At 42.1% G+C, this 72,089-nt stretch overlaps 1 protein-coding gene across 1 annotated transcript; it reads right to left on the reverse strand.

The window, feature by feature from the left end:
* Positions 1–15,212: 15,212 nt before the first annotated feature.
* Positions 15,213–49,150, reverse strand: MYLK3 (myosin light chain kinase 3). The gene is made up of 13 exons (XM_042920396.1): positions 48,568–49,150; positions 42,187–42,277; positions 40,883–41,267; positions 36,617–37,056; positions 34,231–34,336; positions 33,583–33,676; positions 33,048–33,157; positions 32,032–32,173; positions 24,392–24,462; positions 19,800–19,928; positions 18,446–18,598; positions 17,365–17,497; positions 15,213–16,088 (listed from the first exon to the last, which is right to left on the reverse strand). The coding sequence occupies exons 1-13, from the start codon at positions 49,042–49,044 to the stop codon at positions 16,029–16,031; spliced, it is 2,391 nt and encodes a 796-aa protein (XP_042776330.1). The 5' UTR covers positions 49,045–49,150; the 3' UTR covers positions 15,213–16,028.
* Positions 49,151–72,089: the final 22,939 nt, after the last annotated feature.

The following is a 72,089-nucleotide window of genomic DNA, read 5'->3' on the forward strand; positions in this document are numbered from 1 at the left end:
CTCTCTCACTCTAACCTCCTTTGTTTTCTTTTTTTTCCCTTCCCCTACCCATGGGTTTCTGTTAAGTTTCTCAGGATCCACATGAGTGAAACCATATGGTATCTGTCTTTCACTGTATGGTTTATTTCACTTAGCATAACACTCTCCAGTTCCATCCATGTTGCTACAAAGGGCCATATTTCATTCTTTCTCATTGCCACGTAGTACTCCATTGTGTGTATAAACCACAATTTCTTTATCCATTCATCAGTTGATGGACATTTAGGCTCTTTCCATAATTTGGCTATTGTTGAGAGTGCTGCTATAAACATTGGGGTACAAGTGCCCCTATGCATCAGTACTCCTGTATCCCTTGGGTAAATTCCTAGCAGTGCTATTGCTGGGTCATAGGGTAGGTCTATTTTTAATTTTTTGAGGAACCTCCACACTGTTTTCCAGAGTGGCTGCACCAGTTTGCATTCCCACCAACAGTGCAAGAGGGTTCCTGTTTCTTCACATCCTCTCCAGCATCTATAGTCTCCTGATTTGTTCATTTTGGCCACTCTGACTGGCGTGAGGTGATATCTGAGTGTGGTTTTGATTTGTATTTCCCTGATGAGGAGCGACATTGAGCATCTTTTCATGTGCCTGTTGGCCATCTGGATGTCTTCTTTTGAGAAGTGTCTATTCATGTTTTCTGCCCATTTCTTCACTGGGTTATTTGTTTTTTGGGTGTGGAGTTTGGTGAGCTCTTTATGGATTTTGGATACTAGCCCTTTGTCTGATATGTCATTTGCAAATATCTTTTCCCATTCTGTTGGTTGCCTTTTAGTTTTGTTGGTTCTTTCCTTTGCTGTGCAGAAGCTTTTTATCTTCATATGGTCCCAATAGTTCATTTTTGCTTTTAATTTCCTTGCCTTTGGGGATGTGTCGAGTAAGAAATTGCTACAGCTGAGGTCAGAGAGGTCTTTTCCTGCTTTCTCCCCTAGGGTTTTGATGGTTTCCTGTCTCACATTCAGGTCCTTTATCCATTTTGAGTTTATTTTTGTGAATGGTGTGAGAAAGTGGTCTAGTTTCAATCTTCTGCATGTTGGTGTCCAGTTCTCCCAGCACCATTTGTTAAAGAGACTGTCTTTTTTCCATTGGATGTTCTTTCCTGCTTTGTCAAAGATTAGTTGGCCATACGTTTGTGGGTCTAGTTCTGGGGTTTCTATTCTATTCCATTGGTCTATGTGTCTGTTTTTGGGCCAATACCATGCTGTCTTGATGATGACAGCTTTGTAGTAGAGGCTAAAGTCTGGGATTGTGATGCCTCCTGCTTTGGTCTTCTTCTTCAAAATTACTTTGGCTATTCGGGGCCTTTTGTGGTTCCATATGAATTTTAGGATTGCTTGTTCTAGTTTTGAGAAGAGTGCTGGTGCAATTTTGATTGGGATTGCATTGAATGTGTAGATAGCTTTGGGTAGTATTGACATTTTGACAATATTTATTCTTCCAATCCATGAGCACGGAATGTTTTTCCATTTCTTTATATCTTCTTCAATTTCCTTCATAAGCTTTCTATAGTTTTCAGCATACAGATCTTTTACATCTTTGGTTAGGTTTATTCCTAGGTATTTTATGCTTCTTGGTGCAATTGTGAATGGCATCAGTTTCTTTATTTGTCTTTCTATTGCTTCATTATTAGTGTATAAGAATGCAACTGATTTCTGTACATTGATTTTGTATCCTGCAACTTTGCTAAATTCATATATCAGTTCTAGCAGACTTTTGGTGGAATCTATCAGATTTTCCATGTATAATATCATGTCATCTGCAAAAAGTGAAAGCTTAACTTCATCTTTGCCAATTTTGATGCCTTTCATTTCCTTTTGTTGTCTAATTGCTGATGCTAGAACTTCCAACACTATGTTAAACAACAGCAGTGAGAGTGGACATCCCTGTCGTGTTCCTGATCTCAGGGAAAGAGCTCTCAGTTTTTCCCATTGAGGATGATGTTAGCTGTGGGCTGTTCATAAATGGCTTTTATGATGTTTAAGTATGTTCCTTCTATCCCGACTTTCTCGAGGGTTTTTATTAAGAAAGGGTGCTGAATTTTGTCAAATGGCTTTTCTGCATCGATTGACAGGATCATATGGTTCTTATGTTTTCTTTTATTAATGTGATGTATCACATTGATTGATTTGCGAATGTTGAACCAGCCCTGCATCCCAGGAATGAATCCCACTTGATCATGGTGGATAATTCTTTTTATATGCTGTTGAATTCGATTTACTAGTATCTCATTGAGAATTTTTGCATCCATATTCATCAGGGACATTGGCCTGTAGTTCGCTTTTTTTACTGGGTCTCTGTCTGGTTTACGAATCAAAGTAATACTGGCTTCATAGAATGAGTCTGGAACTTTTCCTTCACTTTCTATTTTTTGGAATAGCTTGAGAAGGATAGGTATTATCTCTGTTTTAAATGTCTGATAGAACTCCCCTGGGAAGCCATCTGGTCCTGGACTCTTATTTATTGGGAGATTTTTGATGACTGATTCAATTTCTTCACTGGTTATGGGTCTGTTCAAGCTTTCTATTTCCTCCTGATTGAGTTTTGGAAGATTGTGGGTGTTTAGGAATTTGTCCATTTCTTCCAGGTTGTCCAGTTTGTTGGCATATAATTTTTCATAGTATTCCCTGATAACTGCTTGTATTTCTGAGGGATTGGTTGTAATAATTCCATTTTCATTCATGATTTTATCAATTTGGGTCATCTCCCTTTTCTTTTTGAGAAGCCTGGCTAGAGGTTTATCAATTTTGTTTATTTTTTTCAAAAAACCAACTCTTGGTTTCATATATCTGCTCTACAGTTTTTTTAGATTCTATATTGTTTATTGCTGCTCTGATCTTTATTATTTCTCTTCTTCTGCTGGGTTTGGGTGTCTTTGCTGTTCTGCTTCTATTTCCTTTAGGTGCGCTGTTAGATTTTGTATTTGGGATTTTTCTTGTTTCTTGAGATAGGCCTGGATTGCAATGTATTTTCCTCTCAGGACTGCCTTTGCTGCATCCCAAAGCGTTTGGATTGTTGTATTTTCATTTTCATTTGTATATTTTTAAATTTCTTCTCTAATTGCCTGGTTGACCCATTCGTTCTTTAGTAGGGTGTTCTTTAACCTCCATGCTTTTGGAGGTTTTCCAGACTTTTTCCTGTGGTTGATTTCAAGCTTCATAGCATTGTGGTCTGAAAGTATGCAAGGTATGATTTCAATTCTTGTATACTTATGAGGGCTGTTTTGTGACCCAGTATATGATCTATCTTGGAGAATGTTCCATGTGCACTCGAGAAGAAAGTATATTCTGTTGCTTTCGGATGCAGAGTTCTAAATATATCTGTCAAGTCCATCTGATCCAATGTAACATTCAGGGCCCTTGTTTCTTTATTGACCGTGTGTCTAGATGATCTATCCATTTTTGTAAGTGGGGTGTTAAAGTCCCCTGCAATTACCACATTCTTATCAATAAGGTTGCTTATGTTTGTGAGTAATCATTTTATATATTTGGGGGCTCCCGTATTCGGCACATAGACATTTATAATTGTTAGCTCTTCCTGATGGATAGACCCTGTGATTATTATATAATGTCCTTCTTCATCTCTTGTTACAGCCTTTAATTTAAAGTCTAGTTTGTCTGATATAAGTATGGCTACTCCAGCTTTCTTTTGACTTCCAGTGGCATGATAAATAGTTCTCTATCCCCTCACTCTCAATCTGAAGGTGTCCTCAGGTCTAAAATGAGTCTCTTGTAGACACCAAATAGATGGGTCTTGTTTTTTTATCCATTCTGATACCCTATGTCTTTTCGTTGGCACATTTAGTTCATTTACATTCAGTGTTATTATAGAAAGATATGGGTTTAGAGTCATTGTGATGTCCGTAGGTATCATGCTTGGAGCGATATCTCTGGTACTTTGTCTCACAGGATTCCCCCTTAGGATCTCTTGTAGGGCTGGTTTAGTGGTGATGAATTCCTTCAGTTTTTGTTTGTTTGGGAAGACCTTTATCTCTCCTTCTATTCTAAATGACAGACTTGCTGGATAAAGTATTCTAGGCTGCATATTTTTTTCTGTTCATCACATTGAAGATTTCCTGCCATTCCTTTCTGGCCTGCCAAGTTTCAGTAGAGAGATCAGTCACGAGTCTTATAGGTCTCCCTTTATATGTTACAGCACGTTTATCTCTAGCTGCTTTCAGAATTTTCTCTTTATCCTTGTATTTTGCCAGTTTCACTATGATATGTCGTGCAGAAGATCGATTCAAGTTATGTCTGAAGGGAGTTCTCTGTGCCTCTTGGATTTCAATGCCTTTTTCCTTCCCCAGATCAGGGAAGTTCTTAGCTATTATTTCTTCAAGTACACCTTCAGCACCTTTCCCTCTCTCTTCCTCCTCTGGAATACCAATTAAGCATAGATTATTTCTCTTTAGTGCATCACTTAGTTCTCTAATTTTCCCCTTATACTCCTGGTTTTTTTTTTTATCTCTTTTTCTCAGCTTCTTCTTTTTCCATAATTTTATCTTCTAGTTCCCCTATTCTCTCCTCTGCCTCTTCAATCCGAGCCGTGGTTGTCTCCATTTTATTTTGCAGCTCATTGATAGCATTTTTTAGTTCCTCCTGGCTGTTCCTTAGTCCCTTGATCTCTGTAGCAAGAGATTCTCTGCTGTCCTTTATACTGTTTTCAAGCCCAGCGATTAATTTTATGAGTATTATTCTAAATTCACTTTCTGTTATATTGTTTAAATCGTTTTTGATCAGTTCGTTAGCTGTTGTTATTTCCTGGACTTTTTTTGAGGGGAATTCTTCCGTTTCGTCATTTTGGATAGTCCCTGGAGTGGTGCGGAACTGCGCGGCACTTCCCCTGTGCTGTCTTGAATAATTTGCGTCGGGTGGGCGGGACCGCAGTCAGACCTGATGTCTGTCCCCAGCCCACCGCTGGGGCCACAGTCAGACTGGTGTGTGCCTTCTCTTTCCCTCTCCTAGGAGCAGGATTCACTGTGGGGTGGCATGGCCCATCTGGGCTACTTGCACACTGCCAGGCTTGTGGTGTTGGGGATCTGGCATATTAGCTGGGGTGGATCGGCAAGGTGCACGTGGGCGGGAGGGGCAGGCTCAGCTCGCTTTTCCTTCGGAGATCCGCTTCAGGAGGGGCCCTGCGGCACCAGGAGGGAGTCAGACCCGCCAAGGGATGGATGGGATGGATGGATGGATCCACAGAAGCACAGCGTTGGGTGTTTGCGCAGTGCAAGCAAGTTCCCTGGCAGGAACCGGTTCCCTTTGGGATTTTGGCTGGGGGATGGGCGAGGGAGATGGCGCTGGTGAGCCCCTTTGTTCCCCGCTAAGCAGCGCTCTGTTGTCCAGGGCTCAACAACTCTCCCTCCCATTGTCCTCCAGCCCTCCCGTTCTCCGTGCAGAGCTGTTAGTTTATAACCTTCCAGATGTCAAGTCCCGCTTGCTGTCAGAACACACTCCATCTGGCCCCTCCGCTTTTGCAAGCCAAACTCGGGGGCTCTGCTTGGCCACTGGGCCGCCCCTCCGCCCCAGCTCCCTCCCGCCAGTCCGTGCAGTGCGCACCGCCTTGCCGCCCTTCCTACCCTCTTCCATGGGCCTCTCGTCTGCGCTTGGCTCTGGAGACTCCATTCTGCTAGTCTTCTGGCGGTTTTCTGGGTTATTTAGGCAGGTGTAGGTGGAATCTAAGTGATCAGCAGGACACAGGGTGAGCCCAGCATCCTCCTATGCCGCCATCTTCCCAGGATCCTTCAATTTCTTTCATAAGTGTTCTATAGTTTTCAGAGTACAAGTTTTGTTTTTTGTTTTGTTTTGTTTTGTTTTATCTCTTTGGTTAGGTTTATTGTTAGGTATCTAATTGTTTTTGGTGCAATTGTTAATGGAATCGATTCTTTGATTTCTTTTTCTACTGCTTCATTATCGGTGTATAGAAATGCAACAGATTTCTGTATTCCTTACATTGATTTTATATCCTGCAACTTTGCTGAATTCATGTATTCTAGGAATGTTTTGGTGGAGTCGTTTGGGTTTTCTACATAAAGTATCATGTCAACTGCAAATAGTGGAAGTTTGACTTCTTTCTTGCTGACTTGGATGCCTTTTGTTTCTTTTTGTTGTCTGACTGCTGAGGCTATGTTGACATATGTCAATACTATGTTGAACAACAGCGGTGAGAATGGACATCCTTGTCTTGCTCCTGACTATAGAGGAAAAGCTGTGGGTCTTTCATATATGTCCTTTATGATATTGAGGTATGTTCATCTATCCCTACTTTGTTGAGTGTTTTTATCAAGAATGGATGTGTATTGGGGCGCCTGGGTGGCGCAGTCGGTTAAGCGTCCGACTTCAGCCAGGTCACGATCTCGCGGCCCGTGAGTTCGAGCCCCGCGTCAGGCTCTGGGCTGATGGCTCAGAGCCTGGAGCCTGTTTCCGATTCTGTGTCTCCCTCTCTCTCTGCCCCTCCCCTGTTCATGCTCTGTCTCTCTCTGTCCCAAAAATAAATAAAAAAACGTTGAAAAAAAAAAAATTTAAAAGAATGGATGTGTATTTTGTCAAATGCTTTTTCTGCAACTATTGAGAGGATCATGTGGTTCTTATCCTTTCTTTTATGAACGTGGTGTACTGATTTGCAAATATTGAACTACCCCTGCAGCCCAGGAATAAATCTCACTTGATGATGGTGACCAATTATTTTAATGTACTGTTGGATTCAATTTCCTAGTATCTTGTTGAGAATTTTTGCATCCATGTTCATTAGGGATATTGGCCTGTAATTCTCCTTTTTAGGGGTGGGTCTTTGGTTTTAGAATCAAGATAATGTTGGCCTCGTAGAAGGAGTTTGGAAGTTTTCCTTCTATTTCTATTTTTGGAACAATTTGAGAAGAATAGGTATCAACTCTTCTTTATGTGTCTAGTGGAATTCCTCTGGGAATCCATCTGGCCCAAGACACTTGTTTGTTGGAGACTTTTTATTACTGATTCAATTTCTTTGCTGGTTATGAGTTTGTTCAAATTTTATATTTCTTCCTGTTTCAGTTTTGGTAATGTGTATTATTTTTATGAATTTATCCATTTCTTCTAGATTGCCCAGTTTGTTGGCATATAATTTTTCAAAATATTCTCATGATTATTTGTATTTCTGTGGTAGCAGTTTTGATCTCTCCTTTTTCATTCATGATTTTATTTATTTGGGTCCTTTCTCTTTTTGACATGTCTGCCAAGTGGTTTATCAATTTTATTAATTCTTTCCAAGAAAGAGCTCTTAGTTTCATTGATCTGTTCTACTATTTTGTTTGTTTGTTTGTTTCTGTATCAGTTATTTCTGTTGTATCTTTATTATTTCCACTCTTCTGGCTTTATGCTTTATTTGCTATTACTTTTCTAGCCCCTTTAGATGTAAGATCAGATTGTGTATTTGAGACTTTTCTTGCTTCTTGAGCTAGGCTTGTATCGCAATATTCTTCACTCGTAGAACTGTCTTTGCTGCATCCCAAACGTTTGGACTGTCATGTTTTCATTTTCATTTGTTTCCATGTACTTTTTAGTTTCTTCTTTAATTCCCTGGTTAACCCATTCATTCTTTAGTAGGGTATTCTTTAAGTTCCATGTATTTGTGGCCTTTTCAAATTTTTTCTTGTGGTTGACTTCAAGTTTGATAGCATTGTGATTGGAAAATATGCATGGTGTGATTTCAGTTTTTTTGTGCTTAGTGTTGATTTGTGAACCAGTATGTCATCTATCCTGGAGAATGTTCCATGTGCACTCAAAAAGAATGTGTATTCTGCTGCTTTTGGACAAAATGTTCTGAATATATCTGTTAAGTCCATCTGATCCAGGGTATCATTCAAAGCCATTGTTTTCCTGGTGATTTTCTGCTTACATGATCTGTCCATTTCTATAAATGTGGTGTTCAAGTCCCCTACTATTATTATATTATTAATGAGTTTATTTATGTTTGTGATTAATTGATTTATATATTTGTGTGCCATCAAGTTGGGGGCATAAATATTTACAATTGCTAGATCTTCTTGATGGATAGATCCCTTAATTATGATATAATGCCTTTCTTCATCTCTTGTTACAGTCTTTATTTTAAAATCTAGTTTGTCTGATATAAGTGTGGCTACTCTAGCTTTCTTTTGATGACCATTAGCATGATAGATGGTTCTCCATCCCCTTACTTTCAATCTGCAGGTGTCCTCAGGTCTAAAATGAGTCTCTTTTAGTCCAAATGTCCATTGATAGATGAATGGATAAAGAAGAAGTGGTATATACATACAATGGAGTATTACTTGGCAATCAAAAAGAATGAAATCTTGCCATTTGCATCTAAGTGGATGAGACTAGAGGGTATCATGCTAAGCGAAATTAGAGAAAGACAAATATCCTATGACTTTACTCATATGAGCACTTTAAGATACAAAATGGATGAATATAAGGGAAGGGAAGCAAAAATAATATAAGAACAGGGAGGAGAACAAAACATAAGAGATTCTTAAATATGGAGAACAAACAGGGGTGCCTAGGTGGCCCAGTCAGTTGAACATCTGACTTTGGCTCAGGTCATAATCTCACAGTTCATGAGTTTGAGCCCCACATCGGGCTCTGTGCTGACAGCTCAGAGCCTGGAGCCTGCTTCGGATTCTGTGTCTCCATCTCTCTCTGCCTCTCTCCTGCTCACACTGTCTCTGTCTGTCTCTCAAAAAAATAAACCTTTAAAAAATTTTTTTTAAATATGGAGAACGAACACAGGGTTCCCAGAGGGGTTGTGGGAGTGGGGATGGGCTAAATGGGTAAGGATCATTAAGAAATCTCCAGAAGTCATTGTTGCACTATACGCTAAGTTGGATATAAATTTAAAAATAAATTAATAAAAAAATTAAATTAAAACAAAATAAAGAGTCTCTTGTAAGCAGTATATATATGGGTCTTGGTTTTTTTATCCATTCTGATACCCTATGTCTTTTGATTGAAACATTAAGCCCATTTATATTCAGAGCAATTTATTGAAAGATATGAATTTAGTGCCATGTGTTTGGCTCTGTAATGCTTGTGTTTCTGGTGATGTTCTCTATTCCTTTCTAGTCTTTGTTCCTTTTGGTCTTTTTGCCCCCACTCAAATAATCCCCTTTGGGGCAACCAGGTGGCCCAGTTAAGTTTACAACTTTAGCTCAGTTTATGATCTCACAGTTCACGATACCAAGCCCTACATCAGGCTCTCTGCTGCCAGCACAGAGCCCACATCAGATTCTCTGTCCCCTTCTCTCTCTGCCCCTTCCACTCTCTCTTTCTCTCAAAAATAAACAAACATTTAAAAAAAAGTCCCCTTTAGTATTTCTTGCAGGGCTGGTTTAGTGAACTCCTTTCATTTTTCTCTCTCTTTCCATCCTGAATGACAGCCTTGCTGGGTAAAGTATTCTTGGCTGCATATTTTCCCCATTCATCACATTGAATATATCCTGCCATTCCCTTCTGGTCAAGTTTCTATGGACAGATCTGCAAATCTGATCTGTCTTCCCTTGTAGGTTAAGGACTTTTTTTCCCTGCTGCTTTCAGGATTTTTTCCTTGTCTGTGTATTTTGTGAATTTGACTGTGATATGTCTAGGTGATGGCTGGTTTTTGTTGAATTTAACTGGAGTTTTCTGTGCTTTTTGGATTTAGATGTCTGTAACCTCCCCGGATTAAGGAAATTTTCAGCTAAAATTTGCTCAAATAAACCTGCCCCTTTTCCCCGCTCTTCCTCTTTTGGGAATCGTATGATATGAATTTTATTACATTTTAGGGTTTGCTGGGGTTGGGGGGATAGGCTGGGTGATGGGAATTAAGTAGGGCACTTATTGTGATGACCACTGGGTGTTATATATAAAGTAATGAATTACTAAATTCTACTGAAACCAATAAATAAAACAATAATAAAGTAATACTAATTATGAAAAAAAGTCTCAGAGTTCCTTAAGTCTACGCTTGTGATCCATTACCATTGTTTCCCTTTTATTTTCAGCTTCATTATTTTCCATAATTTTATCTTCTATATCACTGATTATTCCTCTGCTTCATCCACCCTTGTTGTTTTGGCATCTATTTAGGCTTGCATCTCGGTTATAGGATTTTTAATTTTGGCATGACTAGATTTTAGTTCTTTTATCTCTGCAGTAATGGATTCTCTAGTGTCTTCTATGCCTTTTTTCAAGCCCAGCTAGTATCCTTATAATTGTTGTTTTAAGTTTAAGATGTTTAGTTCAATACATCTGTATTGATTAAATCCCTGGTTGTAATTTCTACTTCCTATTCTTTTGCGGTGAATTCCTCCATCTTGTCATTTTTGTCCAGAAAAAAAAAAAAAAAAAAAAAGATCGTATATGTATTTTGGTCTGCTTGTCAAAGGAAGCTAGATCCAAAAAATAGCAGTAAAACATATATATTTGAATGAATAAAAATTTTTAAAATTTAAAAATATATTAAAGAATAACTTTAAAAGTAAAAATAAATAAAAAGGAAGCTATCCTATTTCCTCTAAAGCTAAAGCTTTGCAGGACTCTATGATCAGTAGACTTCGTTTGCCTTAGAGGTTTGTGCTGATCTCCTGAGTGAAGAGCCTATTGCACTGATTCTCAGGGCAACTTGCCCTAGTGGAGATGAACCTGCTGAGCTCAGAGGGGCAGGGCTTGGTTTAGCCACTCTGGTCTCCACTTGGTGGCACTGTTTAGCTCACTGAGGTCTGTCAGTGCTGGTGGGCAGGGGGTGAAAATGTCTTTGCTCCGCTCTCATTTCTGGAGTGGGGAGCTTGTACCCACCACTCCTCAGGAAGCTCTCAGACAAGCAATCAGCCATCCTGTGTCACAGACTTCCCTTAGATCCGTCTTCACCCTGTGTCCAAGCTGTCTGCCTGCCAGGGAGCACAGCCCTCCTGTGTTTTATCTCAAACATGGCTGTGTTTCAAACTCTAAACTTCAAAGACCCCCATGGCCCAGACCTGCTCTGATCCTCTGGAGGAGGGTGTCACTGCTCTGTGGCCGGTGCCGGCTTGTCCCAGAAAATGGTCGCGTGACCACGCAGCAGTTAGGAATAATCACAGCACAAAGCTAGCACTAGAGTTTACTGCCCTCAGCCTGCGTCTTTGTTCCTATGCTAAGGAATGGGGTATCTCAAAGCCCTGCAGGATCTTTTGCCACTGGAGAAGCTGTAATGTATCACCTCTCCCAAAAGGCACTCCAAGCAAGGGAACTTTCTCCCCGTGCAACCAAGGGGATCTTCAGACCATGCTGCTGGCTGGTTGTCCTTCCTGCTCCCCAACGGGAACACTGCCAGGTATGAATGACCCTGGCCATGGCACTAACCTCTGAAACTTCAGACTCTGTGCTCCACTGTTTGTTTTATTTTTAAATTTTTTTTAATGTTTATTCATTTTTGAGAGACAGAGTGCGAGTTGGGGAGAGGCAGAGAGAGAGAGGGAGACACAGAATCTGAAGCAGGCTCCAGGCTCCGAGCTGTCAGCACAGAGCCCGATATGGGGCTCGAACTCACAAATTGTGAGATCATGACCTGAGCCGAAGTCGGTTGCCCAGCCACGGAGCCACCCAGGTGCCCCCGTGCTCCACTGTTTATAAAAAAAACCTTAATATTTAAATCATCCCTTTCCTCCCCCCCCCCCCCCCCCCCCCCCCCCGTCTTTGGCTTTGAGGAAGATTTTTTCCTGTGTAATCCCCTGCACATATTTTCTTTCTTTATTTCTTTCCTTCTTCTTTCTTTCTTTCTTTTACTCTCGCTGTTCTCTCCACAGTCAGGGTTCCCTCCCATCGACAAGGCCCATAGCTCTTTTCACTCCCAAATCAACTCTCACAGTTCCTACCTTCCACAAGGTGGTTGTTTTTCTGCTCATCGATGTGCAGCTTTGTTGTCTCAGTCTTCAGATTGATTTCTTGTGTGTTCAGAATGATTTGATATTTATATAGCTGTGTTCGAGGGAGGAGGCAAGCTTAGGGTCATTCTACTCCTCTGCCATCCTAACCAAGCCCCTGAAGCTCCGTTCTTTAACACCTCTTTATGGTGTTTATTTAACTGATTTAAAAACTTTATATCAAATGTATAGAATAGTAAAGAGAATAGTATAATGAAAATTTTCGTATGTATAGAACAATAAAGAGAACAGTATAATGAAACTCCATATAGATCACTCAGACCCAATTGTTAACAAAGATTTTACCACACTTACTTAACTGTATCCACTTTTTTCCTGAAATCATTTAACCTACATTATAGCCACATTACCATTATCATACCTCACAAAATTAATAGAAATTAGAAATTCTATGTATTATTAAATATGCAATTTAGAATTTTATTTCTCTGGATGTCTCAGAAATATCTTTTATTGTTTGCTCAAATCAGTGTCAAAGCAAGGTCCACACTTGACATTGCATTGCTAATTTTTAATTATAAAAGCAATACATGCTCATTGTAAAAATAAAAATTCAAATTATTCAGAAGGTTGTGAAGTGAAAAGTGGAATTCCCCCTAGAAAATTTTAGGGGCACCTGAGTGGCTCAGTCAGTTAAGCGTCTGACTTAGGTTTGGGTCATGATTTTGCAATTCAGCCCTGAGTCAGACTCTGTGCTTACAGCTTGGAGCCTGGAGCCTGCTTCAGATTCTGTGTCTCCCTCTCTCTCTGCCTCTCCCCCACTTACACTTTCTCTCTCTCTCAAAAATAAATGAACATTTAAAAAAATTTAATGCATGTATAAGCATATGTCTCTCCACAAATAGGATGATGCCATATACACATATATATATGTGTGTGTGTGTGTGTGTGTGTGTGTGTGTGTGTATAATAATTTTCCTGTAATGGAAAGATGGCTGTCAGTACATCTAGATCTATGTTTAACAGCTACAAGTAATTTCCCTATATGGATGTGGCAAAATTTATTTAACTAAATCCATACTGATAGGCAAATGAGATTGTTTTCATTCAGCCATTAGCAATAGTGCTACAGTAAACGTTTTGCATAGATCTCTGTTCAAGTGTTCTAGAAATGAAATTGCTGAGTGAAAGTGTGGGCATGACCACCATGGATACATATGCATCAAAAATGGAAGAATGCCTTTTACCCCACAAGCACACCAACCTGACAGTTATAAAAGTGGGTCCTATTTTTTACAGTTTCTCTGCCCAGCAATTTCCAATCACTCTTTATTCATTCAAATGGAAAGTCCATTAGAAATAGTCCATAGCAGCACAGTTGCAATCTAAAAATTTTTTGAGCTAAGTACATATCAGCAAAATAGAGGACCAAAAATATCCAAAAAATTAAAGCTTTAAAAGCTCCCTCAAATTTCAGATAAGGTAGGCTAAAATCACCTTAACTTACATTTGTGTGGGCTTCACCTAAACAAAGCCCTGAAGGAGACTCTAGGTAAAGAATAACAGCATACAGGGAGAAAAAATTAAAATTTGACAGGTAAAGGATTCTATATCTACCCCATCCGATATAGAAGCCACTAACAACATGTGGCTATTAAGCACTTAAAATATGGCTAATGCAACTATAGGACTGAATTTCTATCTTTATTTAATTTAAATTAAATGTAAAAGTGGATATCTACCAGAAAACATTTAAGGTGTTTCGAACAACTTGAGTATCTGATTATATTTTTCCATAGTAAGTTTCATGAAATCTAAATCCAAACTAAGCACATCTGATGAAAACCTAGTATCTGAATTGAAATGTATTTTAAGTGTAAAATACACTCCAGATTTTGGGGATTCTGTGTGAGAAAAAGCATAGAAAATACCTCATTAATAGTTTTTAATGTTGATTATAAATTGAAATAACATTTTTGACTTACTGTGTTAAATTATTAAAATTAATTTCACCAGGTTTTTTTAGAGGAGCTATTCAAAATTTTAAAATTATGTATATGGCTCATATATTTCTGACAGTGCTACTCTAGACCAAGGTAACTACATTTATCTGGGAAGAAGATTCATAGCACCAAGAGTCTGAAGTCCCAAAGAACTTAAGACTCACCGTACCTGACAGAACTGTAAGATAACCTCTGTGGCTCCTTCTGGAGGCTGCCCTCATAAAACCTTTCCACAGAATAACTCTTGATTTAAAATAAGGTATTTTACCAAATCACTGTATTCTCCTACAAAAGCCTCCTTCTGGAGGCTGCCCTCATAAAACCTTTCCACAGAATAACTCTTGATTTAAAATAAGGTATTTTACCAAATCACTGTATTCTCCTACAAAAGGGAGGTTTCCAGCAGCCATCTCTTCTGATGTTCATTCACTAGGCCAGCTTGGCAGGCCTAGATATGCTGGTACTGAAAATCTTAGTTCCTGACAAGAGTTAGCCTTCCAAGGAAAGTTACAATTTGAGAACTGCAGCAGCAGGTTTCACCTCACCTCTTTCTGCCTCCCTCCCCACACCCGTTTCCTCTGCCAAAAACTGGTAAAGGGGGGTTCTTCATTTGGACAAAAATCCTGAAAGCATGTGAAACTGTTGCATGGCTAATTAAAAATTAAAGTAAGTACTCCTGGGGCTCTTGAGTGGCTCAGTCAGTTGAGCCTACAACTCTTGATTTCGGCTCAGGTCATGATCATAGGGTCACGGGATTGAGCCCCGCATCAGGCTCCACACTGAACATGGAGCCTGCCTGAGATTCCTTCCATCCCTCCCTCTGCCCCTCTCCTGTGCTTGTGCTATCTCTCTTTCAAAAATTAAAAAAAATAAATAAATAAAAGTAACTACTCCTATTAAAACTGCTGACCCGAGGGGCACTTGGGTGGCTCATTTGCACATCTGACTCTTGGTTTGGCTCAAATCATGATCTCACAGTTCGTGAGTTCAAGCCCTGCGTAGGGCTCTGTGCTGGTGGCATGGAGCCTGCTTGGGATTCTCTCGCTCTCTTTCTGCCCCTCCAAGGCACTCTCTCTCTCTCTCACTCTCTCTCTCTCTCTCTCAAAATAAATACATAAACTTAAAAAAAAAAAAACAGAACAAAAACTGCTGACTTGAGAAGTTCATGGGAATAGCACAAAAATCAGGTTATAAGTGAGGAAATTAAAAGCATTCTTTACTTTCAAATAATAAAGTACTTCTTGTTAATCATTTTATAAGTTAGTTAAATGACAACATTAAAAGTGGTATATCCATAAAGCAGTAGAACAGCAGTTTATTGTCTCATGATGTATCATTCTGTGTTTCTCTCAGAAGACTGAAAATCATTTTACACTCTTATATCTCTTTTACATATTGCATATCAGTGTCCAGACTTCCTAGACCATAAATCCATAACTGAGGAAGGGAGTTCAGAAGTGAGACTACCAGTGCCAGAATAGGACCACTTAGGAGAGGGTGGAGATGTGTATGGATTTAAAAAGCACATTCAAAATGATCATTGTTCTGATTTAGCCATGACAGGTGATATGGTATATTTTGAAGTTTCAAAGAATATTAAAGGATGCATGGTTTGATTCCCAAAACAGAGCACAAGTTAAAACAAATTTGAGGATCACTACCCCTAAATCTACATTGCTTTCCACAAGAACAGGGTAGTACAATAAAATGTCAGCTCACACTTGAGCAAATCAAAATTCTAGGAATTCTTTGTACTGGAGGAGATAATGCTGCATAACATACCCCTGTGTAACAGTCTACTGAGTTCTCTAATCAGAGTAAGCTTAGACTTTAAATTTGACATATACAAAGTAGAAGCTTTCCTACCTACCTAAAGCATGCCTACACTTATCACCAAAAGTAGGTGTACTTGAGAAGTAAACACAGCATTTCAACTTAGTATGATCTTACAAGGCAGAAAAAAAAAGGTCGGGTCACTTTTCTTACAGCCACTTTTCACCCACAAGGAAGGCAACAGCCATAACCTTTCTTTACAAAAAAAGATGAAATCAATATCATTACAAGACTGGATTATTAAAAATCTTGAGTCTCACTTCACCACCAGTCCATAACTTCTGGGCCCATGGGAGCAGCCGAGTTGAGAATTAGGGACAAGTTGGAAATTTCCTTAGCCTGTTGGCAGCAGTCACCACGTAGAAATGTTTCTTGGTGTTAAAGAGGGGGAGAAAAGGATAAAAAGTATATTTTTAGACCAATTGTTTTAAGAAGAAATAAAAGGACTTAAACAAGTTTAGCCACTTGGGTTTGTTCAAAACTGAGAATCTAATGGGGAAAACAAGTTGGTGGCAAAATTCCAGTAGAACAGCCCCATGACTCTGGAGCTTTTGGGAGCAAGTTATGAAGTGAGAAAATATACCCTCTTCTTGTGAAAAATGGAGCCCACTGGAATGGGATTTTTCAAATTGTGATTCAAAATTCACCAGTGAACTGGAGAGTGTGATGCTAAGTGAAATAAGCCATACAGAGAAAGACAGATACCATATGTTTTCACTCTTATGTGGATCCTGAGAAACTTAACAGAAACCCATGGGGGAGGGGAAGAAAAAAAAAAAAAGAGGTTAGAGTGGGAGAGAGCCAAAGCATAAGAGACACTTAAAAACTGAGAACAAACTGAGGGTTGATAGGGGGTGGGAGGGAGGGGAGGGGAGGTGATGGGCATTGAAGAGGGCATCTTCTGGGATGAGCACTGGGTATTGTATGGAAACCAATTTGACAATAAATTTCATATATTAAAAAAAAAACCCACCAGTGGGTCATGAAGTCAAATTGGTGGGTTATGAACAGCACTTTTTTTTAATGAAACCAAATACCATAGAACAGAAAATATCAGAGTGTATTTCACTCTGTTTAGCAAAGGCTGGATGTTTTTGTTTCATATGTGTGTGTATGTATACATATTTTTATATACTGGCTCTCTAGGTAAAGGCTTTTATTTTTGTTTTTTAGTGAGGATCTGAGTTGATAACAAAATGTTGGAAAGCCATTTTTCCTGGAAGGCAATTTTTCTTTTTATATCCATGATACCAAAGGGTTCTGTTGTAAACAAAATTATGAAGCTTTTAAAACCTAATAGGGCTTTCCCAGCCCCTCTTTCTGAAATGTGGAGGAGTCAGATCTCAAGCTTCAGGCAGTAAGTTCCAAGCACTTCCCTACTACTGTTACTGAGAACATATGCTCAAACTTTATTCTGTCCTTTCAATTGTCCATATAAGTATGAACTAAATGCCACCTTTATACCAGTTGGTTTTGGTCTGTGGCATTCTTTAATCAAGATCACAGGTTTTGATATAAGAGACTTTTTTTTCCCTCCCAAATAATCTATTTAGAATGAAAATGTAAGTTAAAACTTAGCAACATTTCTTTCAAAAGACACATTAAAAAGACAAATGCTACCTTAAAAAAAACAAACAAAACAGATACCTTCCATTTCCTCTGAGCCATGTATTTCTGCAGTAATAATTGGGATTTGAGGCAAACTTTGGATTTTGAAGCTTTGGCAGGCAAATTATTCAACCACTCATGTTTCAGGCACTGCGTGGCACTCATTCTGCAGCTGTGAAATCAAACAGAGGTTGAAACTTTTAGTTAGGGTTGCCTTTTCTGGTTTTCCAGAAATTGGTTCAGCTGGGTAGGAAGTGTTAATCAGTGAATCGATTAATCATTCAAGCAGATTCATGCCACAAACTAAAAAGGAACTCCTCATGTCTAAAATTCCCTTCCTTAAAAGTAAAAGAAAGTCATCAACAAAAATGTTCCCTGCCTTCTACAGAGGGAATGTATCACAGTGATTAATCACCTCCTCCAGAAAGAGCTGGGAAATTGAGGCAGGAAGTAGGAAGGCCAGGTGGGCCTGGAATTGCTCTTAAGAAGAAAAAGAACATAAGTCTTGAAAAAAGCTTGTCTCTCCTTCCAGAGAATGATGTCCTTTTTGTTCATTTGAATTAGAAATATTTTACCTCTCATAACTTTTCACAATCAGAAGAACAAAATAGTAAAGGCCAGGGAACTATGGGCTGTCTCAGAGCTCAGACTCTTGGGCCTCACCCTGGGTCATTTGCCATTATTTCTTTATGTCTGAGTCTCTGAGTATCAGAAAACTCCATGGTTCAACCCATGACTTTGATATGCCTGCTGAAAACTAAGTAGGTCTTCATTATCAACAAATGAGGTTTTCTGGCTCTTATTCTGGGGAATAACATCTGCATATCTCAACCTTTTTTCAACATTAATCTATTAAAGTGATTACTTGATAACTTACCGAGGACTAATTTATATATGTGGTCCTTTTTAAAACTCTATCTAGATTTTATGCTCCTGTTGTTTATTTTTTTATTTCCTTCATCTCTTTCCCTGTTACCTTTTTTGTTCCAAAGCCATAGCAGACTAAGAAATCTTGGACAGAACTGGTCCAGAGAAAGCATAGCACCAGCCTGATCTTCACAGCACCCAGATGGATGGTCACCATCAGAATGGTTTCTGAATGACAAGCAATTAACGGTACCTCTTCTCTTTGACCAGCAGGCGGGAAACAAAGTCCTTGGCCTCTTCTGACAGCCCTTCAAAGGTGTCAGCATCAAACTCCCAGCTACAGTTCACAATGAAATTCATGGTCTCTGCATCTGTTTCCCCTAGAAATGGGGATAAACCACTGAGTCTACAGAGGAGAAAAAGGACTGTCAGTATGTAGAAGCCATATCTGCCAACATGCAATGACGGGATAGAGGTCTTACAAGGTACAAGCAGCTCTAACCAGAATTCAAAAGAAAAGTACCCCTATTACTTCTCAACAGGAGATAGTCCAGTGTGTTCTGTTAGGGGAGGAAGTGGCAGGACTAAAAATTTAGAGGCATGAAGAGTATTTGAATAAATCCTCAGTCATGCTTACCTATTTTCCCCTTAGCCTGAAGCCTAAGAATAAATTGAGACCCAATCCAATATGTCCATTTATGAAATAGATGTTAACTTAATTTAAAAATATCCTAATATGTCTCTGATACAGCCTGGTTCATTTAAATATTACTCTAGGCCTCAGGGGCCAAAGGAAAACTGGCTTCATTAGGTCCCTCTAGAGTGAGGGTAGAGAGATAGGACACTCTAATTGGCTGGCCTCGGGCCTCAGACTTCCCCCACCTGGTGAGGTACACACATACAAAGTGTGGGGACACAAGGTAGCAATTATGCCATAATGACAAATCTGGGAGCAAAGCATGACTTGATTGGACCTCTGAGGAAATAACCAAGGGAATTCACAGAGAGACAAGGATGCTTAATCTGTGTACATATCTCCTCTCAGTCCATGCTAACTCTGCTTCCTCAGTCCATAGAAAACAGGAAGCACAGGACAGGAGGGACAAGTTAGATGATACATCAGACAGTGTTCTGCCCTGTCCATCTCCTCTCCTTACCGCTCTGGTGCACTCCAGCCCCACTTGTACTATAGCACATGCATTTCCTTGCTGGAGAGCTTCTTCTCTGGTGGAAGCTGCTTTATCCACCCAGAAGTTTCAAGGAACCAATGCTCTCAGGACCAGCTCACAAGCAATAACTGGTAAGAGTTGGTGTATAAACACCCTTACACCCTCCCCCCTCAGAATAACTGTGAGGGGGCTGTTCCACGATGGATCCCAGACTTCCCCGATAGTATTCAACTCCAGTTGCCTACAGTGGTAAGTGCTCAATAACACATGCTTTACTGGTGTCTTCTCCCATCTCACTCCCTTACTCCTCTGTTGGCATTTCCTGGGAACAGCTCTCAAATAAATGACTCCACCCTCAAATTTTCTCTGCTTCTAAGGATCCCAAACTAAAACAGATGGCCCCTATTCTCACTAGGAGCCAGGCTCTTGGGCACTCACAGCATGTAGGTAATGACCCCCACACTCCACATGTCTGTAGGGAAGGACACAAATTCGTAGTTGACGACTTCTGGGGCCAGGAACTCTGGAGTGCCGAAGTTCACCTTAAGCTTCTCCCGAGGCTTGTACCTGGGGACAACAGGATGCAGAGGACCATGGGAGTGAGCCCTGAGAGAATTCCTGGGACTAATTCCTGGTCAGAGCTAGACATTCCCAACCCTTCCTGTCTGCCATGTTGTCTGGACCTCACATCCCACCACGTGTGGTTTTCTGGATAATCATCATACCCCCAGGCCCCAACTTTAGACTTTCCTAAGTCACTAGGGAGAATCAGAAAACCATAGTCCTCTTCCTCCTAGCAGTTACAATGTCAAAAGGAGAGAAGATCAGTGTATCTTATTTGGCATGCAACCACATGAGCAAACACAAACAAATTGGATAGCAGCTCTCTGTGGAGGTCCGTCTGGTAGTGTGACCATTATTGTTGGAGAGATGACAGTAAGAATTAGAAAAAGCAAATATGTTCAATATCACAAATCATCAGGAAAATGCAAATCAAAACCACAATGAGATACCACTGCACATCATTGCTACTATAAAACAACCAAACAAACAAAAGATCAGAAAATAGCAAGAGTTGGCTAGGGTGTGGGGAAGTTAGAACCCTTGCTGGTGGGAATGTAAAATAGTGCAGTTGCTGTGGAGAACAGTATGGCAGTTCCTCAAAAAATTAAAAGTAGAACTACCATATGATCCAGCAATCTCGCTTCTGGGTATATATCCAAAAAAATTGAAAGCAGAATCATGAGGAGATATTTATATACCTGTGTTCATAGCAGCATTATTCACAATAGCCAAATGGAGGAAGTAACCCAAGTAAGTGTCTATCAATGGATGACTGCATAAGTAAAATGTGGTAGATAAAAATACATAATAATAATGTGGTAGGTAATAATATAGTGGAATATTATTCATTCTTAAAATGCAAGGCTATTCTGACACATGCTACAACATGGGTGAACCTCCAGGACATTATGCTAAGTGAAAGAAGTCATTTGCAAAAAAACCAAATACTATATAGTTCCACTTAGGTATGGTACCAAAAGTGGTCAAATTCAGAAACAGAGGACTTTTTAATTAATGGTGTGTTTTGACAACTGTTTACAGGTTCCTTGTCATGAGCTGCTGTGAGTTAGGTCCAGAATATCATGCACCACCACCCCCCACCACCACTGGTGATTCACACCAGTGTGGATGAGAATAAATTATTGTTTTAAGCCTCTGCAGTTTTGAATCATTTGTTAAACAGCAGTACTGTGGCAGTAACTAAGCCTAAATGTCAAAATATCCACCAAGACCCCCTCGCCAAATTCCTAGCATAAGGCCCTCTGTGACCATAGGGTCACCTATGAAGTTGCAGCGTCACAAGGTTTGGGGTGGGCATCTTCTTTCCCTGCCAAAAGATCTGATGAAATAGGCTTGGATTCCAGTCTGAGCATTGGAGCAACATTCTGGAGACCAAGAGTAAACTTCCCATCCTGTCCCTATCCTTGACCCTTGACATGACCCTACTTAGACCCACCAATGGCTCTCACTGCCCAACCTGGGGTAATGTTGGTCCCTCTTGCTGGATGTCACAGCCTCTGAACATCCGTATGTGCCCCCTACATGACCATAACCCCACTGACAATCTCAGTACCTTCTAATAGCTCCACCCAGAAATACAACTTTACTTTCGATGGTTTGTATTACAGGAAAAAATTGGCTTTTCCTCCCTCTTTATAAACATTTAATTCCTGTGACATATAAAATATGCTCCACCTGCACATTCCCCCACAGATTGTTCCTGCTTCCGAGGAAGCAGGCCAATTTGGCAAAACCCAATTTGCCAAATGATCCTTTCACCCAATGGCCAGTTTGCTGGACTGTTGAGGATGTTTTCGATGTTTTCCTTTTGCCTCATAGCCAGAGCCTGTGACTCTGTCAGCACAGCTCTGCTGAGTGCGGTTTCCTGAGTACCACGTGTTCCAGACACCTGCACTTCCCCAGTGCCCAGCAGTTTTATGTGGGTGGCCTTCTCTTAAATGTGGCTCTGCATGTTTATTTTCTTGAACTTGCCCTCTGCCTCTGGTTCATCAGCAAAAATTATTGTCATCAATGCCTTTGACCATGTTAATGAATTTATCAGACAGTTTGGGATGGATGACTCAGATTTTGACTAACTGATGTTTGGTAAGTTGACCTACAGCCTTTTTCACCTCTCCAGCAGGCAACACTCAGTGGCCTATAGTATAATGTTCCAGCTTCTTAGCCATGACATTCAGGACTCCCTATTAATGCCCTCATCTTCACTATATCTCCCTCCCCCATCCCCACCCCAGCTCCTACCTTCCCCGAGAAACCCTGCACATGTGCAGTGTACATCCTATACTGACACCACCCCAGCCCCTCACCCTCCCATCCCCCCCAACCACCCTCACCCTCACCCCCAACACGCTCCAGTGTTGTGCTGGAGCCACTTCTCATGGGTGCATGAGAGTCAATTGTGTACATCTCCTCCCAACTCTGTATTCAGTGATGTCATGTTAGTAGTTTGAAGTCAGCCAAAATTAGCAAAGGTTACAAATCAAACCCCATTCCCATCCCGCCCACCCCTACAACTGATTGTTAAACATTTACCAGTATCCTACTGCCCACAGATAACAACACCTTGTCCATCGCTCCTTTTTAGCTGCTCAGAGAAGCCTTCCCAGAACCCAGGAGCCTCAGCTGGTTAATTTTTGCTCTGAATTCACAGTTTGTCACTGTAAATACTCATTTGGCAATTGGACATCTGGCATTTGTGAGGGTACTACATACACATCTGGGAGGGTATACATTCCTGATGAAGACAATATTGCCCCAAGGGGGTGAACACCGGTTCTTGGAAGGGCAAAAAGTCTTAGCTATTACAATGGTTTCTGGATTTCCAAAGGGCCACAGAACATAAAAAGATACAAAGGACAATTGTAGCATTAAATTTCATGAGGAGGGGCCTGGCGATTAGGAGAGAAATGTCTAAAAAGTCCCTTTGGAAGCCAGGCAGTGATAATAAAAAATAGATTCAGAGACATTGCTCTAGTGTATAAGACACACAAGTGTATAGGATGCATCCCAACTTTATAAGACATTATTTGCAAAAATATTAAACAATTATTTACATTATGAATTGAATGTGATTTTGAAGCATTTGGGTTGGGGGATTTGGCACTGTTCATGAAAAGCAGTACTGTACATTTGGTACAGTAGGACGATATGAACTTCCCTCTACTGTTACTCTCATGACATTACCTGTGGCCTCCCATCCATCATGGGGGCACTGAAAATGCATCTTTGACCCCTGAAAAGAGGTAAATTTACCACTTGACCCAGGGAGATTGCCACTATGGTTTTGAATGCTATTTGTGGGAGGCAGTTCTGGACATCAGAGGCTGAGCTCAGGCAAGTGGCTGTCTCCACTGGGACGAGCTTTCTTCCCCTTGTGGATGGAGCGGAAGATACCATTAGGCCTATAAAATGGCAAAAACAACTTCTTTGTGGAAAATGACCATCAGGGTGAGAGAAATTTTAAAGAGTTTAAATTTAAAGAAAATTCAGCTGTGGTGTGAAGACCTACCTAGAAAATATGTGATTCCCAGAGAAATGTCATTCTTGGTGAAATAGAATTCTGGAGGAGTCTTGGAGGATGGGCATACAACTGTTGCCATGTTTGTAGACTAGGGATGCTTGAAGGTTTGGGGGACATTCCCTCCCCAATATGAAGGGTCTGTTACTACCATTGCTAAAAACCTGCACCACTGGGTGTGCATGCCAGGGACCAGAACCCTGCAGAGGCACGGCATTCATCATACATAGTTCTGGACAGGTTTGTAAAACTATGGACATACTGTCCTTCACCAGGGTTTGGGCATTTTAAGGGACTTTAAGATATTTTTTAAATTATATATGATGTTTATGTCCTCAAACTTGAGAACCTAACCACCTTCATAAGATGGGTCTGCACTCTCTATGTATTATTTCATTTAACCTTCCTAACTGCCCGTGTCAGCAAGTATTTCATGTTATCATCACTTTACCAAGATTTAACCAGTCTTGAGTGGCCCCAAACCACATACCCCAACATCACCCTACACTGTTACATATGCACCTTCCTATTTAAACCACTCACTTCCTGACAGGGAAGGTGCTAGATCCCTCACATAGCTCAGCACATCTTGGCCCCAGGCCTGGGGGATGAATAGAACTGATCTGAGGACACCCACCCAGTGGCACTCCTTGAACCGTCCCACCCTTTCTGCTCACACTGGGGTTTGAAGTACAATTAATCCCACAGCCTTTTAAGGAGAAGCAGAGTCATGCAAAGTCTGCATGAAGCCACCCCTGGGGTAGTAACAAGGCCTATCTGTACAACTGAAGGCCACCAGCCTCTCAGTGAAAAAGTTTTCTGTGTCAGTCCCAAAACTCAAAAATTATCTGAACCGTAACCATATCCAAGAGAGCCACAAGCAGTTCCCAAGGAGTTCTGTCAAAGTGCCAAACCACAACCCCCTTACCTTCTGGCCAGCCCAAAGTCAATGATCTTAATTTGATGTCCTGTCTGATTGACACACAGTATGTTCTCCGGCTGGAAAAGAAACAGATGTCTGCTTAGCTCAGCCAACAGCTAAGAAGGTGTCAACTCCCATGCTTATGTCAACAGACCTCAGTTTCCCAGCCTCCAAGACAATAAATGGCCTAGGGCAGCCCTACAGGGATATATAGATCATGAAAACAAAGTGGGCTGGTGTGAGACACTAAAGAACTGTGTGGACTGTGGAGAACTGGTGGCCTCCTGCCCTGTGAAAAGCAGCTCCAGCCACCAGTCACAATGAAGGAACGCAGGCCCAGTTGCCAAACTTCCCCAGTCCTCAAGAGAAGCCAGAATACATATTTTTATGTGAAAAATCCATGATTTTAAATACTGACAACTCAAATTTAAACATATACCCAAGTGCAGGTGTCAAACAGAACACTTCTGTGATGCAGACTTGACCCACAAGCTGCTTGTGTTGAGACTGTTGGATCAGGGTCATGGTTTCAAAGCCTAGCTGCACATTATAATTATCAGAGGATCCCTCAAAAGTCCCAGTGTCCAGGCCCCAACCCCAACCAATTACATCAGAATCTCAGGGGTGGGAACCAAAGCTTCAGAATTCCAGTCAAGGAGATCAGAGCTGCTCAATGTCAGTCAGTCTGCCATGTTATGGTGACAGCTGTGACCCACAGGGTAGAGATGGTGGTCTTGGGATGCTTCTCCTCTTAAGTCCTTCAGATCAGCTCTGAGGCCTGGAATGATGCTTGCTGCTTATGCAAAACAAATTTGGATGGGGTAGGGTGGTGTACACACATGGGGTGTACGGTAGAAATGCCCTGAAGACCCAAGGCCCAGTGCCTGAGGCCAAGGGGTCTTTTATCTGAGTCTGTGGCCTTAGGTGAGTCTGTTCCCATTCCTGAAACCTCAGTGTCTCCATCAGTAAAATGGGAATAATAACCACTTCCTGCTTTCCTCCTGGGAAGGTATGAGGATTGAATCACATAATATGCATGAAAACACTGTACAGATTCCAAAGCAAATGTCAGGTACTATTTCTCTCAACAGAAGGTTTTATTGGTGCAATGGAATTAGGCAATGAATGCCTCAGATAGGAGCAGGAGATTTAAAGTTTCCATGTCTTCCTCATGAGGTCTGGAAAAACACTGTCCGATAGAAATATAATGTGAGCTACATATATAATTTAAAATTTTTCCAGCAGCCACATTAAAAAATTAAAATTAAATAAGTGAACTTAATATTTATAGCAGCATTATTGGAGTATAAATAATAAATATAAATAATAATGATGATATCATAAAATTCACCATTTTTAAAGTGTAAAATTCCCTGGGTTTTAGTACATTCACAGAGTTATGTAATAGTCCTTACTATCCAACTTTAGAACATTTTTATCACATCAAAAAAAAAAAAAAACCTCATACCCATCTGCAGTCACTCTCCATCTCCCTCACCCCTAAATCTTGGCAAGAACTAACATGTTTTCTGTTTCTGTGGTTTTGCCTATTCTGGACACTTCATATAAATGACCATACAAATGCTGGCCTTTTACATCTGTCTTCTTTCACTCAGCATAATGTCCTCAAGGTTCATCCATGTTGTAGTATGTATCAGTACCTCATTCTTTTTCATAGCTGAATAATATTCCATTGTATGGATGTACCATATTTGTGTATCTATTCATCTGATAGTGAATATTCAAGCTGCTTTCACTTTGGAACTATAATGCATAATGCTGCTAAGAACATTTATGTACAAGTTTTGGTGTCAACTTATGTTTTCAGTTCTCTTGAATACATACCTAGAGTTAAAATGACTAGGTCATATGGTGATGCTACACTTAACATTTTAAAAACTGCCGAACCGTTTTCTAAAGTGGATGCACAATTTTACAATCCTACCGCAATGTATGAGAGTTCTAATTTCTCCACATCATAGCCAACACTTCTTATTGTCTGTCACTTTTTTTTTATTTTAGCTGGTCTAATGAATATAACATAGTATCTCACTGCAATTTTGATTTGTGTTTCTCTAGTGACTGATGATGTTGAGAACTTTTCATGTGCTTATTGCCCATTTGCATATCTTTATTGGATAAATGTCTGTTCAAATCCTGTGCCCATTTTAATTTGTCTTTTAATTATTGGTGTGTAAGAGTTCTTTATATATTATAGATATAAGTCCCTTATCAAATCTATTGTTTGGAAATATTTCTCTCATTGTATGGGCTGTCATTTCACTTTCATGATATCATTTGGAGCATAAACGTTTTTAATTTTGATAAAGTCTAATTTATCTTTCTTTTCTAGCTTTTTCTTTTGAGTCATATCTAAGAAATCATCACCTAATAATCTGAGGTCACAAAGATTTACTCCTAGGTGTTCTTCTAAGAATTTTATAAGTTTAGGTCTTACATTTAAGTCTGCAATCTATTTTGAGTTAGTTTTTGTTTACAATATGAGTGTATTCTTTTGCATATGGATACCACGCATGGGATCGTAGCACCATCTGTTGAAAAGATTATTCTTTCCCCGTTGAATTGTCATGACACAGTTATCAAAAAATCAATTGACCAAATATATAAAGGTTTGGTTTTGAACTCTCAGTTGTATGCCATTGGGTTATCTATTCATCTTTATACACATAACTCATTGTTTTGATTTCTGTGGCTTAGCTGTAAATTTTGAAATTGGGAAATATGTATCCTCCAGCTTGCTTTTCTTTTTCAAGATTGTTTTTGCTATTCTGCATTCCTTGAATTTCCATCTCAGTTTTAGGATCAGTTCATTGATTTCTGCAAAGAAGCCAGCTGCAATTTTGACAGAGATTGTGTTCAATCTATAGATCAATTTGGAGAGTATTGTCATCTTCACAATATTGTCTTTCAACCCATGACCATGGGATGTCTTTCATTTATTAGGTCTTCTTTAAATTCTTTTAATAATGTTCTGTGGTTTTAAGAAAATAAATCTTGCACTTCACCTGTTAAATTTAGTCCTAACTATTTTATTTGATTATATATTACAGTAGTCCCTCTTATTCACGGAGGATACATTCTAAGACCCCCCCATGGATGCCTGAGACCACAGATAGTACCAAACCTTATATATGCTATGTTCCTTCCTATATATACATATCTATGATACAATTTAACTTATAAATTAGGCACAGTAAGATAAAAACAACTAATAATAAAACAGAACAATTATAAAAATACTACTGGGGCACCTGGGTGGCTCAGTCAGTTGAGCGTCTGACTTCGGCTCAGGTCATGATCTCGCAGTCTGTGAGTTCGAGCCCCACGTTGGACTCTGTGCTGGAGCTCAGAGCCTGGAGCCTGCTTCAGATTCTGGGTCTCCCTCTCTCTCTGCCCCTCCCCCGCTCATGCTCTGTCTCTCTCTCTCTGTCAAAAATAAATAAACATTTAAAAATTTTTAATTAAAAAAATAAAAAATAAATAAAAATGTACTGCTAATAAAAATTATGTGAATGTGCCCCCCCTCAAGCTATCTTATTGCACTATACTCAGCCTTCTTCTTGGAATGAAGTGAGACGATAAAATGCCTATGTGATGACAAGAAGTGAGGTGAATGACATAGGCATTATGATGCAGTGTTAGGCAGCTATTGACCTTCTAACTGTATGTCAGAAGGAGGATCATCTGCTTCTGAACTGTGGTCAACCATAGGTGACTGAAACCATGGGATATGAAACCAGGGATAAGGGGAGGACTACTGTATTGTAAATGGAATCTTTTTCTTAATTTTATTTACAGATTATTGATTGCTAGTATATAGAAATACAATTGATATTTATACATTTGTCTTATATCCTTTAACTTTGCTGAACCTGCATATTTGTTCTAATAGTTTCCCTCTACCCTTCTTAGGATTTTCTATACACAAGATCATGTCATCTGTGAATAGAGACAGTTTTGTTTCTGCCTTTCCAATCAGGATGCTTTCTACCTCTTTTCTTGCCTAATTGTCCTGGTAAGAACCTCAAGTACAATGTTTAATAGCAGCGGCAAGAACAGACATCCTTGTCTTGTACCTGATCTTAAGGGGAAAGCATTCAACCTTTTACCATTAAGTGTAATATTAGCTGTGGGTTTTCCATAGATGGCCTTTATCAAGCTGAGAAAGTTCCCTTCTATACCTAGTTCATTCAGTGTTTTCATCATGAAAAGTTGTCTGGTTTTTGTTAAGTCTTTTTCTACATCTATTGAAATGATCATGTGGTTTTGTCCTATATTCTATTGGTGTGGCATATTACATTGATTACTTTCATATGTTAAGCCAACCTTGCATTCTTAGGATAAATCCCACTTTGTCATGTGTACAATCCTTTTTATATGTTGTTGTATTCAGTTTGCTAATATATTACTGATGATTTTTGCGAATATATTCATAAGGGATATTGGTCTATAGTTTTTTTGTGTGTGTGATATCTTTGTCCAGTTTGGTTTCAAGATGAGACTGGCCTCATAAAATGAGTTAGGAAGTGTTCCCTTATCTTCTATTTTTTGGAAGAGTTTGTGAAGAACTGGTATTAATTCTTCTTTAAATTAGATCTTCTTTAGGGACACCTGGGTGGCTCAGTCTGTTAAGTGTCCTACTTCAGCTCAGGTCATGATCTCACAGTCTATGAGTTCAAGCCCCGTGTCGGGCTCTGTGCTGATAGCCTAGAGCCTGCTTCAGATTCTGTTTCTCCCTCCCTCTCTGCCCTTCCCCTGCTTATACTCTCTCTCTCTCTCTCTCTCTCTCTGTCTCTCTCTCAAATGAACATTTAGAAAAACACATAAATTAGATCTTCTTTAAATTGGTAGAATTAAATTGGGCCTAGGCTTTTCTTTGTGGGTGATTTTTTATATTAATTCCATCTCTTTACTTGTTACAGGTTGATTCAGATTTTCTATTTTTTTCAGTTTTCAGTAGTTTGTGTCTTCCTAGGATTTGTTCCATTTTATCTAACTTGCTGGCATACAATTTTTGACATTATTGCTTTATAATCCTTCTTTCTTTCTAGTTTTCATCACTACAGCTACTAGTGATGTCCCTCTTTCAATCCTGATTTTAGTAATTTATTTTCTCCTTTTGTCTTGGCCAATATAGCTAAAGATTTAACAATTTATTGATCTTTTCAAAGAGTCAGCTCTTGGTTTCATTGATTTTCTCTATTGGTTTTTGTTTATTTACTTATTTAGAGAGAGAGAGAGAGAGCATGTAAGCAGGGGAGAAGCAGAAAGAGAAGGAAAGAGAGAATCCCAAGCAGGCTCCACCCTGTCAGCATGGAGCCCAATGCTGGGCTCTATCTCACTAACTTGAGATCAGGACCTGAGCCAAAATCAAGTGTTGGATGCTTAACTGATTGAGCCACCCAGGTGCCCCTGATTTTCTCCTTTGTTGTTTTTTCTTTTTTTAATTTACATCCAAATTAGTTAGCATATAGTGCAACAATGATTTCAGGAGTAGATTCCTTAATGCCCCTTACCCATTTAGCCCACCCCCCCATCCCTTCTCTGTTGTTTATCTATTCTCTGTTTCATTCATTTCTGCTCTAATCTTTAGTATTTCCTTTCTTCTGCTTGCTTTGAGTGTAACTTGCCTTCTTTTTCTAGTTTCTTAAGGTAGGATGTTAAATTATTGATTTGAGGTGATATCCATATTTGCAGGTACAAATTTCCTCCTGATTTAGATGCATCCTAGTATGTTCTAGTTCTAGTATGTTGTGTTCTCATTTTCATTCATCTTAAAATATTTTCTAAAACTCAACTTCAATAATATATTTTATTTAATGCAGTATGTCCAATATTTCATCATTTTGATAGGTTATCAATATGAAAAATATTAATGAGATATTTTTCATTCTTTTTTCATATTAAGACTTAGAAATCTAATGTGTATTTTATATTTACAGCACATTTCAATTCAGATACTAAATTTTCATCGGAAATATTTTAGATATATTTAGATTTCATGAATTAATTGTATTGAAATTTCATAAAATTTATAGGTGAAAAGGAAATTCACATAGTGAAGTCATCCCAAATATACTTAAAAGTTTACCAATAACTAAACTGACAGTTTTTAAATTTAAATAAATTAAAAATAATAAAATTTAAAATTCAGTTCCTTAGTCACACTAGCCACATTCCAAGTATTTAATAGCCACATGTTGGCTTATGGCTATTGTATGGGACAGCAGCTCTGGGGCTTTTTCTCCATGCTTTAATCCATGCAACACCCCTAAGAGGAAGATACTCTTATTCCCCATTTTGCAACTGATGAGCTTATGCAAGATCAATCAATATGATCAAGGAACTTAGGCAAGATCTTTTGGCCACGAAGGGACTGAACCAACACAAGCCCTACTCTTGGCTGGGAAATGGGCCTTTGCAATAATCAACTCCTGCTGCAGAGACACAGGGTTGCCCCAACGGCAGGTCTTTGACCCAGAACCACAGAGCTGAAGCCTGTGCTTCCCCCAACTGCCAACCTCACAGAGCAGCTAATCCAGAAGGCTTGGAATTAGCTGTAGGGATCTGGGAAGCCACAGGTCAATTCCCTACTATCGCTACCATTTTTCTAAGAAGTCCAACTTTACAGGTGTCAATCAGAAAAGATGGTCAGAAGAAGCAATGTGCACCCACAAAGTTCTGGCCAACCTACTTCCCACCTTCTGTGGGGAGCCACTGAAATTCCTGAAAGGAGTTGTTGAGAAACACCCTCCTGCTTGCCCAGCAGAGTAGGAAACCACAGAAATGGCTGCCATGTATCAAGTGCTTACTACCAGCCAGGCATGACACTCCTAGGACGATCCTAGTAGACAAAAGAGAGTGTAACACATTCACTCACTGGAATATCACATGGCCCTTAAAGAGAATGAGAAAAGATGTCTATAGTGTACTGTTAACTGAAAAAAAGGTAAGTTTAAAAACAAGATGTATATAGCATGATCACTTTTGTATATATTTGTGTATCATGCCAAACTGCTAATAGAGAAGACCTCTTAGCAGGGGAAGAACTTTTACTGTGTATTTTATACATTTCTATATTGTCTATATTTGTTACCACAGCATATGTTCCTATTTTAATTTTTTTAAAACTAATCTTAAATGTTTTTAAGTTTTTATTTAAATTCCAGTTAGGTAACATACAGTATAAGATTTCAGGTGTACAATTTAGTGATTCAGCACTTCCATACAACACCTGGTACTCATCACAAGTGCCCTCCTTAATCCCTATCCCCCATCTAACCCATCCCTCACCTAACCCATCTGGTAACCATCATTTTCTTCTCTATCGCTAATGGTTTGTTTCTTGGTTTCCCTCTCTCTAAAGATATTTTTAAAGAAAAGAAGGTCACTGTATCATTTAATCTTCAAAAAACACTTAAAGAGTTACAATTATCCACATTTTATAGTGGAAGAACTGAGGTTCAGAGAGGCAGCATGACTCATTTACTCCAGAGCTAGGAAATGGCAGAGAGCCAGAAATGGAAGCCAGGATGGTCTGTTGATAGAGTTCTTTAAGGTAAGAAAGCAGCAGAAGCTCAGGAACCCTGGAGGCCCACCCACCACATGCCCAGGTGGAGCCTGACCTTGAGGTCCAAGTGCAGGATATAGTGCTGATGGAGGTAATGCACACCCTCGCAGATCTGCTTGGTGAACAAGATCACATCCAGTTCAGTCAGCTGGTACTTCTCCTCTGTGATCCGGTCAAAGAGTTCACCTCCATCCACACTGCCAGGGCAAAGAGAGAGGTAGGCACTGGCCTGAGCAAGGCTCCCAGAGGACTTGTCCACTCATATCACCAAGGTTCAAAAGAGGCCAACCCACGTAAGCCTGAGGGTTATGATTAAGGAGGGATTAAGGAGGGCCACTGCCATCTGGGGTTTTTATGGAGATCTTTGTTCTGGCCCATTGCTAGCTCAGAGTGCAGGTGGTAAAAAGAAACTGATGGGCCAAAGGGAATACTGGGGATTGTCTTCAATGTTGATGATCCAGGCTCACTCTGGTGACTCTGTGCCAAGATTATAAACTTGTTTGGCTACAATGTTGCTTTTTCACTCTTGGTAGAGACATGACATGACATGATATTACAAACCCTACCATAAGGAAAATAGCAACACAAGCACAAAAATAAATGGCCTCTGAGGCCCTGGTCTCAGCTTCAGGGGTGGTTGGGAGTGGTGGGGACTGTGTCAAATGGGAGACTGGCGATCCTGTCTACAGAGTCAGCAAGTAGGAGCTCCAGCACACCAGTTCCAGCTGAAACGCAGGTCCAACATTACTAGATTGTTCACATTTGTAAGAAAAGCAAGATATCTGGGTTTTAATGTGAAATTTCCCAATTTCCAATTGTTAATGCTTAAATCAAAATTATTACAAATTGTGTATGCTAAACCAACATACATCTACAGGTCAGTCAGGTTTACTGCTGGTTTATGACAAATGACTTTGTCCTCCATGCTGCATATTGGAGGTGATGATATTCCTTAGATGTCCCAGAGAGGGGAGGGGAAAGGGAGAGCTTTGCCTAGAACCACGGCTCCAAGCCCCAGCCCTGAGTCTGGGCCCACAGACAAGCCACTGCTCCACCTCCTGAGACACTCACTATTCCATGACGAGGGTAAAGCTGTTCTTGCTTTCAAAGGCATCATAGAGCTGGATCAGGTTCACGTGGCTGAGCTGGTTCATGATGTAGACCTCATTCTTCACATCCTCCTTGTGGAGTCGGATGGGAGAGGAGTTTCCAAGAAATGGGTCAAGAAGATGAGCCAGCTGTGCCTCCCAAGACACAGGCCCTTCCAAGGTGCATGCCCACCCTGTTTCCTCATTTCCTACTCTCACATCAGGTTTCCGACTCAGCACCCAAACCAGGTTCTTACAACAGACCCACCATTCCGCAGATAGGAAACCTGAGAGGCCCAAGAAGGAAGCCTGGAAATCCAGAGGGACCCTGTTGTCCAAGGTATGAGGTGATGTGCTGGGCAGAGTGTGGGACTCATGGAAAAGAGGCAGGGAAGGTGGCAGGGTTCCTGATCAGCATGCAGGGGGCTGGGGAAGTGTAGGGCCAAGGGGCCAATAAGGAAGTATAGGAGCCCTGAACTTGGCCCAAGGCACCAGCTGGTCCAGGGCAGATGCCTCACCCGGTCCTTGGCACTCTTCACTTTGATGATCTTAGCTGCCAGTGAGAGGCCTGTGGACTTCTCTGTGCACCTGTGGACCTGGCCAAACCGGCCCCTGCAGAAACACGACACAGCAGACTGAGACCCCAACAGGCTCACTCCATACATGGTGGACCATCCTGTACCCTGGACTTTCTGGTCCTGCCCTCTGTCCATAAACACCATGGGATTATCCTGCACCCCAGAGGTACTATAGTCATCACCCCAACACCACATTGGTTATCCTGAAACTTAGAGAAGACCTCCTTCATCCTCTCATAAAGTATCTATCTATACCCTGGGGACTACCTCCCTCATTCCACACCACTCAGATTGCCCTACCACCACTAGTATATGGTTCCCATGCCCATACTGTGTGGGCCTCCTGCACCCTATACTTCATCTCACACCATGTGGGCTCTTCTGCACTCTAGAGGTATTCTCTTCACCTACTCTCTGTGGACTATCCATTTCCTAGTACACTGTGTGGTATATATACCACTCCTGGCTTTGGCTCCTGGTCAACCCCTTCCTGAGAAGAATACAACAGCATGCCATATAAGGTCTCCAAGTGTCTCTGCCCCCAAGCCTCTTGCTCCCGCTCTCTCATCAAGGTGGAAGCCCACCTACCCTCCCAAGACGTCATGCTGGCACACTGTGTAAACTGCTGAGGTCGCGGTCTCCTTGACACTCACCACGCGGTGTTCAAAAGGGGCTGGTGGGGCTGGACTGTCATCTGTTTGGGAAACAACACCTTGTGAGCCTCCTAAGTGGTTGGTTTAAGTGACAAGCCCTTCACTCTTCTCAAGGAACACCTCATTGGAGTCACCCACTCAGCAGAGGAACAAGCTGAGTCTCAGAGATGTGAGGTACTAGCCCAAGGTCACACAGCAAGTCAGTGACAGATGGGATTCAAACCCAGGTCTCCCATCACCTACAACAGTGCTCTTTGAAATATGGAGAAGTTATACCCAGTCTGTTCATTGAAGTTAAAAGGGGATCCACAGTGGATCAGTATAGTCAGCAGGAAACAGAAGGTGCACTTGAACGGGGTAATTGAGAGAATTTAATGACAGGACTATGTTTGAAGGTCCAGGCAGGGCTGCGGACATCAGTGACGTTAGTGTGACAGGGAGCCAGCTGGAGACAAACACCCACCCTTCCTCTTCTTGCACCCTCTGATCTGCTGATAGGGCAAGTAGCCTGTGATGTAGCCTGTAGCAGGTGTGCTCGGAGGGGTTTGGTGGTATCTGGGGAATGGAGGAGGAAACAGGACACCAGCACTTGGAAAGATAAAAATGTCTGAGTGTTTTTGAAAAATCTTGTCCTTCAGAGGTAATAGGAATCTAGAAGTGTTGCATGAAATAAAGCACAGGAATGAAGCAAAACAGCAAACACAATGACTGAAGCTGGTTTGTGCATTAAGGACTGTGGTGGGAAGTCAGCGGCCTGGGTTGAAATTTTGTCTGGATTTGTCATAGTTCACTCAGAGTGTTCCACCCACAGCTCTCATACCTCTGAAACCATACACCCGGTGCAGTGCAAACACAGCTTAGTTTGTCTTAGTAAAATTACTCTTTGCTCCCCAGAATAGAAGTTTGAATTTGCCTTGAGAGAATATTGCTTATTCTTTTTTTGCATCTGCAAAGCAAACCGTGGGCCCTGGGCCACAAAGGTAATATATATGGGCTATTGTTGCTACAGCTGCTATTTTTCTGGGACCCTAGAAAACCTGGGATTCTGAGTGTGTGTCACAGGGATTCCAAATCTAGAATTAGGTCTGCAGTTTCTTTGCCGCACACTAAGGGTTCAGAGTGGCTGCAGAGCCATGAGGTTTGTACACATGGTTCCAGAGCCAGTCAGGGTTAGATCCTGGCTCTGTCAACACTGACTCTGGCCCTGAGCATGTTCCTTGACCTCTCTTGTATTTCCATTTATCCCCACTCAACAGGCCTGTGGGAGTAAATGCCTGCACAAATGCACGTGTCTTGGCACACAGAGAGCCCTGAGTTCACGTTGGCTTTATCACCATTCCAAGCCTCAGAAAAGATTCTGGAGACTCTATTTGCTTTCAGCTGTGTTTCAAGAATTAAAGGAAGGGACGCCTGGGTGGCTCAGTCGGTTAAGCGTCCGACTTCGGCTCAGGTCACGATCTCACAGTCTGTGAGTTTGAGCCCCGCGTCGGGCTCTGGGCTGACGGCTCAGAGCCTGGAGCCTGCTTCCGATTCTGTGTCTCCCTCTCTCTCTGCCCCTCCCCCATTCATGCTCTGTCTCTCTCTGTCTCAAAAATAAATAAAAAACGTTAAAAAGAAATTAAAAAAAAAAAAAGAATTAAAGGAAGGCCTTGTCCACATTTGGACCAAGTCGTACAGGTGGAAAGGAAGCAACTAGAGATGTCACTATGACAGGACAACTGCGGAGTCCAGAAGTGGCAAGGGGCCCCAGATGACCTGCAGCCCTTCCTCAGGGACTTCCAGAAATTCCAGGGCAGGAAACCAGCAAAGGGTGGCTTTTCTGCTGGCCTTCATGAGATGAGGGTTTACACCAAGGAGGGTAGGACCCTAATGCTGGAACAGTTGAGGGCATTTCAGTCACATGAACACAAGGATGTTTCCCACCACTACTGGGATCCTCACTACACCCTTCCATACCCCAGGATGAGAACTTACTCATTGGGCATGGTGGCCGATAATGGGTCCATTAATTAATAGAAGTTCTTTTTAACAGGATCCTTCTCTGGCTCAATCCAGAATGACACCAATGGTGAAGAGCTCAGGTGGGCTGGTGGCTTGGAGAAATCCACCCCGTTGAGCCACAGGGCTCCCCTACTGCTACAGTCACTCCAAATCCAGCCTGCTGCATCTCCAGCCCTTGCTCTTTAGCTCCAGCAGTTACTGGCAGGCTGTTCTAAGTCTTGAACTCCCCCAGACCCACATTCTCTTGCCCTGAAAGCAGAAAGGTCCCCTGGGTGTAGGTCCCCCAAACCCACTTACCAGGCACACAGCAATGGACTCACCCAGAACCACGCTGCCAGCCTCGGCTCCCAGGGGGGTCTTCCTTCCTGCTTCAGCTCTGCCCATGCCTCTGGATGTGCAGTCCTTTCCAGGCTCAGGGTGTCCTGTCCCTGGGTATTTGTCCTGCTGCCGGCCCAGGGATCCAGCATGGTCTCCCATGTTCCTCCTGGCCCCTCTTGGTCCCACGGTGGACTCAGCCCCAGGCCCCTGCTTCTCCTTTGCCTTTGCTCCCTCGTCGCTGCTCTGCTTCCGCAGTGGGGAAATCTTTCCAGCTCCTTTTGGGATCTTGGTCACAGGGGTCTGGGGGGTGGGCCCAGGTGGGTCCTGCTCACCTGGATAGGCAGCTGCTGGAACCACCTCAGGGGGTATGTGTCTGAGGCTGCCCCCTCGTGTCACAAGCAGCTCCCCAGGGGTGTCTGTTTCCTGCACATGGATGGAGATCCTGGAGCAGAGATAAAATAAGGCCTTAAAACCAAGGACTTTTGAGTCACCACAGACCTGGGGTCAAATGCCTGCTGCTGCCACTCAATGATCACGGCCTGTTGGTCTCAGTTTTCTCATCCATAAAAAGGGTCCTTCAGGTTGTTATAATAGTAAGGTAGACTATGTTTGAAACAAGCAGACCCCAACCCCAGCCTCTCTGGATACCCTGATTACCTCTGCACAGACAGGACACCTGGGAGAGGCTGGATTCAGTGAAATGGTACCATTTGCTCTCAGAATTCCAGTGGATGAGTGTCTGAAGAAGACTGATGTAACCTGTGTTGGACAGTGAGCACCAGCTGCCTCTGAAGTCCTTGGAAACCTGCTTCTGCCCCAGGGGGACTGTGGCCTGGAGGCAGGAGACCTGGGTTCTTCCCACCCTCTCTAGGCCTCAGTTTCCCTTTCAGTTAAATGAAGAAAGGGTGAAGCAAGTCAAATATCACACTGGAAGCCCCAGGTCAGACATATTTTATTAAAATCAGGTAAATGCTCATAGAGGCTGGATTTCTTATTTCTCTTGAACAAACAGTTCTGGCTGAGCTGGGCAGGTCCGCAGAGCTGAGATGCAGCTCCACTTCCTCACAGACCCTGCTGCACCCCGGCAATGCCATAGAGCCCACTTCATCCATTCTCATTACCCATACCTTGTGACATTTGGATTTGGGGGCCCAGCTGGAGGTCAGGAAGGCCCTCTGAACCCTGACAATATTCAGAAGGAAGGACCTTGACCCTGGGAGCTATGACCCCCAGGGGTTCGGACCCTCCCTCTTAGAGTTGCCCCTGCTCTGATTGTTCTTCACAACTCACTGCCAGGGTGTATGTGTGTTGGGGTGGGGGTAAGGGGGTGAGGGTCTGGCATGGACTAAGTCTCAGGAGGAGGCAGGCAGCCTCCTTTCTGGTCTTAGCTCTGGACCATGTTGCTGGACAACTTTGGACAAGGCCAGTGCCAGTTCCTTCTTCTGTCAGACACATTGATACCTTGCAGAAGTGCTGAGTTTCCACAAAGGGGGGAAAGGTCCCAAAGTGAGACCCAAATGGTCCAGCTGCTGTGGACAACAGGAAGGTGGTTCCTCAAAAATTTAGAAAAAAAAACCTACCAAATGACCCAGCAATCCCACTTCTTAAGTTCCAAACCCATGCTCATAGCAGCATTATTCACAACAGCCAAAGGTGGAAGCCACCCAGGTGTCCATCAATGGGTGAATGGATAAACAAAATGTGTAATATCCATACAGTGGAAAATTATTCAGCCTTAAAGAGGAAGGAAATCCTGTTGCATTCTACTACCTGGATAAACCTCAAGGACATTATGCTAAGTGAAATAAGCCAGGCACAAAAACTCTGATTCCACTCATATAATTCCACTTATATGAGGTACCCACAGTAGTCACGTTCAGAGACAAAAAGTACAATGGTGGTTGCCAGGATCTGGGGTGGGGGTAGTAAGAATTGTTTGACGGTTGTAGAGTTTCAGATTTTCAAGATGAAAATGTTCTGGAGATTTGTGTCACAACAACCCGAATATACTTAATACTACTGAACTGCACATTTAAAAATGGTTAACTTGGTAAATGTTATGTTACATGTTTTTTTACCATAATGAAAAAACAAAGTGAGGCTTTTCCATAGCAGTCGAAAGCCCAGCCCCTCCCTGAGCTGCAACAGGTCCTCTGAAAGCAGTGCCTATTCCTAAATGCACTGATTCTGTGCAAGCTTGTCCACAGCCAGACTTAGGCAAAAGGCAGCAGAATCCCCCCCTGCACCGTGGCCCTCGGGAGTGAATACGGGTTGGTGATGACAAGGTAGGGTGGGAAGGTGGCATCCAAGCCTGGCTCAGGCCTCATCTCAACTGAAGGACACAGGAAACTGCAGGAAGCCAGTTGCTGGAACAGTATCCAGGTGGTCAGGTGGCCAGCTGATAAGGCCACAAGTCACTGTTGTCCCACTTGGTCTTCATACCCAGCAGGGCATGGGATGCCCCAAATGCACTGACATGCATTCCCATGTCACTGAGTATCCAATGTTTTTCCTCCTCCTACAAAGCACACCCAGGGCAGAGGGCAGGCATGACTAATCAATTACAGCACTGTGTCCCTCCAACTGCAGCTAGGGCCTCAGGATCCTCTAGACAGGCAGCCACTGCCAATCAACCTACCTTCCCCCTAATGCAGAATCTTTTTGAGGACCCTAACAAGTTCATGGCAAGTTCATCCCTATCCCTAGATTCCATATTTATAGCCCTGGCTAGGATCCAGGGATGCCTGCCAGGATTCCCTCCTTTTGGCTGGTTAAGGCTCTCATTTCCTTCCAGAACAAAGGCAGACAAACCATCTGGGCTTCCCTGCCAGTCACCACAGTACACAGACAGCAGCGCCCCTCCCTATGCCAGGCCCAGGGAAGGGATGGGGCTCTGTTACAGGTCAAGATGACCCAGGACAGGTGCAGGAGGGCACCAGACCCCCTTGAGAAAAGACAGGTAAGCACAAGTACCCTTAAGTGGGCCAACCTGGGGGCCAAGATGTACTGTTCCCCAGGGCTGGGGAACACAGGGCTGGGGAGAGCTTGGCAGTCATCAGGTTCTGGGTCTTCCTGCACTGTGTCTGCTGAGGGCTGAGGGCTGGTCCTGAGGCTACCTCCTGAGGACACAACACCACCTTCAGGACCCCAAGCATAATTCTGAAAGCTACCTAGATTGATTCAGCCTATACCAACCTCTTTCTGAAAGCCCATCCTTTCTTCCCCACCTTAGTATTTGGGTCTTAATTAAATGCTGACCTGAGGAAAGAGGCTGGTGCAGTAGTTAGGAGATTTCTGGAGTCCATAAACCTAGATTCAGATTTCAACTTTGTGAATCCCTAGCCATGTGGCCCTGGCTACTCTCAGCCTATTTCCTTATCAATAAAATGGGAAGGCAACCACGCTCATCTCCTGGGAATGTTGTGAGACTACAGAGATATGATGCCTGTGAAAAGATTGGTCAATTCCAGCACCTAGGAGAGTTCAGTGAGCCCCAGCCTGTAGCTATTATAATTGCTCTAAGAGCTGGTGGTTCTCAGCCCTGCTCCACATTGGAATCACCCAAGGAGCTTGTAAGAAAGAGAAAGAGAGAAAGGGAGAGAGAGAGGGAGGGAGGGAGGGAGGGAGGGAGGAAGGAAGGAAGGAAGGAAGTGGGGGGAGGGAGGTGGGGGAGGGAGGGAGGGAAGAAAGAGGGAAGGAGGGAGGGAGGGAGGGAGGGAAGGAAGGAAGGAAGGAAGGAAGGAAGGAAGGAAGACCAAGAAAGCAAGAAAATACCTGAGCCTTACTCCAGACTGAATAAATCAGACTCTCTGGGCACTGGTATTTTAAGAATTCCTTTCAGGGGGCACCTGAGTGGCTTAGTCGGTTAAGCATCCGACTTTGGCTCAGGTCATGATCTCACGGTTCATTGAGTTCAAGCCCTGCATCAGGCTCTGGGCTGACAGCTCGGAGCCTGGGGCCCACTTCGGATTCTGTGTCTCCCTCTGTCTGCCCCTCCACTGCTTGCACTCTATCTCTCGCATTGTCTCAAAAATAAATAAACATTAAAAAAAATTCTTTCAGGTAATTGTAATGGGCACCAGGTGAGAAACAGTGCTCTAAATTCCCAAAAGCATTGCCTGCACCTTCTCCTGTCTTCCCCTCATGAAGCTAGCCAGCACTGTGCCGACAGTGACACTCAGCCTCAGCAGCTAGTCTCTTGGCCATGCTCCAGCTGAGGGGCTGCTGTTAACTCCCTCCCTTGCCCACCATGGAGGAACACCCCCTACCTCGGAGGTGTTTCTACACCACTGTAAGCTGCCTTGGCCTGGACTGGCAGCCCTGGAGTCAGCCTCATGCCTGCCTCTGTGGGCCGAGAGTCAGGCCTGCTGAATGATGATCCTCGTGCTGTACTGGGTAAAGTCTCCTGGCTGGTTGGGGCCTCCTTGACCCTGTTGGGTGCTGCAGACAATTCCAGGTCAGTCCCAGGGTTCTCAATGAATGCTCCAGGAACTTTGGCTTCCACCTCTGTGGGCAGCGGCAGGTGGCCAGGGGGCACTTCTGCCTGCCCTAGTGAAGCCTCTTCCTGGGTGAGAAGATCAGATCCTATCCCTGAAGCATTGATGGGAGTCAGCGTCTCCACTGTCCCCTCTGGCAAGTTTTCCTTCTGGCTCTCTACAGGAAAATAGGCAGCATAAAAATGCATTCCTATATGGAGAACTCTGTGCTAAAGATATTGTAACAAATGTGCAAAGGCCGTTCTGTGCAGCATCTTTATAATAGGCAGACTAGAAATAACCCAAGTGACCACCAGTAGGAAGCTGGTTGGCTAAACCATGGCCCATCACACAGGAGTACTGCACAGCCATGAAAATAGAAAGATGCAAATATCTCCTTATGTGGCTATGAAGCGATCTCAGGATATACAGTGAAAAAAAAGCCAGGTGGAGAAAAGTATGTGCTTCTCTTTATCTAGGAAGGGAGGATATGTGAGTGTGTGTTCACAACCACTTAGAACATGGTAAAAATGTTCATGCTTAAACTTTCATGCCTAAAGAGGCAGAAAGAAGGATAAGACAAAAACTTTTTTAAATGCTTTCATATGCAAGGGAGGGAACACAATGCAGGGAACAAGGACAGAAGCTAGACTTCTCTTAATATACCTTGTTTTGTCTATTTGACTTTAGAACTATGTCAATATTACACAAAATTGTAAAAGAAAATGAAACTTTAATAGAAGCTATTCCAAGTGACTTTAAAACAGTAACACAGGGCACCTGGGTGGCTCAGTCAGATAAATGTCTGACTCTTGAGTCTTGATTTTGGCTCAGGGCAGAATCACATAGTCATAAGATCGAGCCCCATTTTGGGTTCTGCAATGACAGTGCAGAAATATAAATAAACATTTAAAAATGTTTTTAAATAAATAAATAAATAGGAATACATAGTGGGATATACATAAAGGACAAAAGAAAAAAGAAAAAAAAGGAGCAGCTTCAACAGTTTTTCAGTGATCACATTGTCGCCATTGGTATTTTTATTTTGAAACTATTATGTGTGTGATGTGAAATAAAGCAAATAGGGTCCCACTCACCTTCCTGAGACCCCCTGATCTCGGCCTGCACGGCTCTGGTGCTCAGCACATGCTTTGGTTTTGCTCCTTTCTCTTCCACTCGATCTTTGTTCTAAAAGAAACACCATAAAAACCACCACGATCATCATCACCATCATTGTTCAGGCCACAGAAGGTGGAACACCTACCATATGCTAAAGGTAGAAGTACTTAGGTTATTTCACGTGGTCTCACAGTAATACTAGAGTGTAGATATCACTATTGTCATCATAGGGACAAAGACACTTACCCAAGGTCATCAAGTTCTTTGTAATATGTCTCATATTGTCAGTAAGGAGCAGACCTGACAGGGGCTTCTAAACAGACTGGACCTCAAAGCACGTAGACCAGTAATGGAAAATAAATTTAATCATAAAGTGTTAATAATTCAGATCAGTCAGTTATGGCTATTGCTTGGATTCTAAAGTCAAATTAACCCATGCTTGTTTAGGGGGTGGGGATGGGTAGAGGGGAAAGAAGGGTAGGGAGAATGCCACAATCAATGAATAGTGTCTGCCAGGAAGCTGGGTTGATGCATCCTATGGTCACCCCTTTACAGTACAGTAGTGTGGCAGGAAGCACAGCCTCTCAGACTCTTGAGCCAGACCTGCTGGGTTTAAACCCCATCTTCACCACTCGGCAGAGATCCTTAACTTCTCTGTATCTCACTTTCCTCATCTGTGAAATGAGGAGAATAATATTATCTGACTCACAGAGTTAGTGAGAGGATTGGGGAGTTAATTTGTGAAATGTCCGGACAAGTGTGTCCAGCACATGGTAAGTGCTCAGTAGCTCTGGTGATTTTATCCTGCCTGAGACAGGGAGCTATCTGTCTTCGATGAGCCAATTGATTGATCCATGGATGGATTGCGTAAGGACACTCAAAGTCTGACCTAGAGAAGCCCTCAGCAGCTCTCCCTTTAACTCTAAGTGCTCTGCATGAGGCCAGTGATCTTACTCCTGAAATGGTAGGAGTACTCAGTGTTTTTAAGTGCAAATATTTCTAGATGACCTGACCCCTTGCTGGGTGCCCTTGGTGTTTGTAGAGGTTTTTAGCCTTTGATTGGTGCAGCCCCTAAAACTCCTCCTGGCACTTATCACAGCAGCAGTTCTGGTCACAGCACAGCCCTGAGCCTGGGCTGAGACCCTGGGCCCCACTCACTGCTGAAGGCCCTTTCCCTTGACTTGGCCACAGACACCCCAACTGGGAGCCAAAAAGAGCTTGAGACACATTTTGTTTGGCATGCACAGCATTTTAATTTTTTTAATTTGTTATCAACACTTTAAATCTAGGAGACTTTTATATTAAAATTCCAAGTTCCATTTTGGGGCTTAGAATTGCTCTGTGTTTTGATTATGGTGGTGTTGATTTGGATGTACACACTTGTTGAACTATGTTGAACTATGTACATAGTTTGTGTGTATGTGCCACTTATTGTATGTAAATTATATATTAATAAAACTGATTATAAACAAGTCTAGGTTCCCAAATTCTCCTAAAAAAAAAAACTGAAGATCTGGCAACTTTAGGGACACATGGCAAAAATCAGCTGGAGCAGTTCCCTCTAACTGGGGCACCACAGTCCTCACCTCTCCAGAAAGTCTCCCTGGCACTAAGGATGAGGGTTTGTTCCACTGTTTTTCCTACACTGTACCCGCTTTGTTCAATCCTACTACGTGCTCATCCCTTTGGGATCCCAGCACACCAAGCTTTGTCTTCTTGAAGGTAACAACACATGGGAACACCCAGCCCCACCCCTGGCGTGTGGTAGGCACCTAATAAATAAATGTCAGCTGCTGTTATTATGATTAGCACCAGCACATCAATGTGACCAGGGCCCCCTACTCAGCAGAGACCTCTACGTTGGCCTCCTGCAGACTCTGTCCTTCCACCCCCGTAGCTGGGGGAACAGGAAGCATTATCATGGGATGCCTCCTGTTTCACCCCGGCAGAGAGGCACTCAAACTCTCCTTTGGCAGACCTTGATGGGCTCAGAGTGTCCTCTCCCTCTCTCCACTCTTGGTGTAGGCAGTACACACGCACCTAAACATGCAAACACACACACACACACACACACACACACACACACACACACACACAGCTGAGTCGTGTCTTCAGGACTCAACATTTTGGTTCCAGCTCATCCAGAGGAAGGAGAAGAGACCCTAAACACCATTCTAGAGGACTGGTGTCTTCTGAACAGTTTGCCTATGATTTGGGCCACCCCTGGCTGAGCCTGGCGCTGTCCTTCATGAAAGAGCACCTGACTTCTAGAAATACTCTAATTCATTTTTACAACCAAACTGAAGTACCACTGGGCACTTCAGAAAACCCGAGGAGGACCTTTGTGACGTCCTGGCACAATTTTCTTTTTTCTTTCTTTCTTTTTTTGGACATTTAAAAATGTTTTAATTCCAATATAGTTAACATACAGTTAACTACAGTGTTACATTAGTCTCAGGTGTACAATACAGTGATTCAACACTTCCATACAATACCCGGTACTCATGGCAAAGTGCGCTCCTTAATCCCCATCACCTATTTCTCCTGTCCCCCCTGCCACCTTCCCCTCTGGTAACCATCAGTTTGTTCTCTGTAATTAAGAGTCCACTTCTTGGTTTGTCTCTCTCTCTCTCTCTCTCTCTCTTTTTCTTCCTTTGCTCATTTGTTTCTTAAATTCCATAGTCCCGGCACAATTTTCAAATTTAGGAGCCAATGCTAGGATTTAATTCAATCCCATAAATCATTACTATGCCCCTACCCTCTTAAGGAAACATGAACAGGATCTCCAGAAAGTCTCTTTTCAACACCAACAATATGTTAAATAGCTAGGGGTCTGTCTCAGTTCATTACCCATTCTCTGACACCTCCTATGAGACCCGCTCTGGCCACAGTACACAGAGGGAAGTAGAGGCCTCTTGTCATGGATCAAATAGGAGCTGACAGTCTGATTGGGGTGCTAGACCCAAACCTATAGATGGTTACCGATAGCTGTATTAAACACAAAGACCAGAAAAAAGATCAATCACATGCCAGTTGACCAGAACAGACAAGAAGAAATGTTGCAAGAACTCAGAAAAGAAAATGTTCTATGATTTCCCCTATTCAGAAATGCCTGCAACACATATAATATAGAGCTAATTTCACTAATATATGAAGAGCTCTTACAAATCAATAAGTACAAAAAAATGAAATAGAAAAGTGGGAAAAGAACATGAGCAGTTCACAGAAAAATATAGCAAACAAATTAAAACTACAATGACATATGCTATTGTATCTATTTCTGGCTAGATTTGAAATTTTCCATAATGAAAAGTTTTAAATTTTTTTATGAATTAAAGAAAAAGAATTAGCTTTGAGAGGCATATAACCAGTTGTCTTATTTAAATATTGATTCAAATAAACAAATTGTAAGGGGAAAAAAGCATAAGACAATTAGGAAAATTTGAACACTGACTTTGGTAATATTAAATTACTATGTACTTTTTGGTCATGATAATCGTATCATGATTACGAGTATTTTGTTTGTTTTTTTAAATATTTATTTATTTTGAGACAGAACACACATGAGCAGGGGAGAGAGAGAGAGGGAGAAAGAGAATCCCAAACAGGCTCTGCACTGACAAATTGACACAGGGCTCAATCCCACAATTGTGAGATCATGACCTGAACTGAAACCAAGAGTCAGACGCTCAAATGATTGAGCCACCCAAGCGCCCCTTGTGATTACATTTTTTTTCCAATATATGAAATTTATTGTCAAATTGGTTTCCATACAACACCCAGTGCTCATCCCAAAAGGTGCCCTCCTCAATACCCATCACCCACCCTCCCCTCCCTCCCACCCCCCATCAACCCTCAGTTTGTTCTCAGTTTTTAACAGTCTCTTATGCTTTGGCTGTCTCCCACTCTAACCTCTTTTTTTTTTTTTTTCTTCCCCTCCCCTATGGGTTTCTGTTAAGTTTCTCAGGATCCACATAAGAGTGAAACCATATGGTATCTGTCTTTCTCTGTATGGCTTATTTCACTTAGCATCACACTCTCCAGCTCCATCCACGTTGCTACAAAAGGCCATATTTCATTCTTTCTCATTGCCACGTAGTATTCCATTGTGTATATAAACCACTATTTCTTTATCCATTCATCAGTTGATGGACATTTAGGCTCTTTCCATAATTTGGCTATTGTTGAGAGTGCTGCTATAAACATTGGGGTACAAGTGATTACATTTTTTAAAAGAGCCCTTATCTTCTAGATATAACTGCTAGTTTTTTTGGATGAAATGATCCAATGTCTCAGATTTGCTTCAAAATAATCTAGAGAGAGGGAAGTAGGTGAGGATATATGCAACATCGGCCTCCCCTTGTGGGTTCACAGGGTGCATGATACTAATCTCTACTATAAGTGCTTGAAATTTTTCCTATAAAAAAGTTTGCATTTCGCAAAATTTTTCAGAATGTTAAAAAACACACACACAATAAGATCTCAGTTTTCAATCCCCACACAGGCAAAGAATAAACAAATTGGATGGTATGCTTTGTCAGCCAAAGGGGAGGCCACAACCATTCCCATATGCTATTGACAGGAGACCAAATTGGAAAAACTCCTTTGAAGGCCAGTTTTGCTTTATATACACAAATGGCATTGCTACATCTAGGAGTGTATCATAGACATAAGCTCACACTTCTATGGATATTTGCTGCATCGTTATGTATAATAGCTAAAAATAAGAAATAATGTAAAAAAACAATGACGCAGGGCTAGATAACAAATTAAGACACACACCCCCAACTGGAGAACTTTCCAACTTGCAGAAAGAGGAAGATTTCTATGTGTAAATATGAAACAGAGCATGTGGGTGGCTCAGTCGGTTAAGCATCTGACTTGATTTTGGTTCAGGTCATCATCTCACGGTTTGTGGGTCCAAGCCCCATGTCAGATTCTGTGCTGACAGTGCAGAACCTCTTGGGATTCTCTCTCCCTCTCTCTCTGCCCCTTCCCTGCTCTCTCTCTTTCTATCTCAAAATAAGTAAATAAATTTTGAAAACAATTTTAAATATGAAACGATGCCTAAAATATATTAAGTTAAAAAAAAATCAAGGCCAGAATAATGTGAATGATTTGAGTTAAAATAGAACAAAGAGGTGTGTTATAAACAGACTCCATCTGGGAGGTTTTGCAGGAAATTGGCACCTATCACTGCTCGAGGAGGAGTCTTGGGGACTGGGGATGGGGGAATGGAGTAGAAGGGACACGATGATGTTTTTTACCACATGAATATTTTCATCATGTGCATTTACTAGAGTCATTTTCTTCTTTAAAGCTGAGGTTGGTTATCAGTGAAAAAGGGGGAGGTCACCTCTCCCCTGCAGGCCAGACTCACAGGACAGCTGCAGGAAGCAAGGAGCTACTGGAGAGGGGCATCCTCTGGAAGAAGGTGAGGGGCAGGGAGAGGAAGGGGCCAGCAGGGTGAGCTCTGGCCTGGCTGCAGATGAGGAAGGAAGGCAAACCCTGCAGCCTTTCCCCTGAAAGCCTCACTGCTGACACAGAGTCCAGCACAGCCTCCTGCGGACCTCAGCTTATCTCTTGCCAGAGGCTGGTGGATAACAGCAGGGATCTGAGATGGTGGCTCCAGGCCGTCTGAGTGTTGCTAAGTGGCTGACTCTTAGCTGTTCCCAAACAGAATGTTGCTTCTATACACCTCACACATACACAAACACCCCCACCCCAGCCAAACTTCCATTAGCCAGCAGGTTTGATTATGCAATCTTTGGGAACAGTCCTCCCAGAAATGCCATACTCCACCCCCAGGCTCCGGCTTCTTCATAGCCTGTGTCCCCTAGGGGTCATTGTCAACACTCATCTTCGAACAAGCAGCTGCACACTCTGCCCACTCTGGGACACAGCACAAGGTTGGGGACAGGAAGGTGAGGGTTCTAAAAGGGGGTTCTAATAGGTAAGCTGGCTCCCACCTGTTTCCTACTCCAGGTGTGAAGGACAAAAGGGAGCAAAAAGAAGTTACTAGAATGTCCAATAAGCTTCACTGTCTTCCTCTCCCTAATGGCCCATTTCCCCCCACTAGGTGCTCTGACACTGGCCAAGGCCCCACAGACCTCACCGAGGCACTGTCTCTTCCTTTCCCTGGGAAGAGCAGCCAGTCAGTGACCTGTGTGAAAATCCACCTATGAGCTCTCAGGTTCACCCTCTTCTTTCTCCATCCACAGGTCATGCAAGTGACACAGGAAGAGAACAACAGCTCCTGCTTCTCCTAAGACTAGCTGCCTGGCCAGTGTCCCCACCAGAGTCACTGGGGTCTCCCTTTCAGCCAGAAGGGTTACTGGGATAGGGAAGCAAGAACCAACCTCTGAAGAGCCATCAGCCAGGCTTCCTTTCCTCCAAGGGACACTCCCTTGCATGATGAAATCCATCACCTTCGAGTTCTGGAACACAGCCCCCACCAAAGCTATGGTCTTGTCCACGGCCACGACCATCCTGAATAGGGCTTCAAGCCTGGCACCATGCTGGGCAGCATCCTGCCGCACAGCCCTCACCAGCTCCAGGACCTCTGGCCACCCAGCCTGTGCGTCAGCGGGAGGAGTATGGTCAGCCCCACCTGGGCCCAGGATGTGAGAGGCCTCCAGGCGGTGTAGGCCCTGCTCCAGGTGGCCCATGCCTTGGTACACATACTGCAATTTCTCCGTGACATCTTCCTGGAAATGCAAGAGTTTGTCAACCTTCTCGTTTAGCACGTTAAGCTTTTTGTCCATGGTTGTTAAGCAGGCCTTGCCTGACACCAGCAGCCCCCAGGTCTCCACACCCTCCTTGGAGGCTTCAGACATCCTGAAGCAAGCTTGACAAGGACGAGGAATCAGAAAATCCACAGACTCCTAGTTTTCACTTGGGCAGTGATATCTGGAAGTTTCATTGTTCTTGGTAGCTAACAGCCTCGCCCCACAGTGCCTGGGTTGTTTAGGGAGTCCAGAGGACCAGACTCTCTCTGAGCCTTGCTTATCTCCCACTCTGCTGTGGCTATGAGTGATAGGCTGGGTTTGGCAAGGCCCTTCTCCTTGGGGCCCCTTTGACATCATGGCAGCATTTAACATTCCTCTCTGAGAGGGTGCTGATAGGCAAATATTTTAAGAATCTATCCAAGGCAGGCAGGAGTTTGGATAGTTGACTAAAGGTTAGAAGAAAGGGGGTCCTTTAGGTAATGAACCAGAAAGCTGGACTTTACAAGGGGTCCAGGGATCCCAGGGTAGACCTTTAGAGGCCCAAAGCACTGAGGAGCAAATGGTATCATACTTGCCACAAACACATTGAATTCATGATGGAAAGCAAAACCAAAAATAAATGTGAGGTCATTCTGATTTTTGCCATGATAAAAATTTTGATGCTTCCACAAATTAAAACCAATTTTTGGTGCTCCTACTTTGAAGGTGCCCCAAATATGTGTTTAAGCTGCCTTTTGGGTGAATTGGCAGATCCTTCCCCACAATGGGCCCTCAGTCACTAGCCACTTGTACCTAAAAATAGAAGTAAGGGAAAATGGCCTAGGCTACTTGCCAAGTGCCATTCTTCAGGTCAAGTTCCTCACAGAGCCCTTTGGAAAACACCCACCAGTGGTGCCCCACCCCCCACCCCTGCTCCTCCAGCATTGACCATGTAGGCATCAGGCACCCAATCTCTATACACTAGAACTAACATAGTAGCAGCCTAGAGAGCAAGTGGGCCTGTGTTTCCTGTAGTTTCCAAACATTTTAGCCTCAAAACCCTTGGTTTGAATACAGAAGCATCAATAAATAAAGCAAAGGAGATGCTCAGGCTGACACTGAGGTGGGGTGTTAGGAGCCACCAGAGAGTCCCTAAGCTGCCAGGGAACGATTGACTGACACCATTTTATTCCAGGCCCTCCTAGGGAGAAAGCAAAGGGTGAGAGAATTTGTCCAAGGTTGCCCCAATACGGGGTATCCTGAGGCTAGCTAAGCTGTAGCCAATGCTGGCCCCAGGGAGGGCCTTTGTAGTGTCCTGCTACACTTCCTCCTCTGGAATAAAAGCAATCATGAGGATAAACTTTGACCTGGAAACCTGACATCTAAAAGCACCTTTAGATCATTTTGCTATTTTAAGCTACGGGTGAGCTTGCTACATAAGTACAGCTTGACCACAAACCCCCTCACTACCTGACCCTCCATCAGGATAGCTGCCCTAAGCAGCCAGTATAGAAATTCAGACTCATTTCTGGAGAGCACAGGCCTGGGTGTCATTGGTAGAAATATCAGGAACATGCTCATAAAAATGCTAGTCTGTTACAGCACTGTGATTTAAACCAAACATACAAACTCTTCTTGGGAAAAGATGTTTGGGGAATGTTGTGCTCCAGCTCCTCTTGGGGATTCAAGATGTGCCTCAGCAGGATCTCATCTGCTACAGAAAGAAACCAGCACCTGACCAGGGAATCACCCCTTCCTCTACACTTACCACCTCATACTTCTCTGTGGAGCTAGGGGTCCCTGGATCACACTTAGGGAAGCGGCTACCCAGAGAAATCTCTGCATCTAACACCAGCCCAACACCTGTTCGACAGCAGGTATGGATAATCTTTGTGGGATGCAGTCCCCACCAGTCTAAAGAGACAAACCCAGCTTCTAGGAGGGGTTGACTGAGCCGAATTTACAAAAGCTGGAGGAGCATACTTTTCAGGCATTCCTCATCCAAAGAAAATCTTGTAAGTAAGTACTATGAAGCATTGTGATTTATAAGGCTAGAAGGTTTATTAACTCCAGGAGGGAGTTTCCACCAATGTGCACCACAGGCCACTGCTGCGGGGATCTTTGGAGCAGCCTACATTCTTGGCTTAATAAAACCTGGAAACATTGCTAAGCGAAATTAGTCAGAGAAAGACAAATATCATATGACTTCACTCATATGAGGAATTTAAGATACAAAACAGATGAACATAAGGGAAGGGAAGCAAAAATAACATGAAAACTGGGAGGAGGACAAAACATAAGAGACTCTTAAATATAAAGAACAAACAGAGGGTTGCTGGAAGGGTTGCAGGAGGGGGGATGGTCTAAAAGGGTAAGGGGCATTAAGGAATCTACTCTTGAAATCATTGCTGCACTATATGCTAACTAATTTGGATATAAATTTGAAAATTAAAAATTAAAAAAAAAAAACCTGGAAACCTATCTTGAAAGTCCATTTGAACCCAAAGGAAAACAAAATGTCCCAGACATATGTCTATATCAAAAGCTAACTATTTAAATTACAAAAGGATTTACCCCTAGGTCTCCCTTAAGCAGCAAGTAATTGCAAGGCAGCTGGTTCACTAGAAATGTGGCTGCTGCATCCTCTACTGTTTCAGAACCAGCTCGTTGTTCCCTGGGGTCAGAACAGTCCTTGGACTTGCCTTAATCCTCAGGTGCACCAACATGCCTGGCAGGTTGTGGGTATTCAACACAAACGTATGGAAGAAATGAATTAAGGGGGCTCCAGCTGTGCAGGAGGCTGGGCTGAGCATCAGGAGACTTATGGAAGGAGCAGCAGCTGGGGTTTTCCACAACAAACAAGTGCAGGGTAAGATGCCTTGACAATTCCCAGCAGTAAGCTCTGGGGCCTCATGGGAAAAAACTTGGAATATGCCGACAGGTGAATTCCTTGAGGGTTCTTTGATGAAAAAGAGCAGCCAGGAGGACAAGTTTGAATACCTGTCATTTCTCTGCCTTGAGGAGAAATGAGACCTGTGAGGGCTGACGCACAGCTTCTCTCCAACTCTCCCTGATGTACAGGGCACAGCAAGAGCCATGGGCAATTCTTTATGGGTAATGGCACCTGCCCAGAGGAGAAGGGGGCCATTCCATCCCTCAAGTCAAATCAACACAGACCAGAGAAGAGACAGCCATGCTGATTGGGTACAGAGTAGTAAATCCAGTGACACTTCATCTTTCCTGGGTAAGGACAGGACAACTGATCCACTCCCAGAAAAACATAGACTGACCTCTGTTTGTCATAGGCTGGGGTCAACGTGCACTGAACCCAAGACTCTTCCCTGGCCTTTCTGGTGACAGCCAGCTTTCCCTGTACAACCCCTGTGGACCCTGAGACTCCAAGTAGAATAAGAAGGGAGGAGAAATGCAAGGCTAAGGAGTCCATTCCAAAGTAGTGGCTCTCCTCCTTCCCCACTTCAGCATAGAACAGGCATGGCCAGGAGAACCCCCACCCTCCATGGAGATCAGAGGTCTGTTTCTGGAGAAACTCAATAGTCCATAATACAATAGCTCTATGTACTGGCACTGGAGGTTCCTGGGAGCTTCTCATCTGGTCATCCTCAACAAAGCCAGCCAGTCCACAAGCCTCAACCACTCAGCCAGTTTTTTGTGCCTTACTCTGAAATATGCACAGATAAAAAAAAATATCACCAGGTATTCAAAGAAAGCCCCCAAGGTGAAAAGGGGAGCACCCCAAAACAGAAATGTAATCATTGAGGAAACAGAGAAAACAAGAAATAGAAGAAAGTTTCAAAAAGGCTCTCATTAGTTGCCACAGAAAAGTATGAAACGCAATTCCATCCATTAAAAAAGAAGACGGTGTTATGGGGAAAGAACAGGCATAGAATAGAAGAGCAGTCTTGGAAATTAAAAATACAAATGTTAAAATTTTATTTTTTTTTAAGTTGATTTATTTATTTTGAGAGGCTGGGGAGGGATAGAAAGAGACAGAGAATTCCAAGGAGGCTCCACACTGTCAGGGTGGAGCCCAACTGGGGGCTCAAACCCACGAATCATCAGATCATGACCTGAGCCAAAATCAAGAGTCAGATGCTTAACTAAATGAGCCATCCAGGCACCCCATGAATGTTAGCATTTTAAAATCCAGTATGGAGATGAAAAAAATGAAGTTAAGATAATATCCCAGAAAGGAGAATTAAAAGATGAAGAGCCCTATGTAGAGAGAGAAAAGATAAAAGTAGATAATGGATCCAGCCCCATATCTAGTTAACTGGAATTTCAGGAGAAATGAAAGAGGGTAGGAATTTATCAAAGAAATACTACAGTCATCATGCAATTTTTGAACACAGAGATAAAGAGATTATAAAATCTCCCCAAAATGTGAAAGAAAAAAATCATGTGCCAAAGAACCAGAATCAGGATGACATCAGACTTCTCATTCTAAAACAACTGGACACTGGAACAGACTGAATGTAGTATATTCTAGATTAGAAATTTGAAGACACTGCACATTGTCAAAGGACAGAAGGAAGCATTTTTAAGACTTGCAGAGATGTGGGGCACCTAGGTGGCTCAGTCAGTTAAGCCTCTGACTGTTGATTTCAGTCATGATCTCACCTTTGTGAGACTGAGCCCCCTCTTTGGCTCCACACTGAGTGCAGAGCCTGCTTGGGATTCATTCTCTCTCCCTCTGCCCCTCCCCTGCCCATGCATGCTCTCTCTCTCTCTCTCTCAAGATAAATAAATAAACATTAAAAGGGAAAAAAAAGACTTTCAGAGACGTAAACAATTTAAGCACCTTTTGAAAGAAGGACATTAAAGTACATGATTGATTTTTTTAGTGAATACTATTTGCATAATATTGTTCACACTATTATGCTGTAATGAGGTCAACACTTTACAAAGTTAAAACAGTGATGTAAGGATGGGGGAGGGGAAGTGGGAAAGTGACAAAGCTGAATCATTTCTCTTAATAGGAAGCGCACAGACAATGTACAAAATTGACAAGGAGGAAAGTGGAGGCAAATACTAGGAGAAACCACTGAAAGACTCCCCTGTGTTTGCTGCTGGGAAGCAGGAAGGGAAGTAGGTTTTGCAGAGCTCAGGGTACAACATGTACAACGTGTCCTATACTTTGCAGATGTGTATGGTCATAACAAGCGTTGCAGCACACCGCAGTGAGGGCTCTAGCGAGGGTCTTGTAACGAAATCAAATATGACAGCTTTCTGAGAGATGGAGGCCACGTAGCTTGAGAAAAGGTATGCTTTTCTACTTCACAGAAAAGTGCCCCCTGGCCAGCTGCATAGCTGAAACTTAACCTCTCTGAATGCAGCTTTCCTCACTTGTAAAGGGGTGCAGGACAGTGCAGTAAGCACAGGGCTGTTTGAGTATTCATGTAAATGAAACATTTTGCACCATACCTGGCATGCGGTAAGTCCATGAAAACTTTGGAGATTACAACTCACACCCCCCACCTAGCCCTGCTCCAGATGGTCAGCCAACAGGACAGCAGTGTGTCCAGCCACCTCATTGTGGGGTGGTAGGAGGGAAAGGAGGTATCTCCCCCGTCCTAAATCAGCTCCCACAGGTACCAGCCCACCCAGGCCATCTCCCTTGTATGCACAATTAGCTGATGTGCACTCAAAAAGTGCAAACCTGTCCTCCATTAAGCAGAGCTTATTCAGGAAAGGAAATCAGATATGAAACAGAACCCCAGAAAGTCTCACAGGTTCAACTCGGACAATTTAGGGGTTAGCGGCCACCAGGCCTTGTCTGCCCGCTACACCCTTAGTTGAGGAGGCCCAAGCTGACCATCCCTGGGCCGTATCCATCAACCAGAGCTTCCTGCTGACCGTGCTTCTTGGTCCAAGAGGACCTACGTCTGGGGGATAATTGTCACCAAGGCTTCCTTAGTCGCATGACCCTAACAATTGTCCCTCAGACTCCTACTTCAAAGGAGACCGGCCTGGAGCGCCCTTACCGCAAATATCTGGATGTAATCTGACGCCCGCTGCTGGCCTCTGGCGCTGGAGCCGTGAAGTGCCTGAGTGGGCACAGAGTCCCCTTCCTGCGGCTGCGCCCGTTGTGCCAACTCAGTGTTTACTCTGCCTGGAGATGCCCAACCGCCCCAGGAGTGCTGGGAATGAGGTGGGCTGGCCAGCCAGGATGATTTCTCTAGAACTCAGGCAGCAGTGATAAGCCTGGCATTTCCGCTTATCTCTGACCCTGCCCCAGGCCCCAAAGGCATCCAGAGGCTTCGCTCTGTTATCTGGTTTGCTGGGTGGTATCTGCTTCCTGGGGGGCCTACTTCCTGCATCACTTAATGAAGTGTCCAGCTGTGAAACAAACACCGTGTGGTCTGAGGAGGGAGGAAAGAAGGGAGGGAGCCTAGGGCAGAACTGACCTGATTTCAAAACCCAGGATCCTGGTGCAAGGGGCCCAGGAGAGGAGCTGGGAATCACTCCCTGATTCAGGCAGCTCTCCAGGACAGAAGAAAGGTCCAATTAGCCAGAGTAGGGGACCCTTCTTTTCTTCGCAGGGGCTGCTTACACCCTGGCTGGAAGCCTGGTTAGTTATCTCCAGGCTGGGAGGGTCTAGCTGTTCCCTCTTTGAGTAAAACTATTCAGGAAGCAACAAAGACATACAGAGCCCCAGAGACTGGAGCTGCAGTGAGGGAGAAGGCATGACCTACTCCTGCTGCATGAGGTCAGTGTTCTCATTTTGTAGATGGAGAATCTGAAGCCACGAGAGGGGAAGGGACTTTCTGAAGGTCATATAGTAAGTTAATGGCAAAAACAGGACCAGATAGCAAAACTGTTGCCCTCAGAGTAGCCATGGAACTCTGGCCCCACGACGTGGGTGTAAGAGGGATATATACGTTCATGTGCGTGCACGTGTGTGTGTGTGTGTGTGTGTGTGTGTAGACAAGATTAGGCTCTGCCCCACAGGCTTGGCTCTGACAGTTGTCTGGGTAGATGAGGAGGGGGCAAAGGGTCTGGGACCCCCAGATACAATATTGGTTGCTTATTTTTTCATAGAAAAATGTCTACAATGGTCTCAGAAAGATAGTAAAGCTACCCAGAAAGATAGTAAAACAACAGCCACAGTCCTGCCAAGATGAATCTAGGAACTAGGCTTGGGAATAAAACCAAAGTCAAGCTGGACTCTCTGAAGAAGCAGAGAGGGAAATGACAGCTACATGGAAACCTGGCCTGAGCTTGGGAAGTCCCCGGCCAGCTCTCAGGTGGCTAGTGGATTTGCCCCCAGGATGTCACTCTCCTCCATGGTCAGCATTCCAACTCCTGCGGGAAGCTTTTGTATTTAGTCAATTCCTTTTCCCCATGCCTAGTGAAAATTGTTCCCGGACTAATCAGATGAAACCAGTCTGAAAATACTAGAGAAGAACAAAAAAGCACTCACAGAAGCCAAATCCAGACCAACAGCCATTCATTCCTTCATTCCTTCATTCATTCAACACTTACCAAGCAACACTTGTTAGGAAGTAATGAAAGCACTAATATTTTCTGAGCACATCTATGTGTCCAGCACTGTGCTACAACTTTGCATAAATTACCTTTTGCACCTCAATAATTATAAGAGGAAGGGACTATTATCCCCACTTCACAGACAAGTAAACTGAGGCTTGGAGTAATAAAGCCACTTTCCAAAGTCAGAGTAAGACCCTATAATATAAATGCTGGCAGCCAGACTCCGGGTCAGCTTACAACTGAAAGGAATCTAACTAAAACATCTTCTATCTAGAACCCGACTTTGTCTCTGGGGAGCTGCATTTGCCAACTGCCAGTTCAAAAACACAATTATATGTGCAAGTTAGAATCAGGCCAACCCGTTTCATACCAACACATTGCATTGCTGGCCCTTCTACCAGCTCACACAGGGAAGATATCTCCCCTTGCAAAATACTTTGACATGTGCTCACATTTACATTTTTTTGACGTAGATGGATTACGTTCCCCATTTTCCCCAGTCAGAGACTGGGGCTCACAGTGAGAGTTTATGCAATGCTGGGACTTGGACCTGGCTCTATAGCTCTAGGGCCTGTGTTTGCAGCAGTGGGCAGAGTTTCTAAACCTCTCTCCCTCCCCCACCTCATCACTTTGGGACCCTGACTCAACTGGCCTGACTGAAAAGAGTCAGAGAAGGGGGTGTAGGCTTTTGATATGAGCTCACTTTTCTGAGCCTTATCAAAGGTGGACCTGTGGTAAGCAATCAGTGGAAATATCTTATTTAAACCCCTTGATTGTGCTAACCCTTGTGAGCTCAGAACTCTCTATGTGCCATGGGAAACTCAGAAAGTCTGGGCAGGAGCAAAGTTAACTCTTTGGAACAACAGAGAATTTGAGGTAGTCACTAACTCCTAGACTCAAAGGCTGTGGGTGCAATGGAGCAAAATTGTAAGATATATCAGAGTTTCCAGCCCTACCATATCTGATAAAAAGAATTCCTTCTTCATCTGCTTAGATTCTCTCTTCTCAGTCTATCCCTACCCTCTGAAGAGAGCCTGGTTTCAGGATTTTTTGTGTCAAATCCAAAGAAAGGATGGTAAGATGGGGCCTGAGGTCTGGAAGAGAGGATTTGGCTGAGCTGGGGAGCAAAGTGCCAAGAGTACAGAAGGAAAGAAGAGGAGAGACAGTGAGTAGGGACTGGAGTTGCAAAGCGGCAGACCTGGGGCAGTCCCACAATGTGAGAGAATGGGAGAGAAAAGAAAGGAGCATTTGGGGAATCTTGTGCTGCAAGACAGAAATGCTCAGCAGGGATCACAAGTAGGAACGGCATATTAGCTGGGCTCCCATGGCCCAAGTCTCTGCAGAAACTCAGTCATATGGTGTTAACTAATTCAGGTGTAAGAGGGATGCAAAGAACTTAGAAAAAAAATTGGCAAAGAGGGAAGATTTCTTGGAGGAAATGGGACTTGAGTTGAGCCTTGGAAGATGGGTGAGATCTGGGGAGGCCAAAGAAAGGGCAGTTTTTGTAAGGACACAGTGTGAACAGATCTCCAGCTAGAGCCTGGCAGGTGGGAGAGACAGTGCACAGGCTGGTCTCAGGCCAAGAGGTGTGGATGGAAAGTCAGATGATTCAGCAGGCAGGATCTGAAAGAGAGTGGACCCAGAAAATCGGGCAGCAACATTTAGACCCAAAACAGCAAGATATAGGGACAACAATCCTATGGAATGTTCTTAGGTAGGAAATAACATGATAAAATTAGTGTTTAAGAATGTATGGAATAATTACCTAGGGGTGGGGGGCACTGACTCAGAGGAGACACAAAGCCACTTCGGAGATGCTGGAGATGTTTTATATCCTGAGTGGTGGTCACATCGGTGTACGCATGTGTGCATACAGGTCTGTTGTGTTCAATAGCCTCTAAGATTTGTACATTGTACTGCAGGTAAGCTATGCCTTAATCAAGTACCGCTAGCACGAAGCGGGGGCGGAGGGGACTAAAGCACCTGATAACAGGGTGCAAATGGATCAGGAGGCAGGATCATCATCTACACAGAAGCTAAAATCAGCAAGTGTTTACCAGTTCTGGGGTGTAGCTGTTGCCAAAACACAGGAGTGCTAAGGAAGTGGAGTGACATCTGAGAGAACAAGTCTTTGAAAACCAGTGCTGACTGAGGTTCTAAGGTCCCCATCCACCCCCCCAACCCCCAGCACCACCACACATCCCCCCCCCCAGCCTCCAGCATACAATAGAAGCAGGACCCCTCCCCTTGGCGGAGACTCTGAGGATCTATGATGTTCTCCTCAGACTCAATAGGTGAAAACCTCACCCCAAAAGCAGGTTGGACAACAGCAGGTCATACATTAGGTCACATGTTTGTCTGAAATATGCATATATACCAATATGGTTAATTGTAGATGATCTTTATTTTCCATATTGCTTTGATATAATTATTCTAAATCTTTTAATGTGTATTATTTGTGTTATTAAACAAGTTTGTTTTTCTATAATAATCAACATTTACCTGGACCCACAGGAATTACTAGAGAGACAATATGCACCAGAGAGAGGCTTAATTAACCAAGAACAGAGTAATAGACTCCCTTGAGTCCCTAGCTGACAGAAAACAACATTTAATAACCTTATGGGGAGGTCTGAGATCAATTGCTTGGCCTTAAATGAACAGAACGTAGGGAGGTAAAACAGACTCAGAAGGACTCCTCAGATGTAGCAAACCCCAGGGGGGAAGATCAACAAATCCTCTTTGCGCTTTGTTTTTTATACAGATTTTTGGACCCTTCCAACTTGGAACCAAATGTCCCAGACACCATGTGCAACTCAAACTACACAGTAAAATTAACTTGAAAATTTTTTAGAGAGAAGTTGGCAAATGTTTGGGAACAATCCCCAACTACAGCATTCTCAGATGATAGAAGGACCTATCAGCACTAATCACAGCAGTAAATTTGAAAAAGGTTCTGAAGTCTGAATTAAACATGCATTTCCCCCAAATATGCACAAAGCCAAAGACAAATCCATGCACCTAAAACTGTTAGCTTTTATTGTTGCTTGTTTGTTTTTGATCAGATTCTACAAGTGTTTTCTGGAGGGTCTACATCCCCCTAATGCACCTGCTAAAAGCACAAACACACAGTAAGTTTATCATCTGCACTTACATACCACCTTCCATCCATGGAGCCCCAGTGGTCTGTCAGAAATATTGTTTTCGTGAGTCCCCAGTGAGATGTGTAAATATTGTTGCCTCCATCTTATACCCAGATAAACTTAAATATGTGGGCAGTTAAGTGGCTTGTCAACGGTTATAACCCAAGACAAAATCCTTGCAAGCTGCCCTCTGGTCTCCCTTCCTCCCTTCCTCTGCTGACCGTCCCTTTGAGCTTTCTCGTTGGCCCTGGCTTAAATCATGCATGCAGACCATTGTTTCCCTGGTGATGGAGGTGGCATTCTATTTCATGCCCTGAATCTGGCACAGGGCCCTGGCTTCAACGCATTTAGCCACAAGTGCATCAGCCTTGCGTGAGTGGAGACAGCTTGGCTCCTTGGAAACCTAAGTGGCGTGTGTCAGCTGGCTGCAGCCCACTGAGAGCCACTCCAGGCCATGCTGCTGACTCCTCCATCACTAGCCCAGAACAACCCACAGTGCAGGTGATGACGTCTCTGGGAGCTGGGTGAACAAATGGAAACAGCTCAAAGGCAAATGTTCTGGCCCCGCTCCAGGGCAGCCCTCAGGGAGAAATAATCCATCATTGTTGGGGACCCCAGGCACTTAAGATGGGTTCGGCCTGCTCTCTGCTCATTTCCACAGAAAGCACAGCAAAGTGTGAGGGTTGTTGATTACATTCTTAATAGGCAACTGAGTTTACATTTCCAAGTCCCAGTTAGCAGTCTTTATTCTTATGTTTCATTAATTAATTAATGTGTCCTTGAATGACCATTCAGAATCCAAGCCAGACAAATAGGAAAGTTGCTGGGGAATCCACCAGGGGACAAGTGACCACCTAAAAAGTGTTTCCCTGATGGTTGCAGTCACTCTTAAAAATTGGGGATGGAGGATTTTTTATGGTCAATAAATGCCATATAACTTTTAAATAACTTCAACTTCTTTGCATCTAAAATGTCTTGTTAATCTTACTGTTTGGTCATGTGCACCATACGAACTAGAGGCTGGGTTAGTTGCCCTTCCTTCCCATATGTTTCCAAAGCACCCCATACTTGTTCCTATCAGAGCCAATTGGTAATAATAACACTTAATCTCTGTTGAGTGTTTACCTTGTACCAGGCACCCTGTCAGACATTTTGCATTCATTAGTTTTTTCAAGTTCTAGGTATTGCCATTAATGTCCTTATTTTGCAGATCAGGAAACTGGCCTAGAAAGGTCACAAAATCACTATGTTAGTTTCTTATGGCCATAACAAATTACCACAAATTTAGTGACTTCAACCAATAGAAATTTATTCTCTCACAGGTCTGGAGGTCAAAAGTCCAAAACCAGTATCAGTGGACCAAACCAAGGTGTCAGCAGGGCTGTGATTCCTCTGGAGGGTCCAGGGGAAAATCTGTCCTTTGCCTCATCCAGTTTCTAGTAGCTGCTGGCACTTCTTGATTTATGGCCACAATATTTATTCTCTGCCTCCATGATCTCACTGCCTTATCTGCTCCTCCCTATGTGAGTCAGATCTCCTTCTGCCTCCCTTTTATGATGATATATGTGATTACAGTTAGGGCCCACCTGGATAATTCAGGATAATCTTTGCATCTCAAGGTCCTTCACTTAATCATATCTGTGAAGTCCTTTTCTTCTTCTTCTTCTTCTTCTTCTTCTTCTTCTTCTTTTTTTTTTTTTTCCATCTAACATAACATTCATAGGTTACAGGAATTAGAGTGTGAATAACTTTGGGGGGCCATTAGCTAGCCTACAAGTCACTCATCTAGTAGCTAGTGCCTTCAGGTGTCCTTTCCCATGGGCTCATGAGGATTCATCTGTGAAGTGGGGGTTGGAGCCTAGAGATCAAGAGCTCAGGTGCATACATACAAATGCCTGCCTGTAGTTTCGAGCGTAAGCAATTGTAACTCTTGTCCTTTTTGTTAAAAGCAGAGTGTAAGCTGGAGTTCTGACCCAACCTTGCAGATGGACACCAGTGAACACCAGGCTTCTATAGATAAAGAAATATGAAAGTGAAGAAAAAAAGAAAATTCTGCCAGAGAGCCCAAGAAAGTCAATGCTAACCAAACATAGTCGAACTTTCAAAATATTTGTCATGGAACAATATAAAGACCTGCCAGAACTAGCCATGCAAAGGATTTCTGCTCTTCAAAAGTGGAGAATGTGACCTTTCTCCAGAGCAAGTAGGGATCAAGGTCCCCAAAATGTGTATTTTTGTCAATAGATATTCTTATACATTATAAATGGGATTCATCTGGAAATTAACAATCTGGTGGTCCTCTTGATGTTAAATTGATTCCAGTTTCAAGACCTATAACAAAAACATGACCAGTAAATCAAGAGTTTAGAGCATGGAGAATAAACTAAGAAAAATAGGCAGCAAATAGTAAGAAAAGAACAGTAGAGGGGGAACAAGAACATTTAGAATCTGGGTGTTTGTTATTAGTATGTTTGAGAGATAATGCAAGCTGGCTTGCCTCAATGCTGAGCAAAATAAATGTGATTTGATTCTGATCCATTTATTAGCTGGGATAGGATAACATGAATTTTAACAAAGAAGTTTTAGTGCTGTACTTCTAAATATTGTCATATAGTATGATCTGTTCAACTTGCTATATTTCATTCAATTAGGTTTTTTAGTTTAATCGACTGGGATTCTTTACAGATATCACAAGGGTTTCTCAATTTGGGCAGAAAGCTGAAACAGGAAAGTAATAGATTTTGTCTTTTTAGAAAAAGAAAAACTAAACTACTTAAATGTCAACCAGTAGAGGAAAGAATTATAGCTCCACTTTTCCACTGCCAGAAAAGACATATAGGCAAGTTAAAATTCACATAAAACTGGATCCTACCTAAATTAAAAAGATAAATACCCTGACAACCATACTGATGAACACAGATATGTAAATCCATTAGCAATAGTGGAGGATATACACCCAATTATTAATAACAATTAATTCCTGGGCAGAGAGCAGAACTGGGTTAGGGAAATAAGGAAGGGAATAGCCAATTTCCCTGTATAGTCTACATCCTTTGATATTTGCATTTTCATAAGGAACCTGTTTTTGTATATTACTTGTTTACTTTTTTAAGCAATAAAAGATAAGTTATTTATATTAACAGAAATATCTCAGTAATTTATAGCGGTTTTTGTTAGAAATATTACTTGTGAGATAACAAACAGTAAATGTTTGGGGTTTTTTTTTAACCTTTATTAATAAATCAGACATGCTCTCTCTGCCTTGACTCAGCATTAAAGGAACAGAAGTACACAAAGGAATAAACCCATACCTGAGGGAGAATAGGGTAAGGGAGTGTCACGTTAGGATGAGAGAGTGGACACACATCTGGAGGCCAGGAAGTTGATGGGAGAGGGTTCATAGGTAAGGAACATAGTAGAGAGTGGCGCTGTGAGGGCTGCAAAGGAGGGCAGCCAGTCAGCCTGAGGGGACCTGGGCAAGCTCTGACGGTGGATCAACTGTACCCACCTGCTTCCACCACCTCCCAACCCCACCGTAACCCAGTCCCTTGCACACATACCCAGCAAGTGCAGGCAGCTGGCATTTACCCTCAGGCAAAACCAAACAAGTTCCTGACAGCTCTTCTTCAAAGAAATTAAACAATCAGAGGCACCTGGGTGACTCAATCAGTTAAGCATCTGACTTGGGCTTAGGTCATGATCTCACGGTTCATGAGTTCGAGCCCTGCAACCAGCTCTGTGCTGACAGCTCACAGCCTGGAGACTGTTTCAGATCCTGTGTCCCCTCTTCTCTCTGCCCCTCCCCAGCTCATACTCAGTCTGTCTCTCTCTCTCTCAAAAATAAATAAACATTAAAAAAAAGAAATTAAATAATCCATATCAGAGAATCTAAGGTTTTTAGCATTCAACATTAAAGCCCTCATTCTGGCAGTTGGGTGCCTTCAGTCTCAAAATGAGTTCCCACTCACCTCCCCCACCTCACACCCAGAGCACACAGTCAGATTTCTCACTGGGAAGATGCAGCCCAGGTGTGTGGACCTTCTTTCTCAAATATGACAAGACATGCAAAGATCACTGAGATATTAGCAGATCTAGCAGCTTGAGAGTGAAAGACCAAGATATTTAAATGTGAAAAACAAATTCTGGTGGAAAGAAGCATAATCAGGGAATAGAAAAAAACAACTCAAAGAGATTTGAGAAAGATTTTATAAAACCAGAAGAGGCTGATTTTGGGGAAAAAAATCAGAAAAGTGATTAGAGATTTAAAATACAATAGCTAAAATAAAATGTTCCAAATTAGAAACAAGATAAAATAAAGGAGATCTTCCAGAGCATAAGATAAAAAAGAGAGAAAGGGTGAAATAACACATAAAATCCAGAAGTCCAATGTTCACCAAATGGAATCCAAGAAGGGAAGAGAGAAAAGGCTGGGAGGAGAAAAGCTGACTGAACTCCAGCTATTTACCCGTCTTTGCATCACTCGTTTCCAAGGGAGCTCTGACAGGGGCCCCCCGGAATGCCATCCCATCAAGACTGGGGAATGCTATATTCAGGAAGAGGAGTTGAGTGTGGCCAAAAATGACATATGATTATAACTTTCTTAATGCAGCCTAATAGCACCAAGGAAGCCAGGACCATGACCTTTGTTCATGTAGGCACTTGGACTGTAAGGATAGCTCATCTGACTCATTGAGAGAAATGCTAAAATCAGGACAGGTTGAGCAGAGTCCTGAGATCATCATTAATGACATTCCTCCAGGCAAATACCACTTCATCCTCTTTAGATCTGGTTGTTCAATTGCCTATAATTTCACTCAACTCCCCAAGATTCAGCTCATGTTTCTCCATCTTGTTTACAAGGATGTCATCACTTTCTCCAATGTCTTGGTCTACAGAGTGTAGCAAGAGCTACACTCATTCAGGTGAGTGCCTGGTTAGTAAACATTCTGCTTCTTCCAGGAATGCCCCTAACACAGTCTACATTAGTAGACTCCCAGGAGTCATGTCTGTACCGTGTGTTTCTGGTGACCACCCACTAGTCATGACTGACTAATCCAAGAGTAGATTTCTGATCAGTTCAAAATAACCGGATTTTCCATCCTAGAAAGTTGAAAATTGGTCCGGTAAGAGAGGGATTCTAGAGACAATCTTTAGGCTTCAACCTGCAGAAAAGGGCCATAAAATCTTATAAATTGAAAAAGATACAAATGAAGTATAAGACAAAAGGCACAAAAGTATATTTGTCAAGAGCCAAGAACTATGATGTAGGCAAAGGTAGATTCACTGGAGACTTTCAGACCTCAACTGAACAAGCAGCATTTATTAAAGACGGGTTTTAGGAAACAAACAAGGCATAGAATTGAGAGATGAGGGCATGGTAAGAACTCTTAGGGAAGGAGAATTTGAGGAGGCATTTTTTCAAGAAAAGAGGGTAAGGCCAATGAGTAGACCATAGTAATCATGATGAAAGCCAGTCAAAATATGAAAAAAATATTTTCATCCAAAATTTGCATCTGAAAAGAAACCCTGCAACATACTTGGAGAGGACACCTATGTCAGTCAGGAAGGTTAAATGAGCACTTGGCTTTCTGTACTTTTATGTAATATTCCCAAAACAGTTTTTTAAAAAAGTTCTATCTACTTAAATCCCTTATTTTCCAGATGATGTCCATGTCACTTTCCTGGCCAGTTGCAATAATATTAAGTTATTTGAAATGATTTCCTTGTTTGTCCTCCACCCTACAAGCTGTGGTACTTCTGTTATGGGACTGGGGTCATACTAGCCTAGCTTTGTGTTCAGACTCTGCCATTTACCAAGTATATGACCCTGAGCAACTTTCTTAACTAACTTTGAGCTTCATTTTCCTGATTTATAATTATTAAACACAAGCATACATGGAAAAGTATGTGCCATAGTGCCTGGGACATAGTGAGTACTCCATAAATGGTAGCTCTTTTCTGTTGTTTTTGCTATTGTTCTTTTTAATCACATTCACATGTTGGCATTACCATAAAAACAAATAATTGTTCTCAGATGTGTTCCACTGATTCTTTTGTTACAAACATGAGTGACATTTTTATGCGTTTTATATTTTTATAACTTAAAAATCACACTTTAAACTTTTAACTCTGAACTTGATGAAGGGCTGAAGTTACATCTATCCATTTTATCTCTAGCACCAAATATATGTATCTCTCAACGCAGAAGAGGCACACACAAAAAATTTGTGTCCAAGCTGCTGCCAGTGGAGCTAAAGCAGATTCACTTAATGATGACATGTGAAATTTACAAAATGAAATTTTCATTTGCAGGTCTAATTAGAAACCATATACCAGAGAGTGAAGGTGTTTTTGTTTGTTTTATGTTTTATATTTCATTGAGAGAGAAAATTTTCCAAACCAAAGAAAAGTGAAAGTTAACAGTCTATCACTGTTGAAGAGACTCACCCCCAAATGATGTCCATTAGTCCATTCAACCAACCTTTTCTGGAAGTTTGCCATGTAGAAATAGCAGGAGCACTCTCTGAAAATAGCCCACATACATGGGAAGCAACTTGGAATCACTATCTGTTTCATCTATTACACAAAGAAACATCTTTCACCTATGTCACACATTTATCATAGAAACACAAAACATTTTCCTGTGGAGTATTTCCTAGAAATGCCAGATGTAAAATATCAAAAGAAATATTAAAAATCCAGGAGAAGGGGTTGTGGGAGGGGGGATGGGCTAAATGGGTAAGGGGCATTAAGGAATCTACTCCTGAAATCATTGTTGCACTATATGCTAACTAATTTGGATGTAAATTTTTAAAAATAAAAAATAAAATAGAAAAAAAAAGAACTTCACTACAAAGACACAGATATTTAGAAGGGAAAAAAAAAATCCAGGAGATCTTTTGGAGAGCAGACAGATTTGGGCATTAAAACATAACTCGACCCCAAAACAAACAACCCAATTCAAAAATGGGCAAAGGGTTTGAATAGACATTTCTTCAAAGAAGATACATAAACAGCCAGTGAGCACATGAAAAAATGCTCAAAACCACACTAGTCATTAGGGAAATGTAAATCAAAACTATAGGATACCATTTCATACTCATTAGGATGGGTAATAAAAAAGAAAAAAAAAGAGAGTAAAGCATACACATACACACACACACACACACACACACCAGAAAATAACAAATATTGGTGAGACTGTGGAGAAACTGAAACTTTTGTGCATTGCTGGTGGGAATATAAAATGGTGCAGCCACCATGTAAAATAGTTTGGTGACTTCTCAAAAAGTTAAACATAAAATTACCATATGGTCGAGCTATTCCACTCCTAGGTATGTATGCAAAAGAATTGAAAGCAGGGACTCAGACAGATACGTACACCCATGTTCATAGCAGTATATTCATAATAGCCAAAAGGGGGAAACAACCCAAGTGTCCATCAACAGATGAATGAATAAACAAAATGCATTACATACATACAATGGCATATTACTCAACCTTAAGAAGCAATGAAATTCTGATACATGCTACAATGTGGATGAAACTTAAAAGTGTTATGCTAAGTGAAATAAGCCAGATAATAAAGGACAAACATTATATGAGTTCATTTATATGATATACTTAAACTATGCAAATTCATGTAGACACAAAGTAGAATAGAGGTTACTAGGAACTAGGAGCTGGGGGGAGGAGGGCACGGGAAATTATTTAATGGACAGTCTATTTGGGATGATAAAAAAAATTCTGGAAATAGTGGTGATTACTACACAGTGGGGATGTCTGGGTGGCTCAGTTGGTTAAGCATTCAACTTTAGCTCAGGTCATAATCTCATGGTTCATGAGTTCAAGCCCCATGTAGGGCTCTGTGCTGACAGCTCAGAGCCTGAAGTCTGCTTCAGATTCTCTCTCTCTCTCTCTCTCTCTCTCTCTCTCTCTCCCTTCTCCCCTCTCTGCCCCTCCCCCACTTGCTCTCTCTCTCTCTCTCTCGAAGGTAAACATTTTCAAAAAATTACCACACAATACTGTGAATGTAACTTATGTCACTGACTTGTACACTTAAAAATAATTAAAATGGGGGACCTAGGTGGCTCAGTTGGTTAAGTGTCCAACTCTTTGTTCTGGCTCAGGGCATGATCTCTTGGTTTCCTGAGTTCAAGCCCTACATTGGGCTCTGCACTGACCATGCAGAGCCTGCTTGGGATTCTCGCTCTCCCTCTCTCTCTGTCTCTCCCCTGCTCACACTGTCTCTGTCTCCCAAAAATAAATAAATAAACTTAAGAAAAATAGTTAAAATGGTAACTTTTGTTTTGTAGATTTTAACCAGAATAAAAATAAATAAATCCACCTCAACCTACACAAAACTGAAATAAAATTTCTAAACTTCTTGGGCCACGTATAATGCCATAAAAATGTTTGATAACTGCATCTAACAATCAGCTTAGCCCAGGAATGTGACAGCACAATTGCATCATAAAAACAAAATGACTCTGAAGCAGACTTCTTTACTGGTAAGAAGTGATTCTAATTAAAAAAAAAAAGACAAAAATATCAGAAGTTTTTGATAGTTATGTTGTTAATAATTAGACTCTGAATGAGGATTAGTTTAGAAACAAAAGAGAGGGCATGTGCTTTATCACACAACAGGAAAGCATATACAATTAGAATCTAACGTGTTTTTTATTGACAGCAACTGGTTATACTTTAAAACCTGAGAATAAATATGAGCTAAATAATGGAGGCAGAGAACTTCTACTTTTAGGATAAAATAAGGACTGGATTCGGGCACCTGGGTGGCTCAGTCGGTTGAGTGTCTGACTCTTGATTTCAGCTCAGGTCATGAGATTGAGCCCCAAGTCGAGCTCTATCTGACAGCATGGAGCCTGCTTAGGATTCTCTCTCTGCTTATCTCTCTCTCTCTCTCTCTCTCTCTCTCTCTCTCTCAAACACACACACACACACACACACACACACACACACACACACACCATGAATAAACTTTGAAAACAAAAATTTTAAAAAGAACTAGATTTACCCTCGTTTCTGAAACAACTAGAAATATGGACAAAATATATGAAATAACAACAACAAAAAAGAAATAATAGTTCTCAAGACATTGGACATCAAGCAACATAGGACAGTGATGCATAAGAGATGGGGAAGAAATAGGTGAACCCTACAATTGCTCCAGTTTTTATAGAGCTAGAGAAAAAGTAAAATATATTAAATAGAGACAGGAAATATTTTAAAAGCCTCAAAATGAAACTGTAGAGAGGAAAACTACAACATCTGAGATGAAAAATACACTGGATGGGATTAAGGGCAGGTTAAGTACTGCAGAAGAAAACACTAGTGAACTTGAAGACATAGCAATAGAAACTATCCAAAAAGAAAAAGAAAAAAACAACTAAAAAGAAGAAGGATGAGGAGAAAAAGGGAAAGAACAGAGCAATAGTGAGCCATGGGACTTCAAGTGGCCTAACATATGTATAATTAGAGTCTCTACAGGAAGAGAAAAAAACAATGGCCCCAAATTTCCAAATTTGATGAAAACCATAAATCCACTGACACAAGCTCAATGAACCCCAAGCATAAGCAGCATCACTCCTTGTCATTCAGCTCAACTGAAATGTCACCATCCCTGAGAAGCCTTCTCTTACCAACAAACCTTAAGTATTCATTATGCGATTATCTTATTTTTAAAATTGTCTACTTTTCATTACATATCCTTACTTCCACCCCAATGTAAGCTCCACAAAGATAGGACCCTTGTCTTCATACAGAACCACTGTATTCCCAGAGCCTATCAGAGTCCCTAGCACTTAGAAGATGCTCAATACATATTTCATGAATAAATTAATGACTTCATTCATTCCTAACTTTCAGGAATAAATTCCTACATCAAAATCCTTCTCAAATGATCAAAACCGGTCTTTTTGTATTCCCAACATTTTCTTTTGCTCCCAGACTAATATAATATGGCATTATATTGGTACTAATTAGCAAATAATATGGCAATTATTTGTGCTAATTTTTTTTTGTCTAATAGTTAAGTCACCTCACTATTTCTTGAGGAATTACCTATAAGAAAATAATCGTGCCAGTCCAGACTGACTTCAGGTAAGCCTCTGGCAACACTACTTCCAGGCTTGACATGCAGCTTCCCAGAGAGTATATTCTCAGTTATACAGTTGAGCATCAATCCATCATGGCAGCAGTTTACTAAACAACTACTACTGGAAAACACTATAAACATTATCCATTTAATCTATAATGAGGTTAAAGATGAGGAAACTGAGGCCTATGAAGGTGAAGTAATGTACCCAGTGACATGGCTAGTCGGTAGCAGAACCAGAATATAAACTCGTCTGTTTGACTCCAGGTGTTTTTCATATCACACTAAGATGAAATTGAAGCTGTTGTGAAATTGCAGCTAAGTATTAAAACAGCATTCATCTCACCAGGAGGAATATAAATTTTCAGTCTTCTTTTCCATCTGATAAAAAGAAAAAGACCAAATTATTAATATGTACACCCAGCAACTCAAAGGGCCCCTGCTATTGTCTGAAATGAGAATCAATAACAAACACTTACCTCAGCCAAGATATTTTCTCTTAAAGCCAAAACCTCTGGGATGCAGCAAAAGTGGCATAAGAGGGAAATATATAGCAACCCAGTCCTTCCTAAAGAAGGAAGAGTGGTCTCAGATACACAATCTAACCTTACACCTAAAAGAGCTGGAAAAAGAACAGCAAGTAAAGCCCAAACCCAGCAGAAGAAGGGAAATAATAAAGGTTAGAGCAGAAATCAATGATATTGAAATCAAACATAACTGACCAATTAACCCAGCAGCTGGTTCTTTAAAAGGCTTACCAAAATTGGGGCACCTGGGTGGCTCAGTTGGTTAAGCATCCAACTTCAGCTCAGGTCATGATCTTACAGTCGGTGAGTTCAGGCCCTGCATTGGGCTCTGCACTTACAGCTCAGAGTCTGGAGACTGCTTCAGATACTGTGTTTCCCTCTCTCTCTGCTCCTCCCCCACTCATGCTCTGTCTCTGTCTCTCAAAAATAAACAAACATTAAAAAAAATTAAAAAGAAGACAACAAAATTGATAACCCCCTACCCAGATCAATCAAAAAGAAAAAGGAAAGGACCCAAATAAATAAAATCAAGAATGAAAGAGGAGAGATCACAACCAACACCACAGAAATACAAACAGTAAGAGAATATTATGAGCAATTATATGCCAAGAAATTGGGCAATCTGGAAGAAATGGACAAATTCCTAGAAACATATAAAGTACCAAAACTGAAATAGGAGGATATAGAAAATTTGAACAGACCCATAACCAGTAAGGAAATCGAATTAGTAATCAAAAATCTCCCAAAAAAACAGGAGTCCAGGGCCAGATGGCTTTCCAGGGTAATTCTACCAAACATTTAAGGAAGAGTTAACACCTATTCTCTTGAAGCTGTTCCAAAAAATAGAAATAGAAGGAAAATGTTCAAACTCTTTCTATGAAGCCAGCATTACCTTGATTCCAAAACCAGACAGAGACCCCACTAAAAAAGAGAACTATAGACCAATTTCCCTGATGAACAGACCAGGAGAGAATGGGATGACATATTCAAAATAAAAGAAAATAATGATCAATCAAGAATACAATACCCAGCAAAACTGTCCTTCAAAAAGAAAAGAGGGATAAAAACTTCTGTGAACTAACAAAAGCTGAGGGAGTTCATTACCAATAGACCTGCCTTACATGAAACAGTAAAGACAGTTCTTTCAGTGGAAATAAATGGATGCTAATTAACATCATAAAAACATTAAAAATTAGTATAAAACTAATTGGTGATGGTAAATATATAGTCAAAGTTCAATTCTGAAATTTGGTGATGGTGGTGTATAGTTCACTTATAATTCTAGTTTAAAAGTTTGAAAAAATGAATATAGTAAAAATAACTGTATAATAATCTTACTAGTTACATAATATAAAAATATGTAAATTGTAACAGCAATAACTGAGAAAGTGAGAGAGAAAAGTAAAAGTGTTAAGTTTAGAAATTCTATTGAAGTTGTTATCAGCTTAAAATAGGTGTTATAATTTTAAGTTGTTTTCTGTAAGCCTCATGGTAACCTCAAGGGAAAAACCTGCAGCAATTACACAAAAGAACATAACAAAGAAGTCAAAACATACTGATACAAAGACATCAAACACAGAAGAGAGCAGGATAAGAAAAAGTAACAATGAACTCACAAAACAACCAGAAAACAATTAACAAAATGGCAATGGTGAGTCCTTACCTTCACTAATTAAAGTTTGGTTTTTTTTTAAAAGAAATTTCTACACCCAGCATCAGGCTCAAACTCAAGACCCTGAGATGAAGAGTCACATGCTTTTCCAACTAAGCCAGCCAGGAGCCAATATCAATCAATAATCACTTTAAATGTAAATGGATTAAATTCTCCAATCAAAAGACACCAAATAGCCAAAAGGATCTCCATGTCCTTAGGGCTTATGC

This window comes from Panthera leo, chromosome E2 (assembly GCF_018350215.1).
Source record: "Panthera leo isolate Ple1 chromosome E2, P.leo_Ple1_pat1.1, whole genome shotgun sequence".
Classification (NCBI taxonomy): domain Eukaryota; kingdom Metazoa; phylum Chordata; class Mammalia; order Carnivora; family Felidae; genus Panthera; species Panthera leo.

Excerpts from the sequence above, each read along its gene's own strand:
- MYLK3 (XM_042920396.1), bottom strand. The coding sequence starts at position 49,044 with ATGTCTGAAGCCTCCAAGGAGGGTGTGGAGACCTGGGGGCTGCTGGTG. Across the intron at positions 33,158-33,582 it reads TGAAGAGTGCCAAGGACCGG|GAGGATGTGAAGAATGAGGT; the intron begins GTGAGGCATCTG and ends CGACTCCACAAG. Across the intron at positions 19,929-24,391 it reads GACTTTGGGCTGGCCAGAAG|GTACAAGCCTCGGGAGAAGC; the intron begins GTAAGGGGGTTG and ends TGTTGTCCCCAG.